General features: G+C 41.4%; 5 protein-coding genes across 14 annotated transcripts in view; 2 read left to right on the top strand and 3 right to left on the bottom strand.

Annotated features, from left to right (window-relative positions):
• rars2 (arginyl-tRNA synthetase 2, mitochondrial) overlaps positions 1–16,229 on the bottom strand; it is a 35,013-nt gene extending 18,784 nt beyond the window's left edge. The window contains exons 1-11 of one of the 2 annotated variants that reach the window (XM_081378806.1): positions 16,082–16,229; positions 15,909–15,992; positions 15,230–15,305; positions 11,325–11,427; positions 11,065–11,148; positions 10,166–10,263; positions 10,019–10,074; positions 9,800–9,883; positions 2,488–2,564; positions 2,245–2,403; positions 1,255–1,361 (exon numbers count right to left, since the gene is read on the bottom strand). In XM_081378806.1, the coding sequence (XP_081234932.1) occupies positions 1,255–1,361; positions 2,245–2,403; positions 2,488–2,564; positions 9,800–9,883; positions 10,019–10,074; positions 10,166–10,263; positions 11,065–11,148; positions 11,325–11,427; positions 15,230–15,231 (770 nt within the window). In that variant the 5' untranslated portion in view covers positions 15,232–15,305; positions 15,909–15,992; positions 16,082–16,229. Of the gene's footprint in view, positions 1–1,254; positions 1,362–2,244; positions 2,565–9,799; positions 9,884–10,018; positions 10,075–10,165; positions 10,264–11,064; positions 11,149–11,324; positions 11,428–15,229; positions 15,306–15,908; positions 15,993–16,081 lie in introns of those variants that run through there. The other variant, XM_081378805.1, reaches the window with a different exon arrangement.
• A 2,071-nt stretch (positions 16,230–18,300) lies between these two features.
• On the bottom strand, positions 18,301–26,115 carry akirin2 (akirin 2). 2 transcript variants are annotated; one of them, XR_014031043.1, is made up of 6 exons: positions 25,594–26,097; positions 21,404–21,547; positions 19,790–19,939; positions 19,077–19,148; positions 18,894–18,977; positions 18,301–18,778 (listed from the first exon to the last, which is right to left on the bottom strand). XR_014031043.1 is itself a non-coding variant. In XM_081378225.1 (5 exons), exons 1-5 carry the CDS (start codon positions 25,769–25,771, stop codon positions 18,967–18,969), a joined length of 555 nt encoding a protein of 184 aa, XP_081234351.1. In that variant the 5' UTR covers positions 25,772–26,115; the 3' UTR covers positions 18,301–18,966. The 2 variants fall into 2 exon arrangements, 1 of the variants encoding a protein (XP_081234351.1); XM_081378225.1 differs by having other exon boundaries at positions 18,301–18,977; positions 25,594–26,115.
• A 4,911-nt stretch (positions 26,116–31,026) lies between these two features.
• On the top strand, positions 31,027–47,340 carry syncrip (synaptotagmin binding, cytoplasmic RNA interacting protein). Of its 8 annotated transcripts, none has more exons than XM_081377990.1 (12): positions 31,027–31,428; positions 32,441–32,600; positions 34,554–34,672; positions 35,517–35,624; positions 35,702–35,815; positions 37,573–37,749; positions 37,996–38,131; positions 38,239–38,444; positions 40,328–40,477; positions 40,559–40,680; positions 43,846–44,227; positions 45,744–47,340. In XM_081377990.1, exons 2-12 carry the CDS (start codon positions 32,453–32,455, stop codon positions 45,780–45,782), a joined length of 1,701 nt encoding a protein of 566 aa, XP_081234116.1. In that variant the 5' UTR covers positions 31,027–31,428; positions 32,441–32,452; the 3' UTR covers positions 45,783–47,340. The 8 variants fall into 8 exon arrangements, with proteins under 8 accessions (XP_081234116.1, XP_081234115.1, XP_081234114.1 ...); XM_081377989.1 differs by having other exon boundaries at positions 45,741–47,340; XM_081377988.1 differs by having other exon boundaries at positions 43,846–44,369.
• Positions 47,341–50,644: 3,304 nt separating this feature from the next.
• Positions 50,645–66,058, top strand: LOC308698838 (NACHT, LRR and PYD domains-containing protein 3-like). The gene is made up of 7 exons (XM_081379230.1): positions 50,645–50,725; positions 54,324–55,056; positions 59,672–61,627; positions 61,943–62,116; positions 62,880–63,053; positions 63,143–63,189; positions 64,574–66,058. Exons 2-7 carry the CDS (start codon positions 54,365–54,367, stop codon positions 65,143–65,145), a joined length of 3,615 nt encoding a protein of 1,204 aa, XP_081235356.1. The 5' UTR covers positions 50,645–50,725; positions 54,324–54,364; the 3' UTR covers positions 65,146–66,058.
• A 2,769-nt stretch (positions 66,059–68,827) lies between these two features.
• The window catches only part of LOC308698735 (GTPase IMAP family member 8-like), a gene marked incomplete at both ends in the record, with an annotated part of 5,141 nt that continues 2,068 nt past the window's right edge, over positions 68,828–71,900 (bottom strand). The window contains one exon of the mRNA XM_081378994.1: positions 68,828–69,480. Within this exon, the coding sequence (XP_081235120.1) occupies positions 68,828–69,480 (653 nt within the window). The remainder of the gene's footprint in view (positions 69,481–71,900) is intronic.

Below are 71,900 nucleotides of genomic sequence, written 5' to 3'. Positions count from 1 at the left end.
TGATCAGATGGATAGATGTTGAATGTGTGCAGGAAAGCAAGTGATCAGATGGATAGATGTTGAATGTGTGCAGGACAGCATGTGATCAGATGGATAGATGTTGAATGTGTGCAGGAAAGCATGTGATCAGATGGATAGATGTTGAATGTGTGCAGGAAAGCATGTGATCAGATGGATAGATGTTGAATGTGTGCAGGACAGCATGTGATCAGATGGATAGATGTTGAATGTGTGCAGGAAAGCATGTGATCAGATGGATAGATGTTGACTGTATGCAGGAAAGCAAGTGATCAGATGGATAGATGTTGAATGTGTGCAGGACAGCATGTGATCAGATGGATAGATGTTGAATGTGTGCAGGAAAGCATGTGATCAGATGGATAGATGTTGAATGTGTGCAGGAAAGCATGTGATCAGATGGATAGATGTTGAATGTGTGCAGGACAGCATGTGATCAGATGGATAGATGTTGAATGTGTGCAGGAAAGCATGTGATCAGATGGATAGATGTTGAATGTGTGCAGGAAAGCAAGTGATCAGATGGACAGATGTTGAATGTGTGCAGGACAGCATGTGATCAGATGGATAGATGTTGAATGTGTGCAGGAAAGCATGTGATCAGATGGATAGATGTTGAATGTGTGCAGGAAAGCATGTGATCAGATGGATAGATGTTGACTGTATGCAGGAAAGCAAGTGATCAGATGGACAGATGTTGAATGTGTGCAGGACAGCATGTGATCAGATGGATAGATGTTGAATGTGTGCAGGAAAGCATGTGATCAGATGGATAGATGTTGAATGTGTGCAGGAAAGCATGTGATCAGATGGATAGATGTTGACTGTATGCAGGAAAGCAAGTGATCAGATGGACAGATGTTGAATGTGTGCAGGACAGCATGTGATCAGATGGATAGATGTTGAATGTGTGCAGGACAGCATGTGATCAGATGGATAGATGTTGAATGTGTGCAGGAAAGCATGTGATCAGATGGATAGATGTTGACTGTATGCAGGAAAGCATGTGATCAGATGGACAGATGTTGAATGTGTGCAGGACAGCATGTGATCAGATGGATAGATGTTGAATGTGTGCAGGAAAGCATGTGATCAGATGGATAGATGTTGACTGTATGCAGGAAAGCAAGTGATCAGATGGACAGATGTTGACTGTGTGCAGGAAAGCATGTGATCAGATGGACAGATGTTGACTGTATGCAGGAGTGCATGTGTAGTGTTCAGAAGGAGCTGTACTCTGAGGTCTTCAGCAGGCGTTTGGCCGTCAGCTCTTCCAGCACACTCTGAGTCTGACCGTCATGAAGAGACTCTCCAGAGTAATGGTCAAAGTCAACTCCTAAACGCTGAGAGAGGACACACACTCTCGGTTTAATCCCTTAACAGACGAATCTTTTATCCAGTGCCACTTACAAATGTGGAGAACACTAGAAGCATTCAAGGCAACAATATGTTAGTGCTGTGACTAACAAACTAGTCTTTTGTGTGCGTTTACCTCTGAGTCTAGCATTCGATATACTACTGGCTCTACACAAATCCTCCTCTAGATATCGCTCCATTTACTAGACAGAAAACTCTCAGTGCTCAACACATTAAATTCAAACAACATGAGGTTTTGATATGGGGCGTGACAGATCACTCAGATCAGTTCACTTAACTTTTTTTACTCTTAATTATTTAATGTATGTTTAAATACATATGTTGATAAAAATAAATTCAAAATTTTTTTGGGCAGCCACAGTTAAAATGTTTATTTTCCAACAAATGAGAGTAGAAACTGAAAATGTGTTTCTGGATCATAGCAAGGTCACATTTCTTTTTCTTTTAGAGTTTGTTATGGTGAGTTACGTTCAGTATTTGAACTCTTTCAGGAATTCATGAAATCTGCTTTATGTGCAACTCAAGTGTTTGTGACCAGCTTACCTGTCCAGTTCCCAGCTTTAGTCTAAAGAGAGTTTTCATTTGCTTAAGAAAAAACGAACGTGCATCTAAACTATGTTCCAATTAATCAATATCCAATATCCAATGGAATGCTCACTAGAATCGGAAACTTGCTTAAATCACAGTTGATGTCAAATCATGGGTCATTTTAAGTGCGCCTTAAAGAAAACCTAAATGGAAATGCTTGATATGTGAATGAACTCTAAAAATTTATTTCAAGTAACTAAAATGTGTTTTTATGGTTTTAGTTTTGGTTAGCTCTAAACACGCACGTTATGATGAAGTTACCTGATAGATGCGTTTGTACTCGAGCACAGTGATCTCCCGAAACTGTGTCCACAGGGCCATAGCCTGATCCTCCCGCTGCACCAGACGCCTGTAAAACCCAGCGGCCGCCGAACGCACGCTCTCGTCACACTCGGCCTCGCGGTTCACCTGCACGTACACCTGCAGCAACAGGGGGAACACAGATGAGTCTTCCAGAACGTCCCGCCAGGACCAGGGCACATGAAACACACACACGCCTCTGACCTCAAACAGATGCTCCAGCGGCTGCGTCTTCAGCTTCTCCTGAGAGCCGAAGCGCTCAAAGCCTGCGCCCAACAGACCTGCACACACCATCAACATCACACCATCACACTCAATAACACCAGCAGACCTGCACACACCATCAACATCACACCATCACACTCAATAACACCAGCAGACCTGCACACATCATCAACATCACACCATCACACTCAATAACACCAGCAGACCTGCACACACCATCAACATCACACCATCACACTCAATAACACCAGCAGACCTGCACACACCATCAACATCACACCATCACACTCAATAACACCAGCAGACCTGCACACATCATCAACATCACACCATCACACTCAATAACACCAGCAGACCTGCACACACCATCAACATCACACCATCACACTCAATAACACCAGCAGACCTGCACACACCATCAACATCACACCATCACACTCAATAACACCAGCAGACCTGCACACACCATCAACATCACACCATCACACGCAATAACACCAGCAGACCTGCACACACCATCAACATCACACCATCACACTCAATAACACCAGCAGACCTGCACACACCATCAACATCACACCATCACACTCAATAACACCAGCAGACCTGCACACACCATCAACATCACACCATCACACTCAATAACACCAGCAGACCTGCACACACCATCAACATCACACCATCACACTCAATAACACCAGCAGACCTGCACACACCATCAACATCACACCATCACACTCAATAACACCAGCAGACCTGCACACACCATCAACATCACACCATCACACTCAATAACACCAGCAGACCTGCACACACCATCAACATCACACCATCACACTCAATAACACCAGCAGACCTGCACACACCATCAACATCACACCATCACACTCAATAACACCAGCAGACCTGCACACACCATCAACATCACACCATCACACTCAATAACACCAGCAGACCTGCACACACCATCAACATCCACCATCACACTCAATAACACCAGCAGACCTGCACACACCATCAACATCACACCATCACACTCAATAACACCAGCAGACCTGCACACACCATCAACATCACACCATCACACTCAATAACACCAGCAGACCTGCACACACCATCAACATCACACCATCACACTCAATAACACCAGCAGACCTGCACACACCATCAACATCACACTCAATAACACCAGCAGACCTGCACACACCATCAACATCACACCATCACACTCAATAACACCAGCAGACCTGCACACACCATCAACATCACACCATCACACTCAATAACACCAGCAGACCTGCACACACCATCAACATCACACCATCACACTCAATAACACCAGCAGACCTGCACACACCATCAACATCACACCATCACACTCAATAACACCAGCAGACCTGCACACACCATCAACATCACACCATCACACTCAATAACACCAGCAGACCTGCATACACCATCAACATCACACCATCACACTCAATAACACCAGCAGACCTGCATACACCATCAACATCACACCATCACACTAGGCCTGTCGCGATAATTAAATAACCGTCTGATCGCGATTATTTGATCTAACCGCGATTGTTTCAGACAACCGCGATTATTGCGCTCTTTTATTGGCCTACGGCACAAGGGGGAGTAAATAAATAAATAGATAGAACAAAAAAAAAAGAGACAAGCACTAATTACGTTTTCCAGCAACATATTCAAAGTCATCTGAAGCCATTTCAAAGCTTAATGTGAGGGACAGTAGTATATTTACATTGTTAAATTAAAGTTCACAAACTCGTCTGCAGCTGTCAATCGTTCCGTTCAGCATTCAAACTCTGCAGCTGTCAATCATTCCGTGCAGCATTCAAACAGCGCGCGTCGTCCGGTTGCGACAGGATACACGGTAAAACTTTCTCCAATGTGACATTGACGTTATAATGCTTCATCTGTAGATAAAGGGCTGTGGATTTGTATAAAATGACTTTATTTTGGAGTTTTTTTGCTGTTTCTAAATGACTCGCTTGCTACCGTGTGCCTACACAGCACAAGGATATGATTTTTTTTTTTTTTTTTTTACAAGGACTATGAATTGGCATCAGACGCGCAATAACTGGAGTTTAAACCTGTGAAGAAACAAATGATCAATAAACTGTTGGACTGATATAGCCTACACTAGGATTTGTGCCCTCGCCTCGACATTTCTTCACTTTGTGCCGTGAACTTTTAAATGCGCACTTGTGCAGCGCTGCGCACTGTGACTCCATGTTGCATTAAGCACATCATTCTGCACCCGCGATGCGCATACACGCTTTGTTCCACTCTGTTTTGAAGCGCGTCATATTATCATGGTTTGTGCACATTTGTTTTTATTAACATGTTTAGATTTTATTCAATTACCGTGCAGATGTTTTCAAAAATTACTTTTTGCTGCTGATTTATACACTCACTAAGTTTAATAAACAAATTGTCATAGCTATTGAATATATTTATTTAATATTTAAAGGTGTTAACTGTAATCTTACACTGCAAAATGATAACTTACAAAGGATTAAATTTATCACAATTATTTAATGAATGAAGCACAAAGCCCTAAAACAGACAATTAATCGGCATAATCGCCAAAGCCCTAACACAGACAATTAATCGTCAAAGCCCTAAAACTGACAATTAATCGTCATAACCGCAATTATTTTTTAGACAATTAATCGTCAGCCAAATTTCATAATCGTGACAGGCCTACATCACACTCAATAACACCAGCAGACCTGCACACACCATCAACATCACACCATCACACTCAATAACACCAGCAGACCTGCACACACCATCAACATCACACCATCACACTCAATAAGACCAGCAGACCTGCACACACCATCAACATTACACTCAATAACACCAGCAGACCTGCACACACCATCAACATAGTGCTGGGCGGTTTGACCAAAAATCAACATTACGGTTTTTTTCTAAATTATACCGGTTTCACGGTTTTTACCGTTTTTTTTTTTTTTTTTTCAAGCATGATGGGTGTTAACCACATTTTCTACTGAGTGAGAGAGGAAATACTGCAGTAGATTTACTTATAATGCCCTATTTTATTGTCATGAGTGAATATTATAGAAAAAATCCACACTAATATTAATAATACAGGTTTGCAAGGCTGTTTACAAAGAGGTGTCAGCAGGACGCGCTTTAGGAGCGGCAGAAACAGTGGTTTCCCCGGTAACGGCTGTACACAAAGCAGCAACGCTCATAAACACTGCTTTATCAGGAAAGATAAAGAAAGATTCAATCGTAATAACAAAGAAACTTTTCTAAAGACCGTCAGTTCACTTCAGATACGTTAATACAGTATAAAAACACGCGCGCCGCGAGAAAAAAGACTCTCACCCACACGTCTCGTGCCCATTCTAGTCAATGCTTGTGTTTCAGATCGAAGCTTCCCAGAAGCGGCTCTCCGCGCCGCTTCGCTAAATATAGGCGCCTAGTCTATTTTGATGCACCGCGTGGAGGACGGAATAAAACCTTGTCGCAGCCGTAATGCGCCGCAGACGTGTGTTGTAAATGAGGGGTGAGACTGTGTCGCGCAGCGCCGCGTTCCGATTAAAGCGACATACACCGGTATTGCGGTTTATTAAAAATTCATATCGTAACAAAAATAAACACCGGTATTCGGTATGAACCGGTAAACCGCCCAGCACTACATCAACATCACACTCAATAACACCAGCAGACCTGCACACACCATCAACATCACACCATCACACTCAATAAGACCAGCAGACCTGCACACACCATCAACATTACACTCAATAACACCAGCAGACCTGCACACACCATCAACATCACACCATCACACTCAATAACACCAGCAGACCTGCACACACCATCAACATCACACCATCACACTCAATAACACCAGCAGACCTGTACACACCATCAACATCACACCATCACACTCAATAACACCAGCAGACCTGCACACACCATCAACATCACACCATCACACTCAATAACACCAGCAGACCTGCACACACCCATCAACATCACACCATCACACTCAATAACACCAGCAGACCTGCACACACCATCAACATCACACCATCACACTCAATAACACCAGCAGACCTGCACACACCCATCAACATCACACCATCACACTCAATAACACCAGCAGACCTGTACACACCATCAACATCACACCATCACACTCAATAACACCAGCAGACCTGCACACACCATCAACATCACACCATCACACTCAATAACACCAGCAGACCTGCACACACCATCAACATCACACCATCACACTCAATAACACCAGCAGACCTGCACACACCATCAACATCACACCATCACACTCAATAACACCAGCAGACCTGCACACACCATCAACATCACACCATCACACTCAATAACACCAGCAGACCTGCACACATCATCAACATCACACCATCACACTCAATAACACCAGCAGACCTGCATACACCATCAACATCACACCATCACACTCAATAACACCAGCAGACCTGCACACACCATCAACATCACACCATCACACTCAATAAGACCAGCAGACCTGCACACACCATCAACATTACACTCAATAACACCAGCAGACCTGCATACACCATCAACATCACACCATCACACTCAATAACACCAGCAGACCTGCACACACCATCAACATCACACCATCACACTCAATAAGACCAGCAGACCTGCACACACCATCAACATCACACCATCACACTCAATAACACCAGCAGACCTGCATACACCATCAACATCACACCATCACACTCAATAACACCAGCAGACCTGCACACACCATCAACATCACACCATCACACTCAATAAGACCAGCAGACCTGCACACACCATCAACATTACACTCAATAACACCAGCAGACCTGCATACACCATCAACATCACACCATCACACTCAATAACACCAGCAGACCTGCACACACCATCAACATCACACCATCACACTCAATAACACCAGCAGACCTGCACACACCATCAACATCACACCATCACACTCAATAACACCAGCAGACATGCACACACCATCAACATCACACCATCACACTCAATAACACCAGCAGACCTGCATACACCATCAACATCACACTATCACACTCAATAACACCAGCAGACCTGCACACACCATCAACATCACACCATCACACTCAATAAGACCAGCAGACCTGCACACACCATCAACATCACACTCAATAACACCAGCAGACCTGCACACACCATCAACATCACACCATCACACTCAATAACACCAGCAGACCTGCACACACCATCAACATCACACCATCACACTCAATAACACCAGCAGACCTGCACAAACCATCAACATCACACCATCACACTCAATAACACCAGCAGACCTGCATACACCATCAACATCACACCATCACACTCAATAACACCAGCAGACCTGCACACACCATCAACATCACACCATCACACTCAATAACACCAGCAGACCTGCATACACCATCAACATCACACCATCACACTCAATAACACCAGCAGACCTGCACACACCATCAACATCACACCATCACACTCAATAACACCAGCAGACCTGCACACACCATCAACATCACACCATCACACTCAATAAGACCAGCAGACCTGTACACACCATCAACATTACACTCAATAACACCAGCAGACCTGCACACACCATCAACATCACACCATCACACTCAATAACACCAGCAGACCTGCACACACCATCAACATCACACCATCACACTCAATAACACCAGCAGACCTGCACACACCATCAACATCACACTCAATAAGACCAGCAGACCTGCACACACCATCAACATCACACTCAATAACACCAGCAGACCTGCACACACCATCAACATCACACTCAATAAGACCAGCAGACCTGCACACACCATCAACATCACACTCAATAACACCAGCAGACCTGCACACACCATCAACATCACACCATCACACTCAATAACACCAGCAGACCTGCACACACCATCAACATCACACCATCACACTCAATAAGACCAGCAGACCTGCACACACCATCAACATTACACTCAATAACACCAGCAGACCTGCACACACCATCAACATTACACTCAATAACACCAGCAGACCTGCACACACCATCAACATTACACTCAATAACACCAGCAGACCTGCACACACCATCAACATCACACCATCACACTCAATAACACCAGCAGACCTGCACACACCATCACACTCAATAAGACCAGCAGACCTGCACACACCATCAACATCACACTCAATAAGACCAGCAGACCTGCACACACCATCAACATCACACTCAATAACACCAGCAGACCTGCACACACCATCAACATCACACTCAATAACACCAGCAGACCTGCACACACCATCAACATCACACCATCACACTCAATAACACCAGCAGACCTGCACACACCATCAACATCACACCATCACACTCAATAACACCAGCAGACCTGCACACACCATCAACATTACACTCAATAACACCAGCAGACCTGCATACACCATCAACATCACACCATCACACTCAATAACACCAGCAGACCTGGCTGCACACACCATCAACATCACACCATCACACTCAATAACACCAGCAGACCTGCACACACCATCAACATCACACTCAATAACACCAGCAGACCTGCACACACCATCAACATCACACCATCACACTCAATAACACCAGCAGACATGCACACACCATCAACATCACACCATCACACTCAATAACACCAGCAGACCTGCACACACCATCAACATCACACCATCACACTCAATAACACCAGCAGACCTGTACACACCATCAACATCACACCATCACACTCAATAACACCAGCAGACCTGCACACACCATCAACATCACACCATCACACTCAATAACACCAGCAGACCTGCACAAACCATCAACATCACACCATCACACTCAATAACACCAGCAGACCTGCACACACCATCAACATCACACTCAATAACACCAGCAGACCTGCATACACCAACATCACACCATCACACTCAATAACACCAGCAGACCTGCACACACCATCAACATACACCACACCATCAACATTATCCACATCACACCATCAACATAAAACCCATCAACATCACACCATCACACTCAACAACACCATCAACATCACACCATCACACCCAATAACACCATCAACATCACACCATCTTTGGTCAGAAGGCCCAGTCTGTTGAACTTAGTGACTTCTCTAGGTTAATAATGTTAACTCACCAAACTGCATTCCCCAGTCACCCAAATAATTGACTCGAATAACCTCTTTCCCCAAGGCCTTCTTTAGGTTGGCAATAAAGTTTCCTTCAAAAAAAGCAAATAATTTAAAAAATAATCCAAATAATCAACCAAAGCATATCTTGTATACAAGCACTCCATCTACTGGTGACAGAGAGAACTAGTTTAACATTTGGCAGCAATTTTATGTAATGACCTCACCAATTATAGTGGAGCGAAGATGTCCGGCATGAAATTTCTTAGCGATGTTTGGAGAACTGTAAGCAAAGAGAGTTGAGTGGGTGACACCTCAGAGCCACATGCTAAATCAATGCATGTTGTAAGCTAACGGCTCCTGCATTAACCAACCTGAACTCCACCAGCGTCCTGCCGCCCTGAAGATGCTGCAGAAGTTCACTCTTCACACCGAACCCGTCAGGCTCTGACTGCAGCTGCCCTAAGAGTTTCTGCATAATAAAAAATAAGAAATGTCAAAGCAAATGTTTATCTTGCAATTCAGACTTTTTTCTCTCAGAACTGCGAGAAATTCACAGTGAAAAAAAAGTCAGAAATGTAAGAAAATGTTGCAATTACCTGTGGTGAGTAAAGCAAGCTTTTTATAATAATATGCATTCAGAAAATAGATGGGATGAATTTTCATTTCATGCTGACTTTAAATGCAATTATTATTATTATGCCATATCCATGTAGCTATGCCTGTCACAATCATGAATTTTGTGCTCATACAAATAATTGTGTTTAATTTAATTTGTGTTGTACGTCAATTGCAGTGTAAATCTAATGTTTTTTTTTTTGTGGGGGGGGGGATCGCATATAAAATAAAAATTATAATAGAATAGGCCCATATGAATCACCCTAATGCTTTGAAACTTAATATTTATAATATAATATAATGCATATAATATAAAATAATATAATATAATAATACAGTCTCATCAAACCCACAAACCTTCATTTCATATAAAGGAAGACTTTTAACTACATTTATGCACAATTATTGCAGTTCTCTCAAATAACTGTGATTAGAACGAATATCCGGCGATTAATCAATAATAGCGACAGGGCCTACATGTAGCACTGACTTCGTTCAAGCTGACAAAACACAGAAAGAAACTCATTAGTGAAAAATGTCTTCCATGCATAAGCCTTTATGTACATTAAGAATGTAATTAAACGGAGAGTTGTGTGTATGACTGTTGCTTCCTCCGGTGTGTGAGCGGCGGTGTGAAGGCAGAGCTTCTGTTCACCTGTGCCAGGATCAGTTTGTTTAATCTGAAGTGAATCACTCCTCGATCAGCGGTGACGTCCTCCACGACAGAGTCCCGTCTGATCTAGGGCAGAACACAAGAACACATCCTTTAATCGCAGAGCGCATGCACATCCCAAAAAAAGTAATGAAAATCAGATGCACATACATGCAAACATGCACATGATAGAAGAACAAAGCAGTAGAGTCTTCACACTGTTCCAAGGTCTGCAGATCAGTGGTTCGGGACGGTCTGCTCACCTGATTGGCCAGCGCTTGTGTTTTGGTGTGCAGGTCTCCATCAGGAGCAGCCGCTCCGCTCCGCAGCAGACAGCTGACCGACACACGCAGATCAGCGGACGCCCTGACGTCACAAACACCACACACACACACACCTGAGGTCACCTCATACTGCGGGCACACTGGTGGACTTCAATGGGGTCCAACGGGTCGAAGCTCCAAACGTCAGCTTCAAAGTCTCGACACGATCCAGCCGAGGATTAAGAGTCTTATCTAGACAAACCTGCCGCCATTTTATAACAAAAAAAACTTAAACATTTAAATACTTCTTAACCACAAATGCTAGTCTTGCACTAGCTCTGCGATGCGCCACACATTACATAATCACGTTGAAAGGTCACGCGTGTTCTGGTTCAGAAATGTAGGTTAGGGTGGACTCCTCCGACATCATTGTTTTACCTTTTGTTTATTTATATTTTTTTGTAAATGGCGTTTGACTCAGTCTTTACCCGTTTGCTTTGTAAACACTAAGTCGGTACTTCTGCCTATGTCACGCGTTACCTTTCAACGTGATTACGTAATGTGTGGCGTATCACAGTTGAAAAATATGTTTTAAATGTTTTTTTTTTTTTAAATGTCCGCTGGTCTGTCTAGATAAGACCAGACCCCGTCTGTGGAGAGCCTGGCCACTCCCTATTAAGTCCTATTGTACCGAATGTTGGTTGTAGTTCCACCAGAGCTCCACTGGGGGCGATCGCCCATGAGTGCAGAATGAATGGGAGTCTATGGAGCTAGACGGCTAAATTCGTCTCTTTCACCCGATTGCCGTTGAGAAATTTCAGATTTGATTGTAGGTTTTGCAAGTTCAACATGGGTTATAGGTCGAAAGTTGAATGAACGAGTACTTATGTCCTTTCGATTTCTTACAGGTTGAGTTGTTGTTGCCCATAACATGCTAGCATTCTGCTAATGAACGCTGATTGGTCAGTGAAGGACTGATTATGACCAGAGATACCGCTTGATGGCATTGTGTGTGTGTGTGTGTGTGTGTGTGTGTGTGTGTGTGTGTGTGTGTGTGTGTTCGGCATGGTCTTTTAAAACAACAAAACAAAAGCTCTTCTAGCACGTGTATTTCCCTGTGTCAGCTGTGTTGTGTGTTTACCTGTGTCAGCTGTGTTGTGTGTTTACCTGTGTCAGCTGTGTTGTGTGTTTACCTGTGTCAGCTGTGTTGTGTTTCCCTGTGTCAGCTGTGTTGTGTGTTTCCCTGTGTCAGCTGTGTTGTGTGTTTGCCTGTGTCAGCTGTGTTGTGTTTCCCTGTGTCTGCTGTGTTGTGTGTTTCCCTGTGTCAGCTGTGTTGTGTGTTTACCTGTGTCAGCTGTGTTGTGTTTCCCTGTGTCAGCTGTGTTGTGTGTTTCCCTGTGTCAGCTGTGTTGTGTGTTTCCCTGTGTCTGCTGTGTTGTGTTTCCCTGTGTCAGCTGTGTTGTGTGTTTCCCTGTGTCAGCTGTGTTGTGTTTCCCTGTGTCAGCTGTGTTGTGTGTTTCCCTGTGTCAGCTGTGTTGTGTGTTTACCTGTGTCAGCTGTGTTGTGTGTTTACCTGTGTCAGCTGTGTTGTGTGTTTACCTGTGTCAGCTGTGTTGTGTTTCCCTGTGTCAGCTGTGTTGTGTGTTTCCCTGTGTCAGCTGTGTTGTGTTTCCCTCTGTCAGCTGTGTTGTGTGTTTCCCTGTGTCAGCTGTGTTGTGTGTTTGCCTGTGTCAGCTGTGTTGTGTTTCCCTGTGTCAGCTGTGTTGTGTGTTTGCCTGTGTCAGCTGTGTTGTGTTTCCCTGTGTCAGCTGTGTTGTGTGTTTCCCTGTGTCAGCTGTGTTGTGTGTTTCCCTGTGTCTGCTGTGTTGTGTTTCCCTGTGTCTGCTGTGTTGTGTGTTTACCTGTGTCAGCTGTGTTGTGTGTTTACCTGTGTCAGCTGTGTTGTGTGTTTGCCTGTGTCAGCTGTGTTGTGTGTTTACCTGTGTCAGCTGTGTTGTGTGTTTACCTGTGTCAGCTGTGTTGTGTTTCCCTGTGTCAGCTGTGTTGTGTGTTTCCCTGTGTCAGCTGTGTTGTGTTTCCCTGTGTCAGCTGTGTTGTGTGTTTCCCTGTGTCAGCTGTGTTGTGTGTTTCCCTGTGTCAGCTGTGTTGTGTGTTTGCCTGTGTCAGCTGTGTTGTGTTTCCCTGTGTCAGCTGTGTTGTGTGTTTGCCTGTGTCAGCTGTGTTGTGTTTCCCTGTGTCAGCTGTGTTGTGTGTTTCCCTGTGTCAGCTGTGTTGTGTGTTTCCCTGTGTCTGCTGTGTTGTGTTTCCCTGTGTCTGCTGTGTTGTGTGTTTACCTGTGTCAGCTGTGTTGTGTGTTTACCTGTGTCAGCTGTGTTGTGTGTTTGCCTGTGTCAGCTGTGTTGTGTTTTCCTGTGTCAGCTGTGTTGTGTTTCCCTGTGTCAGCTGTGTTGTGTGTTTACCTGTGTCAGCTGTGTTGTGTTTCCCTGTGTCAGCTGTGTTGTGTGTTTCCCTGTGTCTGCTGTGTTGTGTGTTTGCCTGTGTCAGCTGTGTTGTGTGTTTACCTGTGTCAGCTGTGTTGTGTTTCCCTGTGTCAGCTGTGTTGTGTGTTTACCTGTGTCAGCTGTGTTGTGTTTCCCTGTGTCAGCTGTGTTGTGTGTTTACCTGTGTCGGCTGTGTTGTGTGTTTGCCTGTGTCAGCTGTGTTGTGTGTTTCCCTGTGTCAGCTGTGTTGTGTTTCCCTGTGTCTGCTGTGTTGTGTGTTTGCCTGTGTCAGCTGTGTTGTGTGTTTGCCTGTGTCAGCTGTGTTGTGTTTCCCTGTGTCAGCTGTGTTGTGTGTTTACCTGTGTCAGCTGTGTTGTGTTTCCCTGTGTCAGCTGTGTTGTGTGTTTGCCTGTGTCGGCTGTGTTGTGTGTTTGCCTGTGTCAGCTGTGTTGTGTGTTTCCCTGTGTCAGCTGTGTTGTGTTTCCCTGTGTCTGCTGTGTTGTGTGTTTACCTGTGTCAGCTGTGTTGTGTGTTTACCTGTGTCAGCTGTGTTGTGTGTTTGCCTGTGTCAGCTGTGTTGTGTTTCCCTGTGTCAGCTGTGTTGTGTTTCCCTGTGTCAGCTGTGTTGTGTGTTTCCCTGTGTCAGCTGTGTTGTGTTTCCCTGTGTCAGCTGTGTTGTGTGTTTCCCTGTGTCTGCTGTGTTGTGTGTTTGCCTGTGTCAGCTGTGTTGTGTGTTTACCTGTGTCAGCTGTGTTGTGTTTCCCTGTGTCAGCTGTGTTGTGTTTCCCTGTGTCAGCTGTGTTGTGTGTTTACCTGTGTCAGCTGTGTTGTGTTTCCCTGTGTCAGCTGTGTTGTGTGTTTACCTGTGTCAGCTGTGTTGTGTGTTTGCCTGTGTCAGCTATGTTGTGTGTTTCCCTGTGTCAGCTGTGTTGTTGACGCCTCGAGAGGAAAGAAAGTGCAGAGCTGAAAGCACCAAAGTGACTGAAGGATTGCCGTAAAGCAGTGTCTCTGGTCGTACGATGTGTGTGACGTCATTGGCATTTTAAAAGACTTTTTAAAGCAAATAAGTGACTCTAAAAAATCTAATACCCAGCAATGTGTAATTTCTTTGCATCTCCTTTCAAATACAACATTCAAATTACTAGACAAAAAATGATATCCTGAGAACAGTGGATTTTGAGAGGTATAGCGCCATAGACCTCCATTCATTCTGCACTCGTCCTGTGAGCGCCCTCATGTGGAGCCAGAGTGGAACTGCACTCGTCCTGTGAGCACCCTCATGTGGAGCCAGAGTGGAACTGCAGCCAGTTCAGAAGCCGGAATATTACTGAGAGTGGAACTTCTCCCCTTATTAGATATTCCCTGATAAGATTTTTATTCCTCGGCTGTTTTGTGTCGAGACTTTGAAGCTGCACTGAAACTCACATTTGGACCCCACTGAAGTCACTTTATGGAGGAAAGTCCTGGAACGTTTTCCTCAAAAACCTTAATTTCTTTTCGACTGAAGAAAGAAAGACATGAACATCTTGGATGATGTGGGAGTGAATAAATGATCAGAAAATATCAATTCTGAAGTGAACTAAACTGAATATTAATTCTGAAGTGAACTAAAGATGTTACACACATCTGATCGTTGTCATCATCACATGCTGCTGTATAACAGTGTCAGTGTAGGGGAGATCATCTAGTACAACTCCATCCTGAACAACATTAAGTGCAGAAACCATACAAACTCTGCATTTCAATTGAAGTTTAAAAAATGTACATAAAATAATATACCCTCTAGATTTATGGAAATTTGAAAATAACGCTCCTTTTGTAATAATATTGAGAATGGAATCCGTTTTCTAATGGTCAAATAGTACAGATATTGTGAATGTGAATTATCTGTGAGCATGAGGACAAAAGTACTGTTTTGCAAACTTTAGAATTCTGAAAGGCAAATTCTTTATTCATAAACACAGAATGTAGATTGTTAATAAAGTCACTTTAAAAAAATGTGTGAAAATGTAAAAGGTATGTTATAAAGTATATAAAATATTATGAATCTGTATGACGTCTTGTGATGTGAATGTCTGTTTTCTTTGGATTTTCTGACTTTGGCCTGTTTTTAATGTCATGTTGTCTGCTAGTTCTTAGAGATCAGGGGTATGAGCGCATCTTCAGACACCCCGCACACCTTCGCGAGCTGCAAAACAAGTACAGAGACCAGATGAGATCTCCATAATGTTGTATTAACATGTATGTCACAGTGCGTCAGACGCGCGCGTGGTGTACCTGCCGCGCGACGCTCCGCCTGAAGAAGCACGCCATGTGCGCGCACAGATATTCACATCAAACTACATCAGGAATGAGCATGAAGTGTCATTGATCAGTCTCCGCGCGTGCTCTACTGTGAGGACGAGAGTTTGAGCATCCGGAAGTCAGCTACTGTCATTTCTGTGCGTGTTTTCAAAATAAAAGTCATCAGGCTCCTCCGAACAATCACGCATTTCTCCGCACTTTCACTCCACACTTCGTGTTTCTAGCCACAGTTCGGCCATATCTGTTAATTGGAGGAGTGACCTGTCCCTGTTACGACCCTGTCCCAAAATCAGTTCCACCAGATTATGTATTGTGTTTAAATGCATTTTGTTGTGTGCTCTTTAAAGCAGGATGGATTTTGATTGGCTGTGAAAGTTTTTATCATTCATCAGCTGGAAAAATTTGTAAGAACTTTATTTCGACACAACACTGTTCTAAAGAATAATACCACACATCAGATATTGTGCAACCAATCACATTGTTTAAAAGTGTAGGTTTAGGGTAAACCACATGAATATGATGATGGTAGTACAAATCGTCATGGAATACATACTACACACTTTACATAGGTGAACATAAAAGCTAATTAATTCAATTCAAGTTTATTTATACAGTAAAGCAGCTTTACAGAAAATGCTTTAATGGTCAATTTAAGTATTCTGTTATCAGTCAGAGATGAGTGGGTCGAAGTAATAATGTCGATAAGGCAGTGATATACAGCTATTATATGTCATGTAGCCTTGTAGATATGATCTAGATATGAATTACATAAGACCAGATAAAAATATACACTAAAATCACCTGTAACTGCATCACCTGGAACATTTTTCAGATCAATATCACAAATGATTTTTCTCAGGTGTTCAGCGTATTTCTATATGATAGTTAAATTGTGGGACAGGCTCTTTAAAAAAACTCCAAAAATTTTATTTAATTCATTTAATTTTATATTATATAATTTTCCCCATTGGTAAACACATGGCATTTGAAAAGTAGCAAAAAATGTATGTTAAGAATAACAGAGTTATAACGTTATTTTAATGTAAACAATTTGAACTATTTACTTTTTTGTGTGTGTGTGTGCACAAATTTTCTGTTTATTATGTCGAAAACAGCATTTCTTGTCACTTTTGTTAATTGTTTTCCTGTGCTAATTTAAGAAGGTGCACTGCCTCTGGTGTTGATAGAAAAAAAGACAGGAAATGCACTTGCTTTTTTTCAGCTCTCTGTCAATCATTCTGCAGGGGGCGGGGCTTCAGCAAACGGGGCAGGGCTTAGTTAGCAAGAGCTGCAATCATTAGAACTGTGTTCATTTTAGTTAGTTTACAAGTAAAAACCAAACCAGTGTGTTGATTCTGGGGCACGTGTGTGAGCGATCATCGCTTAAAGTGGTGTATAATGCCCTTTTAGTTTTCACAAGATGTAAAATAAGTCTCTGATGTCCCCAGAGTGTGTATGAGAAGTTTTAGCTCAAAATACCCCACAGATATTTTTATATAGCATATTAAAATTGTCAATTTTTGAGAGTGAGCAAAAACGCACCGTTTTGTGTCTGTTCATTTAAATGCAAATGAGCTGCTGCTCCCGGCACAGGGGGCGGCGCTTCAACAGATTGCACTCGCACACACATGCACTGAACATTTCAAAAACTTTTAGTCTTTTATGTTCAAACCGGATTCAGACAATGATAGAGAGACTCGAGAAGAAGTGACAACATGTAGAAGCAACAGGACATTTCTGAATGGTTAGTTGATGAAGTTATAAAGCTAATGTGTAGTTATCTTCTAGTCACTGATTAGCATATTCTGTCTTGATAATCTATAAATCGTGTTCAGGGGGCAGGGTTTATGTAAATTATAGGGTTGGTGATGTCACTAACCCGGGAGGAATGTGGTGTAGTCTCTACCAGCCGTTTGTTGTAGTCCTTAAAAAGCGATTTCTGTAAAATCAAATATCTCCCTTTGCTCTGAGCGCTGTAACTTTGCAGATGTTGTTTATGCTCAAACAGCAACATTACACACTAACTAAAGTTAGAGAAGTGAAATCATATTCAACCACCCCTTTAAAACATGAAACATCCAAGAGCGTGTCATCAGCTGATTCGTCTCAATTAACTGTTTTAAATTGACCCGAGCACAATGTGAACTTAGGAGTCTCGTACAGGAACCCTGACCAGCAAGAAAGAACACTAGTTATGTAAACAGTTTATTTGTGTATACTTTTCCCAACATAAAGTCATTTGAACTACAGGAGCAGTAAAACCATAATGCAGAGGAAAGGGGCAAAAACAAAACAAAAAACAGGAAATAAAAAATTAAAATAAATACAAAGCATGAAAACAGATTTAATCAAAATAAATGCAGTATTGGATTTGTACAGGAAAACTTCCGATGAGCGTCAGGATGTATTTACACAAAGCTATGAACAGCAGTCTCCAAGACACACCGTCCCAAAGTTTATCTCACACAGTCTCACATTTATCATCATTTGCAGTGAATAAAAGGCATTTTACAAAACCAAACAAAAGAAGGTTGCGGATGAAATGACAGGTGACTGTATAAAAGGCCTGGTCAAGCCTAATAAATATCCAGGGTTCAGATGGAGAGACACACAGCCACTGATTGCGAAGGTCCATATATCGGCGTTGAGGAGAGGAAGCACTCCGAGCTGCTGAGAGAGAGAGTGGGAGAGAGAGAGTGGTTACGCACTGACAGAAGCCCAGCGGGGGGGAAAGATGCGATTGGCACTGCTGGAGATCCAGCCGTCAGGAGCGTCAGGAGCTCACGCAGGCACAGATCCACTGGACACGGCACCAACCACAGGACACGAGCACCAGCACGCCCCGCAGCACGGCCCGCTCAGGACACATCTGCACACACAGCAGCAGCAGCGTCAGCACACACACACACACACACACACACACACACACACAGATATGAACGCAGAGAGAGAGAGAGAGGACACGTACAGCTGGCAGGCTGCTCTCCAAACCGCCTCATCAGCTGGTCATGGGTGAACTTCACGAACGCATCGTACTGTTCTGGAAGACAAGAACACACAACTCCATCAATTATCAGATTAGCCAACAACCTCACGCCTGCACTGGATCAGTGTGAGCGCAGCGTGTTTCAGAGTTAAAACACTGCTGCTTCTCTTTACTTTTCTGATGCGCTCCTAAATTCATCAACTTAAAGGGATAGCTCACACAGAAATGACCCCATGATTTACTCTCCCTCAAGCCATCCTAGGTGTGTATGACTTCCTCCTTTCAGACGGACACAATCAGAGTTATATTAAAACATTTCCTGGCTCTTTATAATGGGAGTGAATGGAGCCTGAGATTTTGAAGCCAAAAAAGTGCATCCATCCATGATGCAAGTAATCCATACACCTCCAGGGGTTAATAAAGGCCTTCTGAAGAAAAACATACATATTTATCCCTGTATAAACTAGAATCACTGGCGTCTGGTAACGGCCGAACGCGGGCCAGGACATTTTTTAATATAACTGTGTTCGTCTGAAAGAATGAAGTCATATTCGCCTAGGATGACTTGAGGGAGAGTAAATCATGGGATAATTGTAATTTTTGGGGGAACTATCCCTTTAAGAGCATGTGATCCTCGGGGATGAAGCCCTGGAACTGTGGATGTGCTCTTCTGAGGGACAGAAAGCAGCGGATACCTGCGAGTTTGGTAGTGAGGATCTCGTCGTACTCTTCCCGGACCTTCTCCTCGCGCTCCTTCAGCAGACGCTCGCAGATCATGCCCACCTGCTTCAGCGTGAAGAGCGGCTGCTCCCGCCGGGAGGGGGACACGGAGCCGGAGGACACGCCTGCGGGAGACAGAGAGCTGCGTCAGTCCTGCGGTGCGGCCCAGTGACAGCGCACCTTCATCATCATCATCATCATCATCATCAGCCACTCGCTGCGTACTGGATACAATATTCACCACAGCTTTAAGCAGGAGAATAACATTACCCTTACACTGGACAACAGACAAAAATAAATATTCCAGGCATTTTCATTTGTTTTCCTGTCTTGAATTAATTCTTCAACTATGGGTGCATTGGTAGGGTTTTTTTTGTCCGATACCAAAATAGTTTTTTGTAAAAGCCCTAATATCAAAAGCCAGTTTACTAGACATCCTTCTCCAGGAAGTGACCAACTCAACCACATGAGCGTCTACCGTACGAAAGCAATCCGGTCGAATGCTGGAAGGTGGAAAGAGGACAAGCTCAAACCGTTTAGACCCCATTTACACCGGTACTCAGAGTCGTCCACTGGTGATCCGATCCACCAGAACACAAGCTGTCAACAGGGCCATAAAGACTTCACTCGTGCCGTTACTGGATGATTCAGTGTTTCTGAACGAATCTCTTGAATGAATGATTCAATGACAGACACATTTTAACAGTCTCTCGTCTTGATGTTACTGATACAATCTTTATTTGAAGCGTCACGTTACTTTCTAAAGGTGATTTCCTCTAATCTGATCACTACTGTTGACATCAGTGTTTATATCTGAACTATAAGCTTTTATCCAGCACTTCTGTGATAATCTGACAGGAATAATGAGACTGGGATGTTGAGAGACTGTTAGTGAAGCGGTTTCATATCTACACATGACGACTGCTCTCTCTGATCAGATCTGAGTGTTCGCTGTGATCGCGCTCGTCTAAGCTTTAATAGACAGAGCCGAATCGCTTTCTTCCGCTCACACTGAGACCGCGTCTTTATAAAGGAAAACAAAGCTTTAAGAAAACGCTCTCCAAGGTGGATACGTTTGTAAACGCAGTTCTCGTGTTTTAGTGTGGACTGTGAAGCCGGAGGGATTTAAAAACGATGAGGCAAGTTTAGTCATGTGACGCATATTGTACCGATTGATATGTATGTTTATAGCAGTATTGTGCCTGTTATGTGCTGTTCACTCTCACACTGCTGCTAAAATATTCTACATTGCACACTCTTCATATCACAGTCTTGCAAAGATGACGATTTACTCACATTTGCTGTCCTGAGACAAAAGATGAGAGTGGTTTCGTTTTAGACCAAACATACAGTATAATGGTGAGTGAGTGCGACCTGGACCGCATCAGTGAATGGGGAGATATTTTGCTAAATAAAATGATCCTGTCAGAAGAACTGCACTGTAACTTTCTCATTTATTTTATCGTCTGCATCATCTCAGTGAGCTTTTACGCATGCACAATAAAGGTGAATTAGCGTTTTCCAAGCGCTAGTGTGTACGAGAGCGCTGTGGAGTGCCTCTGGACGGCCTGAGTCTCGTCCGGCTGTACCTGTGAGTGTGGCGGAGCTGGAGGAGGAGGCGTGCGGCTGGGACTCGAGGCCGCACACGGACTCGCTCTGCTGGAAGCTGCTCTCCAGGTGTCTCCTCTTCTGCATGCGCTTGTACTCCTGCTTGATGTTGCTCAGGATTTGCTCTGGAAGAGGGAAGCAAAGCATTCACACATTATACAGCGACTCCCGAACATGTTCACTAGGGCTGGGTCCATACACCCATCTCCCGACTCAATACCATCACAACACTTGGGTGCCGATACGATATGTATTGCGTTTTTTTAAGAATTGGGATTTGATATTGCAATTTTTTTACACTAGACCATGGGCAAAAGTTAAATCATACACTTATACAGACATGATGTATAAGATGAGTCATATTTACAAAAACAATTCATCACATCTTTCTGACTTATTTCAGAAGCATCATACAACACTACATTCTCTTGAGTAAATGATTCAATGAATACATTTAAGTCACTTGTCGCCACTTAGTGGCGAAACAATGTAATTGATAAATGTGTTATTTCAAGCAACTTATTTTAAGTTTCTATCAAAAGCTGATATTGATCGCTATCGTAGACATTAGTGTTCATATCTGAACTTTTATCACAGTACTTCTATGATCATCTGAACTGTTGTATCACAGAAATAATGAGACTATGATGTTGAAAAGACAGTTAGTGAAGCGGTTCATGACGACTCTCTCCGGGTCAGAGCCAACACAGATCAGACGGACTGAAAGATTGTGTGTGTTTGAATGGAGATCTCAGTCTTCTAAAGATGAACCGTGCAGATCTGCTGTCTCATCTCTCAGTGTATGAGCAGCGCGAGAGCTTTCAGTCGTGTCTCTTCCACACACACTCGGGATATTACGCCACTAAACACTAGAGGTGTGAACCTACACTGGTCTCACGGTTCGGTTCGATTACGATTATCAAGTCATCGATTCAGTTCGATTCGATTATTTCGATGCATCACGATGCATTGATGATGCACTGCATCCTTATTTTTGAATTTTGCTTCACATGTACAATTTTGTCAATAAATACAAGCAGTCAGATATATGAACTGAACCTTTAATTTTACCTGAAACACGCTTCTTGAATGTATCAAACATCAAATAAAACTCAAGTCTGGGCACAGAAGACAACAGCAGCATTAGATTAGAAAACACAAATGTAAGTACTAAAAGTACATAATGCAGGGAGTGTACTTAAATACTTATATAGTGCTATATAGTGTACTTTCTTGTAAAACATTTAAATATTGACAAATGTATACATGAAATTAAATTACAAACCAAAATAAACAAGAGGCCAAACCTACTTGAATATAATCAATATACAAAAAACTAAATCTGCACTTCAGCAGTGTTTTTTAATACACAAAATAAAAGAAAACAAAATAACAGCACTGGGCACTGGAACTTCCTGAAACATCACAAACTGCTCAGCATGTAGGAATTTGCAGCTCGGGGTGAAAACGACTGACGTGGTTTCTCATGTTGGTGGTATTACCTCCTGCATATTTTATTTTTGCGTGACATGATTTGCACACAGCGTGTGTCTTGTCAAGGTCGGGCTTACCGTGTTGTTGATAAAAGCCGAAATGTGCCCAAATGTCGGCTTTTAAAGTGGTTGGAGCATTTTTTATTGCACGCTCTGGCGTTTCGCCTCCCTCTGCCATTGTATGCCGCGACTAAGCACGGCACGCGGTGCTGACGTCAGAAATGCGTCAGTACATTATAACCGGTTATGGGCTATTACTGAACCGAAACCGAATCGTCCTCGTCTGCATCGCGATGCACCGTAGAAACGATTAATTTTGACACCCCTACTAAACACTCACAGGTAACGACACACTTCATCCTCTGTTAGAACGAAAGTGGCTAACTTCTGACAACCTCGTCTACAAGCAAGGGCTAAAATAAAGCAATTTAATTTGAATAATATGAAATAATACCAATTCTGGAATAAAAAAAAAAAATATATATATATATATATATATATATACACATATATCCCAATAGCTAGGTGAATCAATTTTTCTCCCAGTCCTAATGATGCCAAGTAGGGGTGGAGGTACACCAGTCCACAATTCTTAACTTGCTGAGTTTGTCCTGTAAGAGTCTCTCAGTTTGTCCAGCTTCAGTTTCTGCTGTAACGCGGCTCTCCAGTGCGTTCGTGCTTCCACTCGCTGACGCCTGACCGCCACAGACCGGACCGTAGCAAACTAGCAATAAACTGGAGATATACAGCTCATAATGCTTTAGCTTGTACTGTTCATGACAGTGTGGAGACCCATCTCAGTTTCAGTAGCCTGCACCACTATTAGTCACATTTCATCTCATCAAACATTAATATGACAAATGAAACTGGTTCAATTTTAACGCTACACACATAATGCTAATATTACACACAGCACACAGTGAAAGTGACCAATACGGCAGAGCGGGAACTGAATATAGCGCAGGATAGCTGGGAATCAAGCGTCTCGATCAAGAGTGTGAGCCTGCAAGGTTTGTGAAATTAAATGTTCATTAGATATTCAAAGATTTGTTTAAATGATATAAATGTGCATTTGCTGACGGTACATGAGAAAGTGTTTGCCTTTCTGTAACTAATAAGATAAAAGCAAACAATACTTTTACATAAAGCGTTTTCCTCCTTTGTTTAGCAGTTTTAATAGCGGCGTATGAGACAGGGCTGGTGGACAGAGACTAACAGGAGAGCTGTGATGATGATGTTCTCAGAGCCGTTAGTTATAAACACACCTGTCAGGCCCAGCTCACGTCAGCGCCGGCCCATCAGAGCTTTCAATCGTAAAATTATAAATTAATCTTTAATTTATTTCAATCAAAAACAATTGCTACATGCCTGCAAGCATCTTTATTTGGATCATGATAAAACCACAACCAATAGCAAACCACAACCATCCAGGACAAACTCAAGCCCCGCCCACATCTGTTCCCGAAGCCGTTTATCAGGACAAATCAGCTCACTATCACTATCATTATCACTATCAGTTCATGATTACACAAACCACCATATTAATTTAAAATATGTATAGGTTACTATATAGTGCACAAAACTAATTTAAAGTTGTTAACTTGATAAACTTAATTCAATTAATTAATAATAGCCTATTAAGCGAATAATTGAACATCATTACATCTTTTTATAACTGAAATATTTGGACATTTAACACTTAACTTTAGACAATTACATTAACGATGATTGTGAATACACGTAGGTTAAGAGCAAATACGTGTATAAACTAAGCTATCAGGCTAATGTATGCTATGCTAGTACATAAGCTAAATAATAAAGACATTAAAAGGTCATTATAACGTAGTTCAATCAGCATTTATTATATATGTGTGAGAAATGAAGAAAATTAAGAGTACATTTTAAAAGAAGTCCTGATTTCGAGGAGGACCTGATTTGTCACCACACCGGATATACGTCACAATGGATAAGAAAAGACTAGCACAACTTCCCTTTCATGCTGACTTTAGGAGTGTTTGAACTTCCGGAAACCAACTGTTGCATTATCCTACAGTTTACCAACGCGAGCACCAGCTGTGACACACACACACACACACACACACACACACACACACACAGCTGTGATTCCTCGGACAGCGAGAATGTGCTTCTCAAAAACAAAACAAAGAAGAGTTCCCCTGCCGTTACCAGATCCACCAGCAGGAAGAGCCGAACCACTGAGGGCGACATCACTTCCGGTCCATGACGGAACACCAAAAACCCCTGATCAACATCACAAACACTCCAGCTGCTAATACACCGATGATAACCCTTTAAAAATAAACGAGTTTAATGTGTTTCGCAAACACGGCCAGTGATCGCGGCAAACAGCAGCATCAGTAACTTAGCGTCCCGCGATCGTCAGCCTGAGAGTTATCAAACATCTGTACAGTTATCAGCATTCCTGGCCCATGTCGAGCTGAGAACCCTCGCCACGGGTGATTCTACAGTTTTACAGAGTAATGTTGAGTATCTGCAATAAAGAGGATTAACGTTACATTTAGTCTAGTGTGTTTTGATGGTGTGGCCAGCTGACAGAAGTAACGTCACCTCCGAGGGTTAAGCATGATTCCACCCGTTCACACACACTCTCGAGGGTCTGATGAAGTGAGGGCTGACACACACACACACACACTGACCTGTGGTGAGGGCTGAGGACACCCTGCCGAAGGGCGAGGGCTCCATGCGCAGGTACTTCTGCGGGGACGCGCTCGAGCTGGACGGAGACAGGGGCGCGCATCTCCTCCTCTTCGGGGACGCCTGGTTCAGCAGAGGGTCGAAATCCAGAGTCCTTTTCAGAGTGGCTCCACACGCCATCTTAGTGAGAGACTGGGGTTTTATTTAAAAAGGAACGCGGCGAGAAGAAATAATCCGCTCGAAAAGCGAAAGCCCCCTGCTAAGATCTCAAGGGAACACGACCCAATCGCTTCGTTTTTATTCAAATTCTGCGTTGACCTTCGGGCCAAAACGTTGACTAAGCAAACACAGACGCGTAAATGCACGGGGAAATGTTGTTATGGAGTCGATACTCCTCATGAAAGCACCGATGATTTCGGATTGTGCCGAGCCCAGGTCCGACGCCTCTAGAGCGAGCGCTAGCCGGCTAACAAATATGGCGTGGAAACAAAACATTTGACGACGCCGCTTCTCTGCGCATGCGCGGAGGCTTTCAGCCGAAGCCGGTACTTGTAGTTTTATGCAAGATTCTTCCTCACGCTCGTTTCCTGTCTAGAGCTGAGGTTAAAACTACATAACCCATAGCGCCCTGCTCGCTTTTCTCTCCGAGTGAAGTCGCCCATTGGTGGTTTCGGATTGTTTGTGGATTTGAAAAAAGCCCCTAAAACAACACGTCCATTAATACGTCAAACTCCTGTTTACTGTTAAACTTTTATGCTAACGTTTAATTGAAATGAAATGGATAAAACTGAGTGAAGATTGTAAATTCAAACACGTATTTTAATAATAAAACATAAAAGAACAGATGTAAACATAATACATTTCAAAAGAGGGTAATCTACAGCCTTCCTTTCATTGACTGGACCGTTCCTTAATATTCGTTATGTTTTCATGTTCCCATTAGCCTATACAGCCACCTGTAACAATTATTTTTTATGTATGACACATATTAGTCACACTTAAAAGGTTAGTTGACCCAAAAAAAATCATTCTGTCATAATTTACTTGTGTTGTTCCAATATTCTATGACTTTCTTTTTTCTGTGGAACACAAAAGTTGTTTTTTTAACAATGCTGGTAACCAAACCGTCTTTGTGACCATTGACTTCCATTGTATATAGACGAAAACAACATTCCTCTCAATGTTTTCTTAATGTTCAATAGAATAAAGAAACTCAGAGGTTTGAACGATGACAGAATGATAATTTATAATCCCTTTAACCACAGACATTATTTTAATCTTACATAAATCTAAAGAGCCTTAAAAATTCCTGAGGGAACCAGCTGTGTTTTAAAGCTCTGCTCATTACAGTCCCTCATTACTGACACGCTATAATCCATCACGTTCACTATATGATCACAGCATGATGACTTGTTGTTATTATCAGAAAACACAACAGGAGGCAGATGATTTGGCTTAGCACTGTTCAGGACTCACTATCACAGCTTATGCCGTGACTAAAGACTTATTTTTCAGTCAAACACACACCTAATTAGTTCATTCATACCAGGGTTATGCTGTTTTTCAGGTCCGCTGTAAAAAAATACACCTCTCATACAACTCTGCTTTCAATCAACTGAATGGCATCTATGCTAATATTAGTCGTTTTGCATTGGGATGCTTATCCTGAGAGTACATGGATCTGCGAGATCCAGCTTGACGTTGCTGTCCGATGTCTTCGAATCGTGACCTGTGCCAAGAACACTGCGAGGGACAATCAGCCAATCAACATCTGCATCCATTCAGCTTTCCATTATAGACAGAAGAGGATGAACTACTGCTGCTTATTCAGAGCTCCGGAAAGCTAAGATAGGTGCTAGATTTGATGAGGAACTAACTTACTGCCATTCACAGCTCCTCCCCTGTGGCCTCATGGGACAGTAGAGAGTCCATTAGATGCGCACTTCAAGACGTCAGCGGAAGAAGGTCATCTGGCACTTCTCGACTTCTGTTTTATGAATACTGTGAATTCAGACATACTACTCTTTTCATATCCTGCTTTTCACATACTATATAGTCCATAAGTTGACTACTTCTTGTGTCTATTGGTGGTTGGCAGGCCAATGTAGGATTGCAAATTTAAAAGGACACACTAAGGTCAGCTCATTCCCATATAATAGCAAGCAATCTAACATTCAGGATGAAAACAGATGATCCTGTTTCCACCGGGTATTTCGTGAGCAGGCATGAAAACAAGAGGAGGGATTCTTTGCACGAACCGATCATATCCCATTATATCCGATCATATCCCATCATAACCGACTTTGACTCACGTGACTTTCTCCCATTCATTCTCAGTATAGTGTCGCTGTAGAACAGTGTTATTTTAGAAAAAAGGAGGCACTGTTTTGAGGAGGCACTGCTTTGGTTGAACTTTGGTTCAGCTTTGCATTTCAGGGCTCATTAATGCTTGTGTGCTTGTCCGAGACAAGGGTTAAGTGAAAAATAATTTTACTTGCCTGACTGGACAAGTTAGCCTGGCTCCGCCCTCCTACGTACTTCCGCTCAATTTCATTTTCCTTCAGTACTACGTCTGGGACTGCTGTATATTCTTAGGTTTCCAGAAACAAATTTTTTGTAGGACCAATCAGCGAATAGAGGGAGTGGCTGAGAACGATGACGTTGATGTGATCACACACATGACTAGCGTCGGCCAATAGTGAGCCTACGTGTGACGTACAACACAGACGCGCTGCTTTATCAAGACTCGAGGAACCGAGAGAAGGAAATGAATAGTGGAATAAAGTCGTTTTTTTGTTTGTTTTTGCGCACAAAAAGTATTCTCGTCGCTTTATAAACTTTATAAAAGATAGACATCTTATTCTAAACATAATCCTCTGATCATTCGGACGACCACACGTTAGCGATTGGCTATGGCAGATCCTGAGTGACTCTGGGCAGATCCAATAGTTTTGAACTTTAACAGAGAACCCGCCTACAAGGAAGTAAACGCTTCTCAATGGAGCGAGGCCAGACTCTCTGTACAAATGAAATGTACGAGAGTCTGGTAGAACCAGGCTATGGACAAGTAGCTTCAAACTTTAATGATGAAGAATAACTAGGGAAGTATCGAAACGCAAGAATGATTCTGACTTTATTACACTCAGCGTAAACTCGCGCCTGGTGCTCTTTGTGAGAGACTTTAGTGGAGAAATCAAAACAAATGAGTGTAACAGCACACATAAAGAAACTCACAGAAGAAACAAACTGAGGTAAAAATTAAAATGTTGAGTTTTTTTGTTTATAACATTTACCCCCGGTTTCACAGACAAGGCTTAAACCTAGTCCCAGACTAAAATGCAAGTTTGAGCTGGTTTAACTTAAAGCAACTTCACAGACATATCTTAAAATATGTCATTGCCATTGTTTTGTCTCAAGATGCACACCAGGTAATGTTTTTTTCTAAGGCATGTTTATGAAAGCTACTCAAATGTCCTAATTGAACTAAGGTCTAATCCTGGCTCAATCTAAGCCCTGTCTGTGAAACCAGGCCATGATATAGTTATTTAACATAACACTACCAAAAATAGTTAAAATGTAAAGCAACACTCAGCCTGGTGTTTACTGAGTGAGTCGTGTGAACAAATCGTTTGAATAAATGACTCAATGGCTGAATCAGAAATCGCCCCCTATAGCCTCAAATAGGGCGTTATTTGTGGGAACAGACATTTGTAGTGGTGTCCAAAACCATAGTGGACGTTATTCAGTGCATTCATTCAATCCCACAATGCACTGCAATAACGAGTGTACAGCCGATGCATGCTCAACGCCTGTCCGACTCATTTTCATTCACTCCTTCAAGTGAACTGTATTAGTGGACTAACGTAGGGAATGAGGGTTTAGGGGGGCGATTTCAGATTCAGCCAATGACTCATTAAGACTTCCTGTCATTTGCCGCCACCTAGTGTCAGCATTACACACATGTGTCGCGGTGATCACGTGACCAGCGCCGGCCAATAGTGAGGCGGGTTCATACGCAGAACCAGGAAGCGCTGCACAGTTTACACTACCTCAACAGCGGAGGAGACTGACATGGAAGAGAAGAGATCATTGAATAAAGTCAATATTTTGGGGGGGGTTTTGCACACAAAAAGTATTCATAACATTCATAACATTATTGAACCACTGGAGTCACATGGACTATTTTAATGATGTGTTTACTACCTTTCTGGACCTTGGAAGTTGCAATGAAGTTGCTGCCTATGGCAGTATTTCATAAAAAAAAAGTGTGTTCTGGAGATGAACATAGGTCTTACAGGTTTGGAACGACATGATGGTGAGGAATTAATGACAGAAATTTCATTTTTGGGTGAACTATCCCTTTAAGAATCTAACTGTGCAACTTGCTGACGTGTCTCTAGTGCAGGACCAGGTGCACCTCAGAGCTTTTGCTGATGCTCTTTACCTTATGAGGATGTGATGCTTATCTAGATTAGGTATATTTGAGCTTACAGCTGGAGGCAGATGTCCTCAGTTCTCACCTCTTCCCCTCTGGGTGTAAGATCAGTATGGATACGGACTAAACCACATACGCCTGCCTTAGTTAGACTTGAGGACAATTCTCAATTAAGAATCCAGTTAAAGATATACTCAAGTTTCCCACACCATATTAATGAAACGTTGTAGTAAATCACGTCACCTATGTCATAAAGGTTTAATGTTATACAATCAATCAGTTTACAGCAAAAGAAAACAGTCCCTTCATCTCAGAAATCTTTTTTTTTTCTTCTTAGATTTTATAATGAATTCAAGCAAGCTCATTTTCTGCCTCTACCACCTACTGGCAGTGTCACGCAGTGATATTAATGATTAATTGATAGGCCTAGTAATGATATTAAGGAGAGAAAAAAAGAAAAGAAAAAAGATCAGACTCACTTTTCCCCTTGATAAAAAATAAAGAGATTAAGGATAAACATGGCCAGTGCTGAGTCTGGATATATATGAGGACTAATGCATTCCCTTTCATCTCAATGGCAGCTGGAGCATGTAGGCAATACGAGGACGGCCATCTTTGCTCCTGGACACTTATGTGGCCTTCAAGTGGAGTCGGAAATATTGTAATTATGTGATGTTGGAAGGGGCGTCTTGATTTGAAACATGGCGGAAACACTGGCCTATTATATAATAATCTATAGAGCAACATGTGCAGAAAGCAAGTGTAGAGAATTATAGTGAATCATTTTGCCAATTATTTTAATTTTACGTTGTATGCCAAGTAGGCTACGTACAGGACAGCTGATAGACAACAGCACGTTTAGTTTTGATAATCTACATGTAAAAGATGTAAATGAATCGTTTTGAATTCAGGTGTAGTTATTTGGGTCACTTGTTTTGTCAGGGCTCCTTCAGTGAATGCGTCACGTGTCATAATAACAGACGCCCGACTGGTGCCGATAGCAGACAGACCTCGATTCAATGTCAGTTTGCTATCTGTGGACACTTGAAGGCAGGGTCCATTCCACAAAGTTCTCATTAACAAGAATAATGATGCTGCTCACGTTTGCAGACTATATCGTTTCTTTCCCATTGTTTCACAGTGTTGTTTCTCCCGTATTGTTGCGCTTTTGTTGGTGTGTTGTGTCAGAGAATGTCTAGTTGTGTGAAAGGCCCGTGATCGGGTGAGTCGGAAACCCCATCGGTGCGCGCGGCCGTGAGTGCGCGCGCGCGTGAGCAGCAGCGCCGCCCGCCATTTTACATTATTGGGAATCCAGCGGAGCTCCGCCGGGGAGTCACTTACCCGCCCCCAGAACACATATTCAGCACACACACACCCGAGCAGACCAGCAGATCATCGCCAGGTAAGCATGCGGCCGCACTGGGCGAGCTTTCGTGGCGTTTCTCGCGGCGCAGGCGTTTATTTTACCGGTGTTTGGAAACAATGTGCTGGGGGCGCGCGCGGGGGGAGGGGTTTTACCGGACACGCTAAACACGCGCTAGCCTTGTGAGAGCAGGCCTTTAAAACACATTAAACGCGTAAATATGTCGCCAGCGGCGTATTTTTGTATTAGTAATTACAGCGTGTGGTTGCACACTAGATTCGCTCATGTTGTGTGTGTCTGTCTGTGTATGAGTCACGCTGCTGGGTTACTAAGCTAATGCTAATGCAGCTACTTTGAGTGAAGACGCGCGCCGGAATCAGATTTAACAATTTTATCAACAAAAGATTAAGGATTTTTTGTGGAAAAATGTTTTAATGGTAGGTTTTGCGCAACGTGTTGTCGTCTTGCAGCTGTTTTAATGATGATTTTGTTGGTGTGTGTGTGTGTAAGTTAGTTGTGCAGGGCCCGAGACCCAATGCTGCACGCGCGCCAACAGAGCCGACGCGCGCACGTGTGCTTTTAGTCAGTAACGCTTTCTTAATGTGTGTGTGCATTAAGATGCTGTTTATCATCAGATTTAGTCTTTTTCTGGACTTTAGAGAGTGTATGAGCTCTCGCACAGGTGTATTATAATGAGGGAAGATGGTTGAGTGTCAGAGGGGCTGATCACACACACACACGAGCACATGGACCGCACTTGTTTACTGTGGTTGCAAACTTTGTAGATAAGTGTCCGGGCTGATTGTTTGTGGAGTGAGAGGAAGATGTGCCCTGTCTGTTAGGGGTTTGGGTGGGTCTTTTGCTGGGATGATTTATGCGTAATTGTGTAAGTAAATATGAAACGCTATATTTAGCATTGCATGCAGGTTAAAACAACCTGGATGATTTTGAGATTGCAATACTGAACCCTTCTCATAAAATTGAATATCCACGTAATTTGTGTAATTGTCTACCCAAACCTGCAATAATTTGGCTCATTGCATTTGAACAGATTTCTGGAGACATGGCCACAGAACATATTAATGGGAATGGTACAGAAGAACCAATGGACACGACTGCTGCAGTTACCCATTCTGACCACTTCAACACTTTATTAGAAGCTGGTTTACCACAAAAAGTTGCTGAAAAGCTAGATGAAATTTACCTAGCAGGTAAGCCAAAACTCGGACCCTTCCAAATTGACTCCTCATCCTTTCTTGTATCACATTCAATGCATGTTGAACTGTACGTGTCATATGTCTTCTTGCATAGGGAATTGGCAGGTAATTAGCAACTTTGTGTGGTTTCACCGTGGGTAAATGGGTACTGCAGCGTTAACTGATGCTGAGTCGCAATGACACACCGGGCCGCAGAAATAAAGGCTGGATTGAGCGTGTCTGGTTGGATCCTGAGAGGGGATTAGCTCTCGTTGTGAAAGGGGGCCGGTGGGGGGGTGTCCCGGGGGACGCGGGCCAGCTGGGCGTATGCCGGGACAATAGCGGCAGCTGTCTGGAGCGGGACAGGTGATGCGCCCCTACGGCTTATCACGAACAGATGCTGATTGTGAAGGGGGTGAGAGCACTGCCCGGACAACCGCTCATGTTCCCATCACTGTATTAATGGGGAGAGCCGCTAATGCTCGCGGGTGACGTGTTCGAGATGGCGATTTCATCAGTGCTATAGCAGTCGTGGTTTGATTGCCAGTATCTCGGAGAACACGGTGGCCGATGTAAAGCCAGGAGGCTGTGTGTGATATCAGACTACCCGATTTAAAGATAAATAACATCTGCATAACAATCGCTTCAATAACATTTATTTTACATTTAAATAATGAAAATATATCAGATTAATTGGAAAATATATTACTGTGCACATTTTTTTTAAACTTAAACTGGAACGTTATGCCAAATGAGTTTAAAGCAGTATGTGATATAAAGTTTTACAATGATGTAAAATAATGGTTTAAAATAAACCACAGCTGCACGCATATTTAAATTTAATAAACGTGTATTTTTATTATTCATGATGCCAGTGTTGGAAGCATCCTTAAAATAGGTACGGGTTATTTAGGCATGTATGTGTATAAATATGATGCGGGTTAGTAATTTATTAATTAATTTGTTGTTTTAGAAAAGTCTTCCTAGCGACCCGAGATGCAGATTAGCGTATGCTATACTCTCCATGTGCAATACACATTTTCCAGCTTTCGACTGGAATCATGTTTCTTCTTGTACTGTCCCGATTCAAATAAACATTTAAATAAATAAAATAAATCTGTAAAATAAACTGATGTACTTTAGATGGTAATTTCTTGATTCTGTAATCGTATTGTGTTTTTTATAAAAAGTTTGTATGCATTGGGAGGCATTCTCAAACAAGAGACCAGATAGTGCTAATCTTACATGTGTAGTTTGAAATGTCCGCATCAGTTCACATGGTCATAACATCCCAGAGAAGAACGAGTGCACTTGTTGTTACGCAGGCGACACATGCACACTACAGAAGACACTTGTGAGGGTTGTGAAATGTTTTCAGATGTTCAAAGACTCGTTTTAATGATATAAATGCATATTTACTGAATGTTGAGAGTATGTGAAGGTCTAAAGCATTTTCCTTTCACCTACTAATAGAAAAGTATAAACTACTTAACTTTTTTTTCTATAGCGTTCACTTTCTTTAAGCCGGTCTAATATCCACGGGCTAAACGCTGTAACCTAATGATGGAGGACGTGAGCTAAGGGTCTCAGCGCTGGGACTTATTTTTAATGCTAGCACCTGTCAATGTTGCCTCCAACACTTAACGGCTAAACAGAAACTCTTTATCAGCCAATCCTGATGAAGTATCAGATATCAGCTGATGTTTTGTCCACTAGAATTTTGTCAGCCGAATCCTCCTGCCGTATAATGCCTTTAAAAGTGTTTATCCCGTATTCTCAAGTGACTGCAGAAGTCATTAGCATTCCTGAAGTCTGTACTGAAGCCCAGTCCAAATGATGATACACACGAACTCTCTCTCAGAGAAACCTTGATGAATATTGCGTACTCTGACTGGACGGGCCGCAAGGCGTCCTGCGGTTGGTGAGGTCACGTGTCAGCGCTGAGCTCTCGCTGGTTGTCTCCCGCAGGCCTGGTGGCGCACAGTGACCTGGACGAGAGGGCCATCGAAGCACTGAAGGAGTTCAATGAGGAAGGGGCTCTGCAAGTTCTGGTCCAGTTCAAGGAGAGCGACCTATCCCATGTGCAGGTGAGTGAGAGATCCGGGTGAAGCATGGAAAAGGTTAAGTTAACCACTTTATTAATCCCACAAGGGGCAATTATATTATGGCATCACATCACAACTAAAAAAGAAAATCATTCCACATACACGTATATACATGTTACAACATTCCAGTGCACTGTGCTTTATAATAAAATTCACATCAGAAGCAAAAAAAAAAAACAAATGCCTCAAGAATCCTTAAAGGGGTCATCGGATGCTCATTTTCCACAAGTTGGTATGATTCTTTAGGGTCTTCATGTAAAGTTTAACATACTTTGGTTGAAATTCCTCAATGGTTGTGTAAAACACCCTTTACCTCCTCAAAAACATGAGCAACTGCTCACAACCCTCACCCCTCCATGGAGCGTGTCCACACAAGACGGGTAAAGTGCTTCCATGGCAACCTGCTCAGAGTATACAAATGGCTGAGGGCGGAAATATGCTAATACGGGACAGGTCGTGGGCGGAGCATGAGCAATATGACATCATATTGCCCAGAAAATACAAACGGCTTGATTGAGTGTTTTGGCTTTTTGAGGATTAAAAAAAGTGCATGGATTTTAGTTTTCACTGTATGGCGGCTGTCCACAAACTGCAAAGACACATTTATACGCAAACTCCATATAAAAGTGAATTTTTAATCTCTCTCTCTCTCTCTCTCTCTCTCTCTCTCTCTCTCTCTCTCTCTCTCTCTCTCTCTCTCTCTCTCTCTCTCTCTCTCTCTCTCTCTCTCTCTCTCTCTCTCTCTCTCTCTCTCTCTCTCTCTCTCTCTCTCTCTCTCTCTCTCTCTCTCTCTCTCTCTCTCTCTCTCTCTCTCTCTCTCTCTCAGAACAAAAGTGCCTTTCTCTGTGGAGTGATGAAGACCTACAGGCAGAGAGAGAAACAAGGGACCAAAGTTCTAGATTCCACTAAAGGACCAGATGAGGCAAAAATTAAGGTGCGTTTTGTCCCTTTAACAGTTGATTTCCACTAAAAGCGTGCCTGTTGATTCATTGGTTGGGTCTTGTTTTTCAGACTTTGCTTGATAGAACCGGCTACACCCTTGATGTCACCACAGGTCAGCGCAAGTACGGCGGGCCTCCGCCAGAGTCCGTCTACACAGGAGCTCAGCCCTCGGTCGGGACGGAGGTAATCCCGCCGCTCGTGCTGCGAGACCGCGCTAGATCGGGGTCTGCGAAGGCTGTGTAAATGATGACTTATGTACACTGTGCTGGAGTAACTTTGTTACGATGACAGTTACCGCTAAGATCTGACTCGACAGCCTCTCCACGCTAGAGAGCCGTCTGTCTGCGGTACACCAAAGGCCCTGATACTCTCGGCAGAGTGTTTCCTGTGTTATTCGCTTAGTTGTAAACGGTGTGAAACCCCTTTGCTTCAGTGATATACAAGCTCACACAGTCTCCACGATTTCATCTAAACATTTTTCTTTTTTTCCCCCAACAAATCCCCTTACACTATAAAGTAGGGCTGGGTATTGACACATTTCACAATTTGAACCGATTTCGATTCACAAGCTTGCAATTCGATCTCGATTCACTATTGATTATTTTGGATATCTGGTACAATGCATAGCAAATTTTCTCAAGTAAAAAAACAAATCTCTGAACTAATGCTGTAAACTATGGGAGTCAGTGTTAGCCTATAGGCTTCATTAGCCTACTATAATATTGAAGGTAAAAATTTACTGATTTGTATACGAACACTTAAAATACACTTATTTATTTTATAATAATAAAGTTATATGAAATTATATAAAAATGTAATGGTGTCTGTCATAAACTTTCCAGATTTATTTAAACATTCATTAAATATTGAAGAACATTAAATATTATAATGAATATGTAATATGGTGCATATATTTAACAAAATGCTCCTCTAGTTAATTTTTTTTCGCTAACTAACGAGTTTATGGTCACAAGGTTTATGGTTTTCTGAGGTAAATGTGACGTTACATGATATTGTTTACCAGCTGTTTTAATTTAACCACAAAGATTATTGCAGTTTATTGGATGGGATGCGCGCTACAATGTTCCATTCATTCATCGACTGAAAACAGGATGACTGGTCTAATCGATTCTTGGGATTTAAGAATCAATATCCGTTCGTAAAAATGAGAATCGATTAAAATCGAGAAATCAAAATTTTTTCTTTTATCCAGCCCTATAAAGCGTCACTTCTTCTTGCCAGTCATCCATGTCTATTTACTCTAAAGCCACGTTTACTGCGAGAGATTTTGCGAGATTACCCGTGTTCACAGGCGGGTTGTGTGTGAGTGGGATCTGCTAGTGTGTATTGTGCTTTCCTGGTCACATCACGACACTCCACACACTAGAGGAACAAAGCTGTGACATCTGATTTCTTATCGTCATGGTTGTGGTCTCTCACAAAGTATTTAAGTGTGACCCCAGCTTTAGTTTTGGAAAGCACCCAGCGGGATGAGCAGGACCGAGATGAAGCTCATATCTTTTATCTCTCTTAGTTCTAGGCTTCACAGATTTGTTGATTTGAGAAATTTTATGCAAGAAGGATATACACCGATATTTGAGAACACCCCTGAGAAGTGACAGTGTTATTTTAGTAACTGATGTTTTCTGTTCATTTTATTTTGTTTTTAAATGTCTATATCGTTTTGGTTTTTTGGTACATGAACTAAATGAAAATGATGTTAATGCATATTTTATTTCAAGCAATTAATTTATGGTTTTAGTTAACGACACTAATACCAGGCGTCACAATCAGTTTTTATAGAGTGATTTAATGAATCACTATTTTTCAGTGCATGAGTTTAATGCTGAAACATTGAAGATCATGAACTCGTATTGCTTGGTGGGTGTTTCTACGAGCTCTGATCCGTCATTGACTGCTCTGTTCTCTCCGTACTGCAGATCTTCGTGGGGAAGATCCCGAGGGACTTGTTTGAAGACGAGCTCGTGCCTCTGTTTGAGAAGGCGGGGCCGATCTGGGACCTGCGCCTGATGATGGACCCTCTGAGCGGCCTGAACCGGGGCTATGCCTTCCTCACTTTCTGCACTAAAGAGGCTGCACAGGAGGCCGTCAAGCTAGTAAGACATGCTAATCCGCACAGGTCCATTCATGACTGTATACCTGCTGCTTCTGTCTTCACGTGTCAGTGCATGGCTAAAAGAACTCAATCAAATCTCAGAAAGCCTCATTGGGGGGTTTGTGGGGGGTCACATTTCCTCCAGAGAAATGCAGTTGGCTAGTGATAGACATGGGTGTTGCTTTGCTAGTCAGGCTTTACTAATGCAACAGTTGTTCAAGTATTCAATCTGTTTTTCTCCTCTTAGTGTAACAATCATGAAATTCGCCCGGGCAAACATATTGGCGTGTGTATATCAGTGGCCAACAACAGACTCTTTGTGGGCTCCATTCCCAAGAGCAAGACAAAAGAACAGATTGTTGAAGAGTTTTCCAAAGTCACGGGTGAGTTTTGCTTTAAATTCCTGCGCGCATCCCGGCGTTTTCTTCACATGCTTCGTTCACTTTCTTTAAAGATATATTTAATGTTTCTTTCTTTTGTTTTTTGTTAGAGGGTCTTACTGACGTAATCCTCTACCATCAGCCGGATGATAAGAAAAAGAACAGGGGCTTCTGCTTTCTGGAGTACGAGGACCACAAAACAGCAGCGCAGGCTCGACGGCGGCTCATGAGCGGCAAGGTGAAGGTGTGGGGCAACGTGGTCACCGTCGAGTGGGCCGACCCTATCGAGGACCCCGACCCGGAGGTCATGGCGAAGGTCAGAACATGAGCACTGACAGCATCACTTTCTCATGTGACTGTGCAGACGATGGGTTGTGTACGCTGTTCTGAAGCACTAGCGTTTCATGCTAACTTGACGGCCTCTCCAAGACTGCACATGTTGGTTAGCTCTGCACTCCAGCCTGATGCTGAATTATCCACTGGGGGCCTGTCAACACCTGGTCACTTCATGCGTCTTTACTGATCGGATACCGGTAGCTGTCTGATTCATTTACACCTGGTCTCAGAAATGTGTTTCCGAAAATCAGATATAAATTTGATAATCTTTGATTCCTGCGCTATATGCAAATCTATGATTCACGTCAATGAATGCAACAGATTTGAGCTGCATTTTATTGATAATCAGCTAATTTCAAGATTAAAGTCTGCAGTGAGAGAGCGCAGCATCATCAGTGGTAAGACTTTAGTCTCACTGCTAAATGAAGATGATTGTGTTTTGATGATTGTGTGTGACGTGACTTTGTTTCATTTAGGGGTGCACCGAAATTTCGGTCGCCGAAAATTTTCGGCCGAAATGGCATTATAGGTTTCGGGCCGAAATAAAAAAAAACAGCCGAAAACGTAAACCGAAAATGAATGTCACCCGCCCCTCCCATCCGTGCGCAAGCGCTTGGGTTTCACTCACGGTCGAGCTGTTATCACGCGTCTGCCTATCAAAGATTAAGCATGTCAAATGGCTGTCACTTATTGCACAATCGATCGGACCAACCAACACAAGTTTCGAAAACGAAAATAGGGAATCGATTTTAACGGCCTTCTCTCGGAGCGCGTCCAGCTCATCACTATACGCTCGCAGCGAACGCGCGGCACACAGCAACTGCAGGTTCTGACACACACACACACACACACACATAGCCTATTTCTGCATAATATAGTGCATAATATGTAGCCTTCAGTAATGTTTTTCATTGATGTTATGGCAGTCCACATTGCTGACTTGTGCGCGTCTCAAGCGCCCTCTTTACGTTCGCCCTAATGCCTGTTTAGTTGTCCGTGGATTTGCCTATATTTGCTGTTGAAAACGGATCAACGCCAATTCGCCAAATATAGGCAATTTACTAACGATTCAATGAACACTTTGCCTATGTCTCAAATCGAACAGGATTTTTTTTTTTTTTTTCACAAAAATGACAGCCCTATACGAGAGGACACCAAAGTTACAATATGTAACATTTGTTCTGCAAAAATCTCCAAAATTGTGGATTTTTTTTTGCACCATTTTTAAAAAACTATATTATTTGATGGAACATAAAACTTGAAGAATAATTATTATTTATATTTATTGTTAAAAATATTTTATGTTTTGTTATGTAACTGTTAATAAAAGTTTGATTATTATATTGTGATTTTTCATTTCAGATCCATTAAATTCAAGCAATATATATATAAGTTTTTAAAAGAAGCCATTTTCGGCCTCAGTTTCGGTTTTCGGCCAAGTGCATCCTAAATTTTCGGTTTCGGCCCAGAATTTTCATTTCGGTGCATCACTAGTTTCATTTGTGGTAGTTTGTGCGTTGGTTTGCTGAAGAGATGCGTGTTGTAGCGCCGTAACATCTGGCTATAATGTCACATAGCCTATAACACGCTCTGACAAATCTATTTTTTTACATTTGGGAAGAGTAAAATTTACATATGTGGTTTCAACAGTCAGATGCATTTACACCTGTCCAGTTTCATCAGGAATGCGTCCCAGAGCTCCTCCTCAAGTGTGGGCGATCGGAGGGCATTTACACCTGGTCAGATCAGAGAAAGCGCATGAAGTGACCGGTTGAAAACACCCAGGGCCAGTTTACACCTGATCTAAACGCTCATGTGTAGGATCTGCCGGAGCTCACGCTGTCATCTCCTCTGCTTCTCTAGGTGAAGGTGTTGTTTGTCAGGAACCTGGCGAACAGCGTCACAGAGGAAATACTTGAAAAAGCTTTCGGCCAGTTTGGCAAACTGGAGCGAGTAAAGAAACTGAAAGACTACGCCTTCATTCACTTCGACGAGCGGGATGGAGCGGTCAAGGTGAGAACTGCTTACTGAGGAACGAAAGTGTTTGTGTTTTGAATGGTCATTACAGTGGTGTGATGTCGTGGATGTTCACAGGCGCTGGCAGAAATGAACGGCAAAGATTTAGAGGGAGAGCACATTGAGATCGTGTTCGCCAAGCCACCCGACCAGAAGCGGAAGGAGAGGAAGGCGCAGCGTCAAGCGGCGAAGACGCAAATGTGAGTGTTACAGGTGTACAGCCCTGCTCCTGCAGATTTCAGCTCCGCAACGCTGGTTTTCACGTCGTCCTGAAGACTCGGGTGTGTTTGATAAGGTTTGGAGTAGGGCTGCACGATATATCGGTTGGGCATCGATGTTGCGATGTACGCATCTACGATAGTCACATGTGCAATGTCATGTATAGGGATCGTAGTTAATCCACCATCCGGACAGACCGGCTGCTCCCCGTTTCAGAAAGTTTAAATCATCATAGGGTGAAAGTTATCAGTTGCATGTGTTGTAATTGGAGTCAGGCAAGAGGGCTTTTCTGTGCGCACACACAGAGCCGAATTCAGTTCTCTTTCTTGAACGGTCACGTGCACGCAAAATGAAGTCACAATGCCCGTCTCGGTGAGTATCCTCGTCAACACAATCGGTTATGTTGTAAAACAGAAAGAAAACGAATGCGTGTTATTTATATTAGGTCTGTGCAATCGTCTTAAAGGGACAGTAGCCTAATAACCCTGCAGCTGTTTCTCACAAATGGTGATCAAACAACAGAAGAGAAAATAACGTTTGTACCTTTAAAACGTGTTTATTTATAAATTGTATTATTATTAGTTATATTTCATTTAGGCCTATACAGTGAAGACTTTAATTTTACATTTGAGTATTCGATTTCTGTCCCTGAATACTGTTAGATTTACCTGACAAACTTAAAGCGCTGCTTATTTCTATTGTATCTTTCTTCTATTGTATTTATCTATGCTTGTGATTTGCTTATAATTTTCAGTGCAGATTCACTTCTCTACAAAATCACCCCAATTATTCTAGAATGATTAATTATTTTCAAATAGAGCTATATTGAAATCATCTGGTGAAATTTTTATATCGCAATATATATTAGAGAAAAACAAAATATCGCAGTGTAATTTTTTTTTTTTTTTTTTTTTTTTTTTTAATTTTGCAGCTCTAGTTTAGAGCTGAACTCTGCAGGACCGGACACCCTCGACTAGGGCTGGGACAATATATCGATGCATCGTGAATTGAGAAATGATTCTGGATCGATTCCAATTTTTGCATTGCGATTCTCTCTGGAATTGATTCTGAGTTTAGTTAACAGCAGAAACAGTCGTAATCTGCTGGCTTCCACTGCCTTACACACTCCCCCGAACCTTCTGTAAATAATCATTCATGAAGTTCGAAAAGGTTGAAGTGAATTATAAGGGTGTTTGCAGTTTACATTAATCTCGCGTCATAAAAGCATTCTGAGGTGCGAGTACATTCTCAGACTCGACCGAACGCACGACCGCTCTTCTTCATGAGCATTTTAGCGTGCGGCTAAAAACTAGCCTAGTGCGCCGTCTGCTGTTAAAACTAGCCTAGACCGCCGTCTGCTGTTAAAACTAGCCTAGACCGCCGTCTGCTGTTAAAAACTAGCCTAGTGCGCCGTCTGCTGTTAAAACTAGCCTAGACCGCCGTCTGCTGTTAAAAACTAGCCTAGCACGCCGTCTGCTGTTAAAACTAGCCTAGAGCGCTATCTGCTGTTAAAGCTAGCCTAGCACGCCGTCTGCTGTTAAAAACTAGCCTAGAGCGCCATCTGCTGTTAAAACTAGCCTAGAGCGCTATCTGCTGTTAAAGCTAGCCTAGTGCGCCGTCTGCTGTTAAAACTAGCCTAGACCGCCGTCTGCTGTTAAAAACTAGCCTAGCACGCCGTCTGCTGTTAAAGCTAGCCTAGAGCGCCATCTGCTGTTAAAACTAGCCTAGAGCGCCATCTGCTGTTAAAGCTAGCCTAGAGCGCCATCTGCTGTTAAAGCTAGCCTAGAGCGCCATCTGCTGTTAAAACTAGCCTAGAGCGCTATCTGCTGTTAAAACTAGCCTAAAGCGCTATCTGCTGTTAAAGCTAGCCTAGAGCGCTATCTGCTGTTAAAACTAGCCTAGAGCGCTATCTGCTGTTAAAGCTAGCCTAGAGCGCCATCTGCTGTTAAAGCTAGCCTAGAGCGCCATCTGCTGTTAAAACTAGCCTAGAGCGCCATCTGCTGTTAAAGCTAGCCTAGAGCGCCATCTGCTGTTAAAGCTAGCCTAGAGCGCCATCTGCTGTTAAAGCTAGCCTAGAGCGCCATCTGCTGTTAAAGCTAGCCTAGAGCGCCATCTGCTGTTAAAGCTAGCCTAGAGCGCCATCTGCTGTTAAAGCTAGCCTAGAGCGCCATCTGCTGTTAAAGCTAGCCTAGAGCGCCATCTGCTGTTAAAGCTAGCCTAGAGCGCCATCTGCTGTTAAAGCTAGCCTAGAGCGCCATCTGCTGTTAAAGCTAGCCTAGAGCGCCATCTGCTGTTAAAGCTAGCCTAGAGCGCCATCTGCTGTTAAAGCTAGCCTAGAGCGCCATCTGCTGTTAAAGCTAGCCTAGAGCGCCATCTGCTGTTAAAGCTAGCCTAGCGCGCCATCTGCTGTTAAAGCTAGCCTAGAGCGCCATCTGCTGTTAAAGCTAGCCTAGAGCGCCATCTGCTGTTAAAGCTAGCCTAGAGCGCCATCTGCTGTTAAAGCTAGCCTAGAGCGCCATCTGCTGTTAAAGCTAGCCTAGAGCGCCATCTGCTGTTAAAGCTAGCCTAGAGCGCCATCTGCTGTTAAAGCTAGCCTAGAGCGCCATCTGCTGTTAAAGCTAGCCTAGAGCGCCATCTGCTGTTAAAGCTAGCCTAGAGCGCCATCTGCTGTTAAAGCTAGCCTAGAGCGCCATCTGCTGTTAAAGCTAGCCTAGAGCGCCATCTGCTGTTAAAACTAGCCTAGAGCGCCATCTGCTGTTAAAGCTAGCCTAGAGCGCCATCTGCTGTTAAAGCTAGCCTAGAGCGCCATCTGCTGTTAAAGCTAGCCTAGAGCGCCATCTGTTGTTAAAGCTAGCCTAGAGCGCGATCTGTTGTTAAAGCTAGCTTAGAGCGCTATCTGCTGTTAAAGCTAGCCTAGAGCGCTATCTGCTGTTAAAAACTAGCCTAGAGCGCCCTCTGCTGTTAAAAACTAAGCTCAGAATCGATTCGAGAGAGAAAGTTTGAAAGTTTTTGAATCGATCCACGAATCGCGATGCATTGATTAATTGTCCCAGCCCCCTCCCCCCTCGATTGACGACATGAATGCGAACCGCTCTGTGTGACCGATCTTAGACCTAAACATGCCTCTCTCTCTCTCTCTGTCACAGGTATGACGATTACTACTACTACGGCCCTCCTCAAATGCCGCCTCCTGCCAGGGGCCGGGGCAGGGGAGCCAGTCGGGGGGGATACTCCTACCCGCCCGACTATTACGGCTACGAAGATTACTACGATTACTATGGTTACGATTACCATAACTACAGGGGCGGCTACGATGACCCGTACTTCGGCTACGATGACTTCCAGGCGCCGGCCCGGGGCCGAGGGGGGCGCGGAGGCGGGGCGAGAGGCGGGGCGTCTCCGGTGCGGGGCCGAGGGGCCAGCGCTCCACGGGGCAGGGCGAGCTTCCCCCAGCGCGGAGGCGGGCCGGGGGCCAGCCGGGGCCCGCGCGGAGGAGCCAGAGGCGGGGTGCTGCCGAGAGGCCGCGGGGTACGTGGTGCTCGGGGTGGACGCGGTGGAAATGTAGGAGGCAAGCGCAAAGCTGATGGCTACAACCAGCCAGATTCCAAACGGCGCCAGACCATTAATCAGAACTGGGGCTCGCAACCCATTGCACAGCAACCCTTGCAAGGTGGCGATCATTCTGGTAACTATGGTTACAAATCTGACAACCAGGAGTTTTATCAGGATTCTTTTGGGCAACAGTGGAAGTAGAGAATGTAGGGCTCTTTTTTTCTTTTCTTTATTTTTTTCCCAATAAAAAAAAAAAAAACTTTTTATAGAGACTTGATTGGCCCTCAAATCCATTAACGGTTGCCTCTCTCCTCCTCCTGGCGGGTTTTTTTTTGTACATATTTTAAGAATCCGCTTGGACTCGATCAGTAGTCACTCCCACCTGCTTCTGCCGAACTGTTTTTGTTTTATGTTTTGCTTTGGAAGTCGTTTCCTACTTTTTAAAAATCGGGATTTGAAATTTTTAAATTTGCAATTTTGTGCTCAATCTGTCTTATTTGGCTCTATAGTACCATGTATGTTCATAGGAATTTTGCTCTTTATGTCTTAAGTAGGTAACAGCAACAACAACAAAAAAAGACGAAAAAAGAAAAGGAAAAAAAAAACAATGTCTCTTAAACTTGTATTCAACAAAGTAAAGAAAAAAAAAAGAAATTGCTATTTGTATGTTACAAAAGATAATGCTAGTCAAATAGCTTGTCTTGTTTTTGGGGAAAACGATTTAAAAAAAAAAAAAAAGAGGAAAAAACAAAAGGACTTTGATCCTTATTTTTGGCTTTACATTTTGGCTTGTATTCTTTGCTGTTTGTCTGCTTGAATAAACATACACGCACCAGTGTACAAAAACTCAAATTGTGTTTCAAATTCATGTTTCGGCAAATTCTCTCTTCAAATTGCCTACAAATTTATGGCTCCTTGTGGAAGAAAAGGACTAAAGGTTTGCTTGTAGACATGTGCTGCTACCTCACTCTGCATGCCTCAAATCGAGTCCGCATCCTCTCTCTCCACTCAAGCTTTGTGTGAACACACACTCCCCATTCCACACGAGGCTTCTCTTTACTCGCCTCCCCCGAGGTCCCCGTGTGTTTTAGAGAACCTTCACGAGGACAGAGGCTAAACTCGATGAAAGCCACAGAAAGCACAATTTGACGCGGCGTGTTTCCGGACGAGGCGTCTGTCGCTGGAAGCTCTAGCTCTCTTTGCCCTTGCACGATTATCCAAAATTTGAGCAACAGTGGGAAAGTGCCATGCATGTTGTGTGTGTTCCCGCTCACACCCCTCCTGATCTCCCTGACCCCTCGCTCTCTCTCTGCATGCCTGAACGCGTAGAACGACGCTAGAGTCTCTAGTGAATGCTTCTGCTTTCTCTTTCTCTCTCTTTCTCTTTCTTTGACATCCTTGCGGTCGTTTGTGTGAATTTTCTTTTTCCTTTGTGTTGTATTCATTGTTAACGCTCCTCTAATTTGTGTTCCTTTTGTTACCTGGCTAGCAGGGAAAAGGGGTCGAGGCTGGTCCTGACATGTCCCAGTGAAGACAGACTAGCTCAGTGGGGTCACGCCAGCTGATGATGATGATGATGATGATGGTAAGGTCCGTGCCACGGTCCGACTCAGTTCCTGCCTTACGGAAGCATATCTTCTCCCGTCTGCCTCCAAGATTGCCATCAACAACGCAGAGTCGCCATTAGACATGTTTGGACTCTTCTCTGTGTATTGTTTTCTTTTGTTGTTTTTTTTTTTGTTAAGTTTCTAAGAATGTCCCAGAACCCTTGTGTCATGAAAGAAAATGCTATTTGCAGTTACTTCTGGAGGTCAAGTAGCCCAAAGGAGTTTTATCCTTAACGTTACATGTATTTTGCACTTTGTAGATGTTTGAAGTGGCTTGGAGGAGCTTTGATGCTGTTGTATATTTTTGTGCATTTTAACTGCGGCTTATGAGGATGAACATGTTAAGCTTGTATATGAGTCTTGCGTTTTGTTTTATTTTATTTTATTATTTTTTTTTTTTTTCCTTAGTTGTTACAACCTGGCGTGATTGACCAGGCATTCCAGGTGAAATGGTTCTTTTCTGAACCCTTTTTTTTTTTTTTTTTTTAGGATTTTTTTAATTATTATTTATAGGAATTTTTTTTTTTTGGAAAGGGTTGGTTAACTACCTCATCCTGGAGGCTGAAACTGCCCTATCTGTACTGTACATACGGAGACCTAATGCAAGCAGGGCTTTTTATATTCAACTTATGCACAAGGGCAACATCAGAGCCAATGTACCTAGTGTATCATAGTCCTTTTGTAATAATGCTGAACAGTCAGACTGGGCATGTGGACGACACTCATGCGATGAGTCTAAAGCAGCGTCAGTCTGAGCTCTGAGGATGTAGTTACAGGTTGAAGACTTGTTTGTAAAGACTTGAGGAACTTGAGGAAAAAGCTACTTTGAGAAGTTTTAGCTGTTTCTCAGACACCCCCCCCCCCCCCTCCGCCCCAAATGAATTGCATTTTAAAGCTTTATTTTAAGATCATGCGGTCCACGTTGATGGATGCTAGATCAGTTTTGAAACCAACACCATCCCTTTTGTGTGCTGTGCCACCTGGACATGCACAAGTCACATGGTTTTTCAAGGTAAGTTGAGCCCGGATCAGCTCAGATCTGCCGGTTCCTCTGGACGGAGCGATCGAGCTCGGCTCCATCTCCATCCCTGGTGCTGATGCGGAGTCAGACCGGATTGACCAGAGCGGCTCTGTCACGAGAGGATGATGTCATTGAACTGGGCACACCGTAGCTGCCTTTTAATCACATTTAATGTGATGGGTTATTAAGATATGCATCATTTTTTTGGGCATGTTATTGGTAACTTCAATTCTCTCGTGTGCTCGTACAGGGTTTATACGTTTTTAAAAGGGATTCTGTTGATGTTTCGGTTTCTTTTTGTTTTGCCTCTTTAAAAGTATTGACTGGATTTTTTGACAATGACTGACTCCACAATGATTTCTGTATCACCATCAAACCATTTTTATAAAAAATGGTGTTTTAAAAGTACTGCTGCATAACAAGTGTTTTTGCATTCCTGCAAATAAATTTTGTAAAATGAAGGTGTCTCTAGAATGATTTAATGTCTCTGTGGCATTGGGTAACACTTGTGTTATGACTCTAAAAAGCCTTTCATTTCAACTGCTGTATTGTGCTTTTGTTCAGTTATATAAAACCAGTCCTAATTGAAAGAACAAGTTGACAAAAAGATTGAATCCAATATTGGGTGATATTGCATTATGAGTGATTTATAAGCCATTTTTTGTAGGCCGGTCATTTTTGACCGGGAACACCACGAGAGTGACAATGTGCCATTCTGTACAAAATCGTTTTTGAAAACAAAATTCCTGGTGAAAAATTAAAGTAGACTAGTGTGATCAACAGTGCCAATTTTCTTCAGATTTTATTTAATATTTCCAAAATTATTCAAAAATATTTATTTTTTTACTCAAAAAAAAATGAGATTCCTACTATCAAATAAATGAGGCCTACGATTAATCAGATGCAAATAGAAATATAAAACCAGTCCTAATTGAAAGAGAACAAGTTGACAAAAAGATTGAATCCAATATTGGGTGAAAATATAGTATAATGAGAGGTTTATAAGCTATTTTTATAGTGTGGTCATTTTTGACCGGGAACACCACACAAGAGTTCATTTCAACTGCTGTATCTGCTATATTGTGCTTTTGTTCAGTTTTCATTATCTGTTGATGTCCACTGTTTGTCAAACTCTCAAGCACTGTCTTCAGGGCTCTGCATTTTCACATTACTCGTTTATTACTCGAAATACAGGGTTTCTTTTAGTTACTGAACTCGGGCTAGTTTACAAACGAGTCCCCAAAATTACACTTTCCATCAGCTTTTTTTATTTGCACTGACATGGTTCTTGTTCAATTGACAATTTCACAACATCTAAGTATTCATATATTGTTAATTCAAGAACTGATGCTCTTTGTGTAAGTTGTTCTGGGGAAAATGCATTAAGTTGGTTGACATTAAAAGTGATAATATTCTTAGTACATTACCGGGCCGTTGAGCTGTGAGTGGACCCCAAACACGACCCCAGTTGCAGTGAATGTCTCTGTCAGGGGTCATGAAGAGCTCTGTCATCACATGTTTCAAGCTGTAGATGGCGCTCTGTCCAAGCAGAGATAAGAGTTAAGCTGATCATAAGTTTAAATGATAGAATAACATGATTTGGAGTTTACTCTAGCCAGCCAAACAGTTTTCCGGGTCTAACAGTTTATTGAGTCCACAAGAATCAAGTTTCACAAGCAATTTGTTAATGTAATTTCAATATCATTGGATGATGTAATTAAGTCACCCAATTAAGTAAAGCACTAGTTAAAGTTCCCTGACGGTTCATTTATATTTTTGTTTCTCATTACTGAATTATACTGCTTGTTAAAAATGTTTAAAAATAAAATCACATTTAGCCTGTTAAATTTAAATGATCCCTGTATAAAACTATATGTATCTGTCCTCAGCCTGAGCAAAAGCTCTTAAAACCACAGGTGAAATGGGTCTAAATCACAACATAACTGTCTTGCTCAAAATCATAAACTAATACTTAATTTCAAAATTTTACTCTCCATTTAGTCCCATGCAAAGCATGCTGGGAACTGCAGTTTCAGCAATGTCCACAGATTTGAATACTTGATTGGTTTACACACACACACACACACACATATATATATATATACTGTATATTGAACAAGAATGAGAAATAAAAGTAGCTATATAAACTTCAAGCAAAAACAAATTCATTTTAAGAGAAACTGGCTGAAGGCCGATTGATTGATTCTAATTGATTGATTTGATACTCAGTTATTATCAATGTTGGAAACAGTGCTTAATATTTTTTTGGATCTTGTGATACTTTTTCAGAATTATTTGATATATATATATATATTTTAAGAACAGCATTTATTCAAAATATTTAAATGCGGTTCCTTTTTTTAATCACAAATACTTACCGCTTGCTCCATGTCTAGCAGAAAGACTCGGGAGATAGGATGATGTAACAAAGCATTAATTTATTGACAGCCCAGCAAGCAATTATTTATAAAGTTCTTTGGCGTAGGCCCTGTCCGTAGTGCATTTCCTGCCTGAAGACGAAGGCCGGCAGATTTGAAATAATACGGCCACCGTAGGAGTTAAAACGCCCTCGGAATGGGAGGGGCTGGAAAGTAATATTCAGCTGGTAGTCATAAACAATTTCACCGCTAGATGGGAGAAAATCCTACACAGTGCAGCTTTCATTTCTGTAAATCAGTTTTTGTGAACAACAGAGCGACTGATGCTCTGCTCTTCGTCGTCACCCGCTTGCACCCCCTGCTGGAGAGGAAGACTAACAGCAGATGGACATTATGAATCGTAATCTATTGATATTCCTGTCGTCCCCGGATGTTAAAATCCATTTTACTGTAATCCATTTTAAAGTCCATTAAAATGCAAGCATGGTTAATGCAATGCATATTTTTTTCAATTAGTGCAATTCAACTCGCTTTTTTTTTTTTATTTTTTTTTAACATTTGGTATTATTTTACTTCCATAGTCTTGTCTCTGCTTCCAAAGAAAGTGGACTTGGGACTTCTCAAAAACTGGAGATCAGTGTCTTTGGTAGCATGTTCTGATCGTAATCCCCCCCCCCCCCCCCCCCAAATGTTTATCAAATAACACTGAAGATCTATAACGACAATATTTTTTTTTTTTTACAGGATATAATTAATCAGTTTTAAACCTACCTCTAAACCTAACCTTAACCATGTTAGTTACCTTATATTGCCAGTACTTTCTTAGGTAAGTACACTGTAAGTACACATACTGTATATTCCTGTGTCGAGAGGCACTTTCTGGCCAATTATACAGTTTGGTTATTGAATCTTTGTTGTGCAGATTGAGGAGGAATTTTAATTTCAAATTCAAGGGTCTATTATTGGGAAGATGCTGGGTTTCCTCAACTCAAGGGTGGGTGACAGCGGAGACAGGACGGGCTGAAAACATTAGTTGTTTTGGCGAATGACCAATTCCAAAACTGGGAGGATCTGCTGGAGAAAGTGTCTGCTAAATTGTTGAAATGGAAATGGCCATTACCACAGTTGTCCTATAGGGGGAGAGATTTTTTTATTTTTTTAATGAAGTGTAAAGAAATTAACATAAACAGTGAATAAGCAGAAGGAAGTAAGGCAGTTTTTCATTATGTTACACACTCCAGTATAGTAGGTGGCGATAGACATTTAACGATAGACTGAAACCCGCCAGAAAACTAAAAGAAGAAGAAGAGGTATTGGCAGACATAGGCCTTTATCACAACACAACTCTGTTGGCGGGTTTATCTGTTGTTGATACCTGGGACCTCCTGCGCATGCGCCTTCTGTTTCTGAAGAAACACATCGAAGCCGGAAGTAAAGACTCGAAGAATGTATAAACTGTCACATTACGGTAAGTTCTTCGGCTTTTGATATCATGTCTTATTATTGTACAATGTTTTCGGTTTGCTGTCATATTAAACTCAATCTTTATTTATTAGCTTCAAATCTGCTTCTGATTTTTCCACTCTCCTTGCTGCAACACAATGTATGGCTAATAAGTCTCCTCATAAAAATCGAAAGACTTGTAATATTGCTAGTTTACTTTCCTCACTCAGTAGACTCAGAAATGCTTTAATAACATCACGTCTGGACTACTTAAGCTCGCTTTTATTTGATTTTCACTGTTAATAACAGAGTTCTGCTGCACGTTTCCTCACACATGTGTAAGTCTGCACAAATCACTCTCACTTTAACTTCATTAGCTTCCAGTTTCATGCCGTATATACAGTTTATAATCTTAGTCATGGTCTTTGTCATGATGGGCATCAACTTATCTTAGTGAATTGCTCCATCAATTCTATTCAATTCACATTTTTTGTATAGCTTTTCACAATACATATTGTTTCAAAGCAGCTTTACAGAAAGTGCATGTGTCCACATTACAATTTAAGCTATCAGACGTAACTGTCTAAGTTATGTATTTCACAAATGTACATATACACAGTTAGCTAAATGTATTAATTTTAGGCATAAAAAATGAGATTATTGAGGCAATGAATACATAACTAATGATTAAAGGGATAGTTCGCCCAAAAATGAAAATTCTGTCATCATTTACTCACCCTCAAGTTGTTTCAAACCTGTATGAATTTCTTTTTTCTGCTGAACACAAAAGAAGATATTTTGAAAAATGTCGGTAACCAAACAGTTAATGGACCCCATTGACTTCCATAGTAGGAAAAAAAAAATACTATGGAAGTCAATGGGGTCCATCAACTGTCTGGTTATACATGTGAAGACGAGCGAAGAGCAGTAGGGGTAAAATCTCTGCGTGGCAGGGGGAGCTGCCACTCGACCAGTCACTCAACCCGTCACCGCTAGAGGCAGCTGCCACTCCACCTGTCACCGTTATATGCGCCTGCCACTCGACCAGTCACAGATATAACCAGTCTCAGCACCTAAGAGTCGCACCTGCCACAAGATCTCTCACTGTTTTCATTTACATTTACATTTACATTTAAATTCAGTAAATGTAATTTACTGAATGTAATTCAGTACACAAAAATGTAATTTACTGTAATTTACTCATTAAATTTTCATCTACTAGACACTCCGATTGATTCACGAGAGCACACAGACAGTGCAATCCTGCTCTTATTTACCTTTTTGTCATATTATCTTATATTTTATTCGCTCATTTAGCCCGTAATGGAGCGCGTTTCGTGGTTCTTACTATAAGCGTCGCTTCGGCCACTATCACAAGATCTCTCACTGTTTACATCTACCAGACACTCCGATTGATGTACATGTGCAAACAGACATTAAAACACTGCTCTTATTTGCCATCTTATCTTACATTTTATTCGCTCTTTTTGTCCATAATTGAGCGCGCTTGTTGCGTCGCGCCAGCCTTAAGATCTCCCACTGTTTTACTGGCTGATACTCCGATTGACATGCTGAAGCGAAAAGCAGACGAAGAGTCTTCTTCACTACAGCGATTTGTTTGTTTTATAGGCTATTTTATTTCATTTTATTTACAGAATTGCAGAATATCAATATTTTTAGGATGAGGTCTTTGAATTTGCATGAGTCTGCACATTCAGGCAAAGAACAAAATTTAATTTTAATAATTAAAAAAATAGAAATTAGTGCATGGGGTTTTACCAATCGGTGACTCTACCAGTGGCCGTTAAAAAATCAACACCTGTACAGCAAATCCAACACAAATGGACTCATATACTGAATTTAGATTGTGAAATTGACAGCATTTTAATGATTAATCTAAAATATTAAAATAAAAGAGAGGACACGGCAATATTTTGGACTTACAATTGTTATTTTGACAGTTTTTCACACAAACATCTAATGCGGCGGCAAACTAGTTTGTTGTAGCTATATGGGCGCTCAGTTTTTCCTGTTGTAAAATACTTTTTACTCATTTTGTAAAAGATGAAATGCTACTGTATGCACAGGCCATTAAAGTGTAGGCTGTGTGTTGGCTATGACTAGATGGCAAATGCTAGACAGCTCTCAGGTCCCACATGTTTCAGTAAGACATCAAATAAATAAAATATGAGCCTTTATAGACATAGTGTTTAGTACTTATTCAAACAACAAGATCTTTGTTTACCCTTGCAAAACTTCGTTCAGCTGCTGTCTGCTGTGCGGCTGCTGCAGAGCTTCAGTTCATTCAGTCAAGATAGAGGGGGCGGAGTTATCCTACAGAGGGGGCGGAGTTATCCTATAGAGGGGCGGAGTTATCCTATAGAGGGGGCGGAGTTATCAGATAGAGGGGGCCGAGTTATCAGATAGAGGGGCGGACTTATCTGATAGAGGGGGGAGTTATCAGATAGAGGGGGGGTTATCGATAGAGGGGCGGAGTTATCAGAGAGGGCGGAGTTATCAGATAGAGGGAGCAGAGTTATCAGATAGAGGGGGGGTAGATAGAGGGGGCGGAGTTATCAGATAGAGGGGGGTTATCAGATAGAGGGGGCGGAGTTATCCTATAGAGGGGGCGGAGTTATCCTATAGAGGGGGCGGAGTTATCCTATAGAGGGGGCGGAGTTATCCTATAGAGGGGGCGGAGTTATCAGATAGAGGGGGCCGAGTTATCAGATAGAGGGGCGGACTTATCTGATAGAGGGGGGAGTTATCAGATAGAGGGGGGTTATCAGATAGAGGGGGTGGAGTTATCAGAGAGGGCGGAGTTATCAGATAGAGGGGGGGTTATCAGGTTTACTGACAGTTTGAGGATCGAACAAGATTTACACAAGCTCTTTTTAAGAACTTTCATTGGCTAAATATTTGTAAAACAGACGTAAATGGCGATCAATAGCATTGATTTATTGAAGAGGGGGAAAAAAACACCACCACCAAAAAAAAGGGCACTTCGGAGTGTAAGGGCAAAGAGGGGATGTGCTCTGCACAGGTTGAGCCCTACCTGTGGACGTGCCTGAGTATGACATATAGAAAAATTTAGCACTGGTGCATATTGATTCAGAGTTTGCGTCATATGAAGTCTTCGCATGAGTTGGCGTCGTCTATTCACAGTTGTTGGGCATCTGAAGTCTTCATAATAGGCTAGATCCAAACTGGAGCTGACATAATAGTTACCTAAGGATGGGCGTCCAGAGATAAAACCGAGAAGCAAGAAAATAATTAGCATAGCTGCTGTTCACAACATTTTCAAGCAAAGATAATCATGTGCATTTTATCTGATATAACTGGAGTAGGCCGATATGAGTTGGGTACCGTATGAATTTTAACGTTTCCGATTCTTATTGATTCCTAATATCAATTCCAGTTGAAAACACTTTATTGTAGCTGAATACCATGAACAATGGTATTCATAATAATGCCTCCTACTGGAAGTATCGGGTATCGCACTCTAAAATAACTATCAAAATAAAAGTCCCACAATAGAAGTCTTCTTTCTCCGGGAGCCTTTTATACATTACTGGAATAGTTAAACGTTATATGATTTTTTTTCTCTGTGTTTCCATGTGCAGGTCTGTGATGAAATGGTGACCTCTGACCCCAGCTGTGATCTATGAAGAGTGACGGATCCATGCGTCATCCTCCTGGATTCAGTGATGAAACAGTGACCTCTGACCCCAGCTGTGTGTCTATGAAGAGTGACGGATCCATGCGTCATCCTCCTGCATTCAGTGATGAAAGGGTGACCTCTGACCCCAGCTGTGTGTCTATGAAGAGTGACGGATCCATGCGTCATCCTCCTGCATTCAGTGATGAAAGGGTGACCTCTGACCCCAGCTGTGTGTCTATGAAGAGTGACGCATCCATGCGTCATCCTCCTGCATTCAGTGATGAAGCGGTGACCTCTGACCCCAGCTGTGTGTCTATGAAGAGTGACGGATCCATGCATCATCCTCCTGCATTCAGTGATGAAGCAGTGACCTCTGACCCCAGCTGTGTGTCTATGAAGAGTGACGGATCCATGCGTCATCCTCCTGGATTCAGTGATGAAAGGGTGACCTCTGACCCCAGCTGTGTGTCTATGAAGAGTGACGGATCCATGCGTCATCCTCCTGCATTCAGTGATGAAAGGGTGACCTCTGACCCCAGCTGTGTGTCTATGAAGAGTGACGGATCCATGCGTCATCCTCCTGCATTCAGTGATGAAAGGGTGACCTCTGACCCCAGCTGTGTGTCTATGAAGAGTGACGGATCCATGCGTCATCCTCCTGCATTCAGTGATGAAAGGGTGACCTCTGACCCCAGGTGAGAGACAATCTAGTAAAGTCGTTGTTTTCAGTAGGAATGCACAGTATTATCGGCACTACATCAGAATTGGCCGATAAAGGCTTAAAATAAACCACCAGAATTGTCCGATATGAAAAAATGAAGCCGATATGCCTTGCCAGTATGATAACGTGTTGATATGGGCCTGCAATAACTCACGTGTGCAAAGAGTGTTAGTGATAAGATCATGTGGGCAGTGTGGTAATTTTTAAAGTGACTTGCATGTATGATGATTAGATTAACAGTTTTTGATTGCTGCCTTGAATTTGTGAATTTGTATACCCGTCAACAGTCACTCCAGAGCCCGTCTACGGAGAGCCTGGCCACTCCCTATTGTACCGAATGTTGGTTGTAGTTCCACCAGAGCTCCACTGGGGGCGATTGCCCATGAGTGCAGAATGAATGGGAGTCTATGGAGCTAGACGGCTAAATGTGTCTCTTTCACCCGATTGCCGTTGAGAAATCTCAGATTTGATTGTAGGTTTTGCAAGTTCAACATGGGTTATAGGTCGAAAGTTGAATGAACGAGTACTTATGTCCTTTCGATTTCTTACAGGTTGAGTTGTTGTTGCCCATAACACGCTAGCATTCTGCTAATGAACGCTGATTGGTCAGTGAAGGACTGATTACGACCAGAGATACCGCTTGATGGCATCGTGGCATCCAAAGCGGGACCAGAATGTTACGGCGAACTTTTTCGGCCAAGTTTTTTTTTTTAAAGCAGCAACTTTTTTCTATGGTTATGTATGTACTGTGAAAGCACCAAAGTGACTGAAGGATTGCCGTAAAGCAGTATCTCTGGTCGTACGCTGTGTATGACGTCATTGACATTTTAAAAGACTTTTTAAAGCAAATAAGGGGGGGGGGTTGTCTGTTATTTTCAGAGCTTTTAATGTACTCTTATTATAAAAAGTATACTTTATGAACTTTATTATCATTTATTTATCTTTAACAATTAAACTTTTTTGTTAAGGAGTCCTCAGAACTCAGAAACCAGAAAGAAAAAAAAACAGTTTTTGCTCAATACTAACTGGAATGAAAAATAATTCATTTAGAATTCATGCACAGGAAAGACTTGGTGTTGTTTCCAAACCAAGGGGGAAAAAAGTATATTGATATCGGCAAAAATGAGTTGGAAAAATATCGGCAAATCGGTAGGGCTGGGCGATAAATCGATTTTATCGATTAATTCGAATGTGCAGTTTACGTCGATTTTTTTGAATGAAAATCGGTTTTCTCTTTAACATTCGCCGACGCTCCCCTCTGGGCTCCCGTAGCTCCGAATGGGCTCAGCTCTTCCCCCGCGCGTTTGGCATAGAGATACACAAACAACATGGCAAGACCGTGGCAGCACAAGCACACCCGCCAAAAAACAATCTACAGTCTTACAAACTGAATCCGCAGAGCTGCCAACTCTCACGAATTCACCGTGAGACTCACGCAATCGTCACTTTTTAAACGCTCTCACGCTACACATCCATTTTCTCACGCAGAGAAAAATCGCGAAGCAAAGAGGACACTGACACCGACAGACAAGACAGAGAAGGTTACTATTGCTATGAAACAAATTCTCAGCTCTCAGATTCTGTCGATTTAATTACGAAATTCAAACAATAAACACCGTTTTGGCGCTTGACAGATCGCTGACAGAGTTCAAGCGGCACGTGAACCGATCATCTGTTACTCTTTACTACTAGTTACTAGTAGGCTAAATAAACACGAATGATCAATAGGTAATTTGAAGGATACAGTTCAACTTACCGAAATGAAATAAAATCGATCGATCTGTGTTTTTCAACTGCGGAAAGAGGTCTAACAGCTAGAGGACAATATGCCACGTAAAGTTACTTTTACCTCTGGAAAGCCCATTAATGACCATAGCACGTTAGTTGGACTTTAAAATAATTGCTGTAGAGAGTAGTATTTTGCTAAATATGATAACTATATTACCTATTTATTATATTTTTACCTATATCATTAAAATATTATAATGTTGAACTTATTATGCGTTTTTTTATAATAACATTTCATTTGAGATGTTATTTTTAACCTTTAATAATAATACCAGCTGACAGGGCTTTAAATTAACATGTATCTACTGTACCTAGTATTTATCCAAAGGAATCGATATTGAATCAAGATCAGAATCAAATCACAAGAATTGAATTGAAATGAAATTGTGAAAGCAATAATAAAAACAGTAGCATACCAGTCATTGTACCATGTAAACATTGTGTTGTCACTAAACTAAACTAAAATTCTGTTTAGTTACCAAATGTTTTGACAATCACAATACACTTTATTGTGATGTACATTTTTTTTTTCACGTTCCCCACCAACCCCAATCCATCCATTTCATGTTCTGTTCTGTTCTGTTCTGTTCTGTTACATTTTCACTGTTTACAAAGGTAGGGCCTGCCATCTTGTCTTTTTGGCTTGTTGTTTCTGATTGCACTTTAACCCCAAGGGGAAAATCCAAATCAAATTCCAGAAGGGAAAATCAAAACAAAATAAAGTTAAAAATTGTTTTGAACAATTTCTTTGTCATCTGCAGATTGATTTTAAGTAGGGGAAGAAAAAAAATCGGTTTAAATCGTAAATCGAATTTTTTGTGAAAAAATCAGGGATTTTTTTTTTAGGCCATATCGCCCAGCCCTACAAATCGGATAACGGCAAAAATCCAATACGACAGATGTCCATCTCAAAAGAGGGAAAGCAAAAATATGTGAACTAAAGGCAAGTTTTTATACACTTGTGATCCTTAGACAGCACATGCTGCAGTATTTCAATCACAAAAAAAATTTGGACGTTCTTAAACACTTGACGTGAAAAACACTTAAAGCGCCTTATTGCAATAAAACGGTGATATAAACTCCTAAGGGTCTGACGTGTTTTGGGGGCCCTTGAGATGTTTTGACATGCCCTGACATTTGTGCTTATATCAGCTACTTAGAACATACTATTGGCCAACATGTAATTTTGATGTATTCACGTCTGTGGACAAACGTTCAGTGATGGAAAATGACCAGAGGCGGACAGAGTACACAGCTTCATTACTTGAGTAAAAGTACAGATACCCCTTGCTAAATTTTACTCAAGTACAAGTAAAAGTACTACAGTCAGATGTCTACTTAAGTAAAAGTACTGAAGTACTTGTTTTTAAAAGTACTTGAGTATGAAGAGTACCAGGGCCGTGCACAGACATTTTGAGGGGCAGTGGCCCAAACCAAAAAAAAGGGCACCAAGGGGGTGGTTGCTTGTTAACACAAATTTTCCAGTTATTACAAAATGTACAATTAAAAGAGAAGACAGCACATGCTCAAATACATTTTAGACTTGATTGTAGATGTTTTGATAGAACATCACAATTACACATTGGTGATAATAACAGAAGAAACTATTTACAGATTTACATTTTGGTATTTATCATTTCCTTTTACAGCAAAACCTTTCTATTTGGTACCATGTCCTGAAAGATCTTAATAACCTCATCTTTTATGATTGGGATGTCTTTTTCAATGGCCAGAAGCAGAATATCAGAGAGTCGTTCTTGTCCACACGCATTACGAAGTTTAGTTTTCACTTCGAGAATGAGCGTTCAACAATGGCTGTTGAGACAGGTAGTGTTGCAAAGATTTTCAGCAGTTTAAAAAGTGTTGGAAACACAACATGAGCATTACGAGTGGATTTGGAGAAGCAGGCTGGGGAGTTTCATTTTTTTGTTGTTGTCTGTAACTATTTGGCAGACGTGACATAACCTACAAACAAGGTCTCGCAAAGACTGCAATACAATATTTGTTCCTCCATCACGTCCCGGTGTATACAGTGAATGCATGCTGAAATTATTGTTGCGTGGCTACATAAAAGTTTAAGCATATGTGATGCATTGCCGCAATTGGTCTGACTGGCGCGTGAGAGAGACGAGGGTGCATGTGTGTGTGTGTGTGTAAAGGGGTTCTTTTTTTAGGCTATACTCTCTTGCAATTGAACGTGAATACGTTTACTACTTAAAAACATCAAAGCTAAACATCATATCTAGTCAAACCACATCACGACATCACTACAAATGCAGTATGGGATTAAAATCAGCGAACATCAATGTATAGGCTTCGGCACGGGCGGAAATATTGGCGCTTGATCAGAATCGTTATCTTGTTTCAGCGACGCTAAACAATCAGATCCCTGCACGTATAGTGCGCGTCATAGGAATTTAACGAGGCTTCGAGGCAGAGTTTTTGTCTCAAGGAATTTTTGTAATCGAGTTAATCGAGTAACTCGATGAATCGTTTCAGCCCTAGATTTCACCAGAACTAATAGAGAGTCTCCCCAATGTCATAGTCACGTTTTAAGTTTGTTTTTGGATCTGTTTCTCTGTTCTGTTCATGTTTGAATTTCTTTGTTAACCTTCTAGTCTATTAATTGATACCAGTGTCCAGATATGAGAAACTTTTTGGCTAACAGAATCTCTGGTGTCAGATTGATTAGGTTAAATAGAAAATACTAGATTGAGATTTTAATTGATTTAGATTTTAATTTTATACATTAAATCCTTTCATTTTCATAATTTTAATCCCTTCTTCTTTTGTTATTTCAGCGGAGTAGACCAAAGCATCTCTCGACGAGCCGCCTCAGTCTTATGTTTAAACAACACTTTAACCATCGTAACGACTGCCCTGACTAGGCATGATCAATTAATGAATGATGAACTACAGAGAGTCAAAGACCGACACAAAACCAGCATGAAGAACAAGTATGAGAGATTTTTTGAGGGAATAAAACTCAGAGAGAATGAAACCCTCCTGAACAGGATCTACACGCATCTATACATAATCGAGGGAGAGAGTGAAGGAGTGAATGAAGAACATGAGGTTTTACAGATGGAGAAAACAGCCAGAACACGACACTCACAAGACACAAGATCAATCTACTGCAATGACATCTTTAAAGCCTCACCTGAACCTGGACGCGAGGAGAAAGAGCAAATCAAGACTGTTCTCACTAAAGGCATCGCTGGAATCGGGAAAACCGTCTCTGTGAAGAAGTTCATTCTGGACTGGGCAGAGGGAAAAGCCAATCAGGATGTAGATTTCATGTTTGTTCTTCCATTTCGAGAGCTGAACTTGATCCGAGATCATCAGTACAGTCTTCACAGACTTCTGCTGGACTTTCATCCTGAACTTCAAGATCTGGACTCAAAGATTTATGAGGAGTGTAAAGTTGTGTTCATCTTTGATGGTCTGGATGAAAGCAGAATCACACTGATGTTTTCAGACGCTCAGGAAGTTTCTGATGTGACTGAGACTTCATCAGTGGGTGTGTTGATGTCAAAGCTCATGAAAGGAGAGCTGCTTCCCTCGGCTCTCATCTGGATCACCTCCAGACCAGCAGCAGCCAATCAGATCCCCTCCAAATACATCCACCGTCTGACAGAGATTCAGGGATTCAATGAGCCTCAGAGAGAGGAATATTTCAGGAAGAGAATCAGTGACGAGCATCAAGCCAGCAGAATCATCTCTCACATCAGAAGAGCAAGAAGCCTCCACATCATGTGCCACATACCCGTCTTCTGCTGGATCTCCTCCACTGTGCTTCAGAAGCTCCTGGAAGAAGATCACAGTGCAGAAATCCCTCAAACTCTGACTGAAATGTACATCCACTTCCTGCTGATTCAGATCAACATGAGGAATCAGAAGTATGAAGAGAGAGATCCAGAGAAACTCTTGTGGTCAAACAGAGAATTGATTGTGAAACTTGCTGAAGTGGCTTTCCATCAGCTGATGAAGGGCAATGTGATGTTCTATGAGGAGGACCTGATTGAGAGCGGCATAGACGTCACTGACGCCTCAGTGTATTCTGGGATTTGCACTGAGATCTTTGAGGAATCTGTGATTCATCAGAGGAAAGTCTACAGCTTCATTCATCTGAGCGTTCAGGAGTTTCTCGCTGCTTTCTCTGTGTTTTACTCACATGTGGTCAAGAACAAGGAACCGCTGCATAAATTCAGTTTTTACAGATCTGATGAAGACTCTCTCTCTGAGTTACTAACATCAGCAGTAAAAAAAGCCCTCAAGAGTGAGAATGGACAGCTGGATCTGTTCCTGCGGTTCCTGCTGGGCGTCTCACTGGAGTCCAATCAGAGACTCTTACAGGATCTACTGACACACACAGAGAAAAGCTCAGAGAGCATCAGGAGAACCACGCAGTACATTCAAAAGAACATCAAGAGTCTTAACATTGATGATCATGATATATTTTATGTAAATGAAATTGATGCGATATGCAAAAAACATCTCTCAGCTGACCAATCCATTAATCTGTTCCTCTGTCTGCTGGAAGTGAAAGATCAGACTCTGTCCAGAGAGATTCAGGAGTTTGTGAAATCAGACAAACCCTCAGAGAAGAAACTCTCTCCTGCTCACTGCTCAACAATCGCCTATATGCTTCAGATCTCAGAGGAGGCGCTGGATGAGCTAAACCCCATGAAATACAACTCATCAGCTGAGGGTAGAAGAAGACTGGTACCAGCTGTGATCAACTGCAGAAAAGCTCTGTGAGTGTTAATTATTAACAAATGAAGAGTCATGTTTAATAATGAATCTAGCCCCCTTTAGTAGTGATACCTGTATATTTATTGCATTTGTAATTTTTAAATATCATGGGTAGAGAAACCAAAAGAACTTTTTAATGAACCTTAATGATAAAATGATCAGATTATCTCTCATGCTCACAAGTTCATCTTATAGTGATTCAAGCTGGAATGTTACAATTATTTTTTCAATGCTCTTGAGGACAGACACACTTCTTGTACATACCTTTATTTTAATTTCATTTTTGTTTTAATTTGATGTTATTTCATCTATTCTAGGCTTCCTGGCTGTAATCTCACTGGACAGTGTTGTGAGAGCTTGTTATCAGCTCTAAAGTCCTCAAACTGTGTCCTGAGAGAGCTGGACCTGAGTAACAATGACCTGCAGGATTCAGGAGTGAAGCTTCTCTCTAATGGGCTAAAGAGTCCAAATTGTCAGCTTCAGTTACTGAGGTAATTTAGGGACATTTTAACTGGTCTGTGTGTATTAACAAAAAATAATTTTCTCTGTTTTCTCGGATTTTGTTGATAAACTATAATTCAGTCATGACAACTCTTGGAATAGTTTGAGACAAATGAGACTTTATGTCAAATTATTACATTTAATAAATAAATTCCAGTAGAATAAGAAGACAGGGGTGCAAAACTCCCTGAATGTATTTTGAATATAGGAATATGAAAATATTAAAAAAATTAAGTGATTATTTTAAATGTAAAAGTAAAACCGCCAATATGTTATGCAAGTCACTGTCTTAATGAACAAGTCATTAGCCACTTTTCCACCATCCGGCCAAAAAGCTCAATTCCTTGTCGATTCGGCCCAGCTGGTACGGTTATGATTTCATTTTTCACTGTGGGGCTGAGCTATTTTGAACGTAATACAAATGCATCAGTCGTTGTCTTGGTAGTGCAAGAGTTTACAGATGGTATGCTAAGTATATAGCGACCGCTTCATGGCCTTTTTTTGACATTTCTTTTTCATACTTTGCTCAAATAGTACACTTGGTCAGCTACAAACTGGTAGCTAGGCAATAGACAAGTGACCAATCCTGAGTGGGAATGTCACTACACACATTCTATCATTACGGTTCAGCACAGTTAGCCAACCATGCTGATAACTTCAGACTGAGATTTTCAAATGAATGATATTCACTCAGCTGTTGTGTGTTGATGTGTGTTTTTTGTAGATTATGAGGCTGTTTTGATCCATCTGTAGGTTGTCTGGCTGTATGGTGACAGAGAAAGGCTGTGGATTTGTGTCTTCAGCTTTGAATTCAAACCCCTCACACCTGAGAGAGCTGGATCTGAGCTACAATTACCCAGGATATACAGGAGTCAAGCTGCTCTCTGACAAACTGAAGGATCCAAACTGCTCACTGCAGATACTCAAGTGTGTCAAACACTGATAACTGACATACTGAATGAATGTCTGTATGCATGATGCATATTTACATTTAATCTGTTTTTTTGTACTTATAGTGTGGATAATGGAGGAGAGATAAGGATCACAGCAGGACCACGAAAGTGTAGGTCTACAAACACACACACACACACACACACACACACACACACACACACACACACACAAACAAAGACACACTCTCTCTGCAGCAAAGAGAAAAGGGCTTGTTTTTAAACATTTTTATTAGCAAAACATTTGTTTGCTAGTGTTATTACTCTTTTACTGCATGTTATTTTTTAAACGAAATAAATTCAAGATAGATTTAAACCTTCAGTATTCTTTTTGCTGACATACTTTGTAAATTACAGCTCTACTTTATAACTTCCCAAATGAACTCACTCTGCTCAATTATAACTTTTTTAAAACAATATATGACAGATTCAAAGGGAGAAGCCAGTAGATACTAAACCTGCTGCTTTGACCTGACTGTATATACTACATGGATCCATTCAGCAAAATACAAATGAAAAATAAAAACATTCTGAATGTGTCGAAACGCATCAGTCTGAATGCGTGTCGACGTCATCAGTAAACAGTTTCTCCACCAGAGTGTTTGTGTCTGTGTTTGGAGTGTCTGAAGTGTCTGATACCTTTATGTACATAAACACCTCTAATAAGCCTCTAAATAAAGCAGAACTGGCCTAAATCTAGGCAACGGTTTATTTTAATTCTGCCCCAGACCCGGCCCAGATCCAATACCTTGCTCTGGCCCACGTACCGCATTGAATGATGGCACTTGAGCGGTCACTGTTGTGGCAAGTTCAAAGTCCTCAAATTGGGTCTCTAAGAAATCTCTCAAGAGTCGAAGTTCCAGGTTTCAGAAGAATTACCTTTATTGACAAGCAACAAAGTGAGATTCCAGCTGGCCATCTGACTTGCAATGGTCGAACTTCAGGTCTTATACCTTTTCTTATGACTAGGTAGCCAATCAGCTATTTTTCTCTTTTTGCTCCGCCTACAGATCTTGCTACCATTAGAATCATCTTTCCCGGAGACATAAAAACATATCGTTTTTATGATATATATTAACATATAAATGTTAATTTGCTGTTTAATACGTTGCAAAACTGGCTCAGATATGTTTTAAGATAACTGGGCCACATTTTCTGCAACATATGTCGGCCACATTTGGTTTACACCCAGATTAGCCACATTTTTGCCAAAGGTGGCCCACATTTGTTTTGTGATATTTGGGCCATATTCATAATTTATCATATGGGCCACTTTAAATTCACATTCAGATTACACATTTCCAGTGAGCCCACATGTGATTTGAAACATTTGGTCTGTATTTGCCATGTTACAGTACATGTGGGCCACTTTAGACTCACATACATTTTGTCCAGGCAATAAGAAGGCCTGCAGTGCAGCATCATTGCCTAAAGTGGCCCACATTCATATGCTATCTGGGAAACCAGTGTTATATATATTTCTCTTCTTGTGTTCAGATGCCTATGATCTTACACTGGATCCAAACACAGCAAACACAGGTCTCATTCTGTCTGAGGAGAACAGGACAGTGACGATTGTAGAAGAGAACCAGCCGTATCCTAATCATCCAGAGAGATTTGATGTGCATCCTCAGGTTCTGTGTGGAGAGAGTCTGACTGGACGCTGTTACTGGGAGGCTGAATGGAGCATACGTGCTGAAATATCAGTGACATATAAAGGAATCAGCAGGAAAGGATGGAGTCATGACTGTTGGTTTGGATACAGTGACAAATCCTGGAGTCTGATCTGCTCTAATAACAGTTTTACTGTCTGTCACAATAAGAACTTCACTAATTTACCTGTCGTCCCTTCATCCTCCAAAAGAGTAGGAGTGTATGTGGACGTGCCAGCCGGCACTCTGTCCTTCTATAGTGTCTCTGACACTCACACACTCACACACTTACACACATTCAACACCACATTCACTGAACCCCTCTATGCTGGATTTAGGGTTTATTATTCAGTGTCTCTGTGTCAGATTAAACAACTGACACACACATACACACACAATTGTAAATCCTCTTTCTAACGTTCACATGCACACAAAGTCATAAAATCTCACATAATTACAGTTTTATTAAATTAAGTTCCAAACATAGGTTCGGGAGGAGCCTAAACATTCAGTCCTGTCAATCATCATTACGTGCTTGTATAAGCTAGGGATGCACCGATCCGATACTCAGTATCGGTATCGGCTCCAGTACTGCCATTTTTGCCAGATCGGGTATCGGTCAGACAAGGCCGATCCAAATCCGATATTGTGCATATACTATTCAGTGTTATTGTTAAGCCCCACAAAAGGCACACAAACATTATAAAGCACCATACATTTTTGTGCACAATATTATAAGTGTTCTGAAGCCATTATATAGTATAATGTGAGATAGAAATGAATATTTAAGTCATTAAATTCAAGCTCACGTTAACGTTTCCCTCAGCTGCGGCTGTCAATCATTCTTCATTAAGTCAGAGCACTATTTGTTCTTCACGCACAGTAACTGAAATTTAAAACTGTTAAAAGGAAATGCTGAATAGACTATTGCATAGATAGATACTGTATAATACACTACACATCAATATGTATTTTCTTTGTGCTTTAAACTTTTCAATGCGGACTCGACGTGCTGCGCGCTGTGACTCATGTTGCTTCAAGCGCATCATTCTGCGCTCGGGATGCGCATAAGCGCTCTGTGCCGCGATGTATTGGAGCCTTTCATATCATAATACAGTGACGAAATGAAAGATTATTAATAGCCGTTCTTGTTCTGTCCTATCTATCATATGTTGCTACCTCATTAAACAGCTGTGCTATACATTTAAAAAATGTCTCAATTTTATAGTAGGCTATAAATAAAATAATTGATAATTTTGATTTTTGTTATCTTGTTTTTCATGAATGTATTTTGCAACAATACAAAGAGCAACGTGTAAAGTTTTACCAGATTTAGTGTTACACTTATTGCCTCTAATTTGTTCCCCACTACATTTCTTTCACAAAATGTTCAGATTTTATACAATAATTGTGCAGTCGTGGTTTTTATAGATGTAAATTTTACTGCTGAATTATCCACTAGTTTATAATAGCATTTATGTCAGATTATGATCATATTTTTGCTGTTGTTGTTTTGTTGTCTGTATTAAGTAGATTGTGTTTAACACACAAAATGGTGATTATCAGTTCAACACAGAGTTATAGAAATTCTACTTGATTAAAAAAAACTGTGCTGGTATCGGTATCGGTCGATACTCAGAATTTTTGGTATCGGATCGGATCGATTCTGAAAAAATGGTATCGGTGCATCCCTAGTATAAGCAGCAGTCACTGCACTATCCCAGTGACAATTCTTCTGCCATTTGGCCCTGTCCTCCTTTACCTCCAATGAAGAGTGTTCCGCAGAATACTCTGCCGTTGTCAAGCCAGCCACAGGCTCTAACTCCTGATCCTCTAACGTCCATCGTCCTTGGTGTCCTCCTTCAAATTGTATCAAGTTGCTGCCATAAAACCTAAGCGGTATACTTAAACTCATAAATATATATATATATATATCTCATGTAGCCCTACCACTTTTCAGCACTGCACTTTATAAGAGAACCGCTCGTTTTAAAAATCTTACTGGTCTAACTGACATTCGTAATGACTGCATTTCAAGCTTCAATAGGAATATAGCAAAATCTTCCGCAAAAACGGAACTTCAAACACAAAATTCTAAAGGTCTAAATAATTTCTAGAGAATAAGTAACAAAATCCTGGTGGATTTGTCTCAGCGTCATGCACTTCTATTGTATGGCGTGCGGCAAATCATAGACCTGCCAATCTGAGCGAACTATCCTATCCAAGATAAAACAGCTCCAACTGTAAAACAGTGGTCAATTGGTCTCTACATATCATCCCTACCCACCATGTCCCAGATCAAATTTCCATTGGTTGGACTAGCCAACGTTTTTCAAATGACGTTTTCAACACTGTATCATCACTGTGAAATGAGTGGATCCCAAAAGTTTATTCCGTGGATTCCGTTAGTTTTAGCCAAGCAGTATGTCATGGCACTCCATAAATATTATCTCAATATCTACACACTGCATAATATTGTGCATAGGCTCGTTTCAGTCAAGAAAAACTGCCCTAAATTTTGGTATGCGAATGACTGTGCTTTATTAATGTTTTGTGAATGTACTAATGTTCTACATTTCTCTCTGAAGTTATGAACAAAATGTGGTGCAAAAGCCTAATGTATATACTGTTTACATGTGTGTATGAAGCTTGGTGTAGGCCTAGTTTAATTAAAACAAATACACTTATTGTATTCCGTTAGTTATGAACTTCTCAACGGTACATGACACAAGACTATCTGTTGTACAGATAAGAAGTACACACTGTATACAGATTATATACTATAATTCAGGATGTTTTCAAAGCTTTGTTATTGGATTTTTTGAAGTGATGACAATTGTAGCTGTAAATCACAAGCAAATACTTTGCAGTTAGGCTTGAATTTAAGGTATCTTGATTTGTGAATAGGTTTTTGCCCATTATACAAATGAAGTTTAAGACATCATTTAGCTCTTTATTTTCAGAGACATCAGAGTAAGAAAGAACCTTACTGACAGAAATATTACACAGCTGGCGAAACACAAGAATTATGTAAGCTGAAATCTGAAGCCAAAAATGTTAAGCATAAGAACAGAGGTAGAATAAGTGTAAAAGAAATTCTTCCTCCTCTGGACAAGAAGAGCAGTGGGGAAACATTTGGGTTAAATTTACTTTCATAAGATTTCATCAAAAACAACAAATTAGAAGGAATAGTATTTGTAAGATTAATCTAGTTCTGTTATGATGCCACAGTCTGGATGCTTACAATGGATCACAGTTTAACTACTTCCGCGTTCTTATTACTTCTCAGGAGTTTCTGGTAACAGCGTTTAGCGCACTTATGCCAAAATCGCTTTCAAGGAAAGTATGTTGACTTCGCGATTTTAGGCATCTAAGACCAATTCATATTTGAATGGGGGAGTCCTTGAATCTCAAACAATTAATTTTTGATTAATCAACATATTTCAAATCAGCAAAATCTGACATGAACCGTCCCATAAATGTTGTTTCTTATGCTGAAATAGCGTCAACATTTTTTTTTTCAGGCAGTGCATTTGCACAATGCACATATGCAAGTCTCAGAACACTGACTGTTTCTATAGCAACAGCAGCTGCAATTACTTTATTAATCAGCAATTGGCTCTTTAACTTAGAAGGCGGGACTTATTCTGCCATTTTGCATGTTGCAGTTTTCCCATTCATAAGTATACTTATTACATATTATAATATGAGTGCACCGTCTTTGATACAGACAGTTACTCATGAGAACGCAGATTATTATTACATTTTATGGCTGTTAGTTGATTTAAACATTTAGAAATCTAAAAGTAATACTTTTTATTTATTCTGACATTTAACTAAACCTAAATTTCTCATCGCATGAACCCTTTTGCCAACTTTGTGGGTAACACAATAGTTGCCATCCTATCCAACATAAAACAATTAAACAGTCCAATCATAGACTGCTCAGAATTACCACTGTATATGATTGTCACTAAATTAATAATTTCCCTTAATTATATACATGACATCATAATTATACCACATGCATGATTATTGTAATGCCTACGTCCAGATGGGAGACAATCCCACTTGAGGAAATATTCAGGTCTGTGGGTTTTTATAGTATTTCACAATCACCTGTGTCTTGTTTTTTTGCATGCAACTGTTTTGTATTCTGGGCTCTTTTAAAGATGTTGCCTTTGGTGTAGTGCTTCCCTTCATTTCTCTTCACCATTTCATCAATCTTCATTAGCAGTTCTATGGACTGAAATCGGTTCCACATTGTCTTATTTTTGAATGAGTGAAATCTGCCACCGCAGCTGACAATCAGTGATTGTAGATCATCCTTTACTCTGATATACTCTTTCAAAGGATCTTTCATCAGGAAATTCAGCAAATCAGTATGAGTGAAAAGAACGATTGTGTGATTTAAAACATCTCTTTCAAGGTTCTGCTGAAGCCATTTCATCATGTTATTCTCTTCCTCTGTGAATCTACACACTCTGATGACTAGTAGAAACACATGAGGACCAGGAGCAGACATTGCTAAGCTTTTCTCAATTTCAGACAGATGAACGAAGCAGAAGGCACCTAACACTATGGCTGGAGTGTCTACTATTGAGATGGTTCTTCCAGACACCACTGTTGCTTGTTTCTCACAGTTCGTAGTGGTTGTCACAGGACTTGCTCTGAAAGCATTTCTGCCCAGGATGGTGTTTCCTGCTGAACTCTTCCCTGATGACAGTGGACCCAGCAGCACAATCCTCAGATCTGGTAGAGTGAGAGGAATATATGAGGTTATTTTTACTGAGAATTAAACAAATTGAAATTCTATGCAATACTTGTTGCACAGCAGAGTTGTGATCAGCATGGATAGACAAAGTAATGGCGTTTTTCCACTTCATACGACTCGGTATGGCTCCCTTAAATAGTCCCACCTCAGTTGAGGTTTCAAGTGTGCTATACTGATACTAAAATGTGACGTGTAAACACTACAGATCCGTGATTAGGTCAGTAGACGAGGGGCAGACGTTCCTCTCACTGGTGGCCGAGGAGTGGATCAAGCAAGAGCTGGATGGGGTGACCAGGAATGAAAAGGTTTTTCAGCAAATATGATTATAATCAGTCTATAATCCCAGCCACTTTGAAGAAGCGGTACTAAAATGCATTGGAAAAGCAAACTGATCCAAAGCGAACCGTGCTGTACCATGCAGCGGAAAAGCGCCATAAATATCTGAGTATATTTACTAAGCCTTCACGTTTATTAGTTTGGCTAAAATATTTAATGCATAAATCTATGTGAAGTATAGATTTGTATAGACATGTCTAATGCCGGGCGTACACCAAAGGATTTTCACAGTCCCAGACTAAAGACCGGCATTTTTTAGGAATCTTACTGGAGTCTCGGCGCGCTCCCGTCGTCTCGATCTTTAAATGTGAGGTGATAATCTGCAGTCGGCGACCCGATTTATGCCCGTCTTTCTCTAGTCTTTCATATCAAACATGTTTGATATTATCGCAAGTCTTAGCGTAGTCATAGTGACGTAAAACAATCAACAACCAATAAATTTGCTACCTTTGCTGTGAGTATTGTCCATTCTCTGTATTCTATAGTAGATATGTATCTTTTCTTGTATTATGTACCCTCGAATATTCACTGTGAAACACTTGTTCATAATTTCAACACAGCATTTAAAATTATACCCTTTCAAGATATTTAGTTCAAACTATTGTTCTCATCATATAATGATATATATTCATAACCCCCATATACAGTCATGTGAAAAAGTTAGGTCATACCATTAAATAGTCAACTCTTTATTAAGAAATGTTCACATAACAATGTCTAATTTTTTTTTTTTTTCATTCCTGGAAAAGAAAGCGATTTATTGTAATTAAACAATATAAATTACATATTTTTACTCATCAAACTAAAAATATGCATAAAAATGCCTATTTTAATGGAGGAAAAAAATTAGGACCCCTAATAACTAGTGATGTTGTTGAAATTGCTTCAGTGAGGTAAAATTGTGGAATGGCTGATGTCAAAGTCCTTTGATATCTTTTTAAATCCTTTTCCACACTCATAAGCAGTGTGGGGGAAATATATGGGGGTTATGTACCCTCAATTTTATTATTTGTCCTAATTTATTCCTCCTCAAAAATTGCATTCTTTTAAAATTACATTTCACAGAGAGTCTTAAAAAGGCCTTCCTTATTTTTAAATAGTTTAGTTAAATCACTGGGTCCTTCAGTATTGTTCAAATTGTTATTACATGTCCATATGTTGAAAAATAGACAGGCTTTCGTGGTGTCCTATTTTTTTCACATGACTGTATGGTTGCCTTTATATAATTTAATAATAATGATAATTTATTATTAATATTATTATTATTTTAATTATTATTTAATGATGATAATCACATAATTTGGACAGTGACTCCCACCCCCTGCAGAACACCATCACTGCACTGAGCAGCTCCTTTAGCGATAGACTCCTTCACCCCAAATGTGTGAAGGAGAGATCTTATCTGATATACCACCACTGTAGGCCTACCTTCAGAAATATTTTGGATCATGCAACATAATGTGATACATTATAATATCTAACTTTAGCTGCTTCTCCTCCATTTTTGTTAAATCACTGCTGAGCATGATAGGAGGAATTTGGTGGGAATAAAAAGCTAATATAATCTAGTTGTAGTCTTGTAAATAGTGTCACTACAAGATTCAATGTTTGTAAAATCTTTAGTCTGAGACTAAAAACTGTGAACCCCAAGTCTTTAGATGTGAGCTGATAATCTTATAAAGTCTTTTCTAAATCTTTTCAAAGTCTTTAGGTGTACAGAAAGCATTAGGCGACGTTCAGACTGTCAGTCCAAATCAGATTTTTGTGCATAGGCTATCCAAATGAAATCCGATCAGATTTAGCAAGAAATCACATGAAATGCACGTATTCAAATCGCATTTCTGGAAATCTGTTTCAGTCTGACTACTCTGACTGGATTTTGTATGGTTTTTGTAACTTTATCACGCCTCATAAAATGTAAATGGAAGACCTTGTTATAGGAAACATGCTGAAAGTCGCTGTGTTGTTGCAAAGTGCCGAACGAGCAGAAAATAACAACATAATGTTTTGAGACCGGCGGAGACGACAGCACAGAATAAAGCCGCTGCCTCAGAAGACGCAG

This window comes from Scardinius erythrophthalmus, assembly GCF_964197995.2.
Source record: "Scardinius erythrophthalmus genome assembly, chromosome: 11".
Classification (NCBI taxonomy): domain Eukaryota; kingdom Metazoa; phylum Chordata; class Actinopteri; order Cypriniformes; family Leuciscidae; genus Scardinius; species Scardinius erythrophthalmus.
This window is presented reverse-complemented; position numbering and strand designations above follow the sequence as displayed.

Coding starts and splice junctions, on each gene's coding strand:
- syncrip (XM_081377985.1), top strand. CDS start 32,453: ATGGCCACAGAACATATTAATGGGAATGGTACAGAAGAACCAATGGAC. Junction 37,750..37,995: donor CACAGGAGGCCGTCAAGCTA/GTAAGACATGCT, acceptor TTCTCCTCTTAG/TGTAACAATCATGAAATTCG. Junction 40,478..40,558: donor AGCGGGATGGAGCGGTCAAG/GTGAGAACTGCT, acceptor GGATGTTCACAG/GCGCTGGCAGAAATGAACGG.
- akirin2 (XM_081378225.1), bottom strand. CDS start 25,771: ATGGCGTGTGGAGCCACTCTGAAAAGGACTCTGGATTTCGACCCTCTG. Junction 19,940..21,403: donor CAGCTCCGCCACACTCACAG/GTACAGCCGGAC, acceptor TGTCTCCCGCAG/GCGTGTCCTCCGGCTCCGTG. Junction 19,149..19,789: donor CCTCACTACCAAACTCGCAG/GTATCCGCTGCT, acceptor CTTGTCTTCCAG/AACAGTACGATGCGTTCGTG.
- LOC308698838 (XM_081379230.1), top strand. CDS start 54,365: ATGAAGAGTGACGGATCCATGCGTCATCCTCCTGGATTCAGTGATGAA. Junction 61,628..61,942: donor ATCAACTGCAGAAAAGCTCT/GTGAGTGTTAAT, acceptor CATCTATTCTAG/GCTTCCTGGCTGTAATCTCA. Junction 63,190..64,573: donor CACAGCAGGACCACGAAAGT/GTAGGTCTACAA, acceptor TCTTGTGTTCAG/ATGCCTATGATCTTACACTG.